A 69475-nucleotide genomic window follows, 5' to 3' on the forward strand; every position below is an offset into this window, starting at 1 on the left:
CCTCCTTCCACAGCCAACTTGGAAGGACTCCCCAGCCCTATGCCAGGAGAGGCCAGCATGGCCGCCAACACCCACGCCGTGGCGCCACAGCCCAACCCCCTCCCGCCCCCCCCCCCCACCATGCAATGGACTGGGCTGCATAGGATAGACCCACCTTTCCTGCTGGGATATGGCCCAGGCGGAATCCCCCTTTCTTCCTCCTGGCTCAGCTCGGATGTGAGTCAGGGAAGGTCCCGTTGACATTTTTCCTCTGCCCCCCTCCCTGGCTCACGAGGGCATGAGCAGGCACAGCCTTACTGGGCGGGGAGGAGAGGTGGAGCCAGTTAGAGCAAACGCGCCCCTGCTTCGCCTGGTAAGGTCATCCAGGAGCCTCAAGCCAACAGGCGTTCCTTCCTCCTGTCCCTAAGGCCCTGGCCTGATGCTGGCCCCAGACCCAAGATACAGGCTTCACAGTTAACCCCAGTGTGGTCCCTGCCTCACTCAGGGCCAAGTTCACACAAGAGGCAATCAGGGGCTTAAGTGGCTGCCAGAGAAGGCCAGCCGCCTGGTTATTAAATATTAAGTGGCAAGAGCCTGGGAACGTATAATTGCAAATGAGACTCTAGAGCAGATGTTGCCAACAGCTTGGACCAGTGCTCACAGTTGGGACCAACAGGGGATTTCAAGTCACCAAGCTGGGCTGCTGGCAACGGCTCCACGTTTACTGGGCACCTGCTGGGTGCAGGCTCTGAACTGGACGCTGTCGGCAGAAAGATTGAGCAGACGTGGTCATTAACTTCAAGGGGTTCCTGGTCTGGTAAAGAAGACAAAGTAAGCAAAGACCTTTGACCTCGGGTGGTAAATTCTGGGCCACGGGTAATCCCAGGGGAGGGGTGGGGGCCCAGGGAGACACCTAGGAGGCGAAGAACAGAGGCTTCAGAAGGGCAATTTTGCAGGATGCATCCGACCTGTTAGTCGTTCAACAAACATTGATCGAATACCTACAGTGTGCCAAATATTGTTGTAGGTTCCGGGAAATAAAGTAGTAAGTCAAACTCTCTCTCTCTCATGGCACTGAAAACTGAGTGCGACCTTCCCTTCCGTGGATGGGTAAGAGTTTGCATCACGACGAAGAGGCAGAGAGGAGCAAGCCCCACGCCGATTTGGAGGCACGAAGAAGTCAACCAGATTCGAGGTGGGGAGGGAGGTCAGTGTGGCTGGACACACGTGGAGGGAGAGATGGGATGGCTAGCAGTCAGGGCCTGAAAAGCGGCCACGCGCAGAAGTTTGGGTGAGTCCTGGAGGAGATCAAAGTACGGTAGAGTGTCCTCCCTCAGAGACAGTCCGTGGCTCCCAGCGATAGGACTAGCCTTTTCGGCTGCCATCCTAAGAAGCCACGAGAGGAAGATGGCTGGTTGGCCACCCCCTCCACCGCAGGCTGGGCTGCTGAGTCCCCACGGCCAAGGGCCTCAGAGGAGCCCCACCCTGGCTCTCCTCACACCTGCAGGCTATTATGCCAGCTCCTGAATGGCCGAAAACATATCCTGGGAACATAGGCGCCTTTGTCTCTGAGGAGAACGCAGTCCCAGCGGAAGGTGACAGGGGTAATATGAGAGCCCAGATCATTCAGGAGACAAGTCCTTGCCAACGGAAGATTCCAGTTCAACGTCGCCCAAGAATGTCTCAGCTGATGGGCCTCTCTCTCTCTTTCCGCTGCCCAGCCCAGAGCCAGAGGGTGGACGGGATGAACTTTCAAGGTCATTCCTTGGCCATGATTCTATACAAAGCAAAGCAAGAGAATGGGGAGAAAGAGAAGATCTGTGTTTGAAGGTCCTAAGATCCCGGGAGGATTAGAGTCTGTGAACGTGGTTCTAAGAGGCTGGAGCTGCAGGAGGCTGAGATTCCAGAATCCCGCAGATCTAAAATTCTAGCCTTCTAGAATCCTGTGATCGTAAGACTCTGGCTTGATGAGAGGGAAGCTACCACAGACATCACATCCTCTCCATCGGATTCATGCCTCTGGAGAGAAGCCTGCACCTCGAACTCCAAAACCAAGCAGGCTCATTTTCCCCTTTCTGCCTTTAAATTGTCTTCATGCTCCTTCGTGTCTGCTCATCTGCACACCCCCTCCACAGTCCCTCCTCCAAGCCTGGCAGCCCACATTTGCCATCTGCATATAACCCAGTGATTAGCACAGCCGCTGCTTGAGCAGGAGAGGAGGGGTGTGGAGTCCTTGCTGTCTGCCAGCCAGACGGCCTTCAGTAGACCGGGCTGCAGGGACTCACTCCTGGCTCCCCAGTAGGGCTGAATAAGGGAGGGGAGATGCACAGAGAAAGGCCCACGAGCCCACAGACACACAAAGACCCAGAGAGACGTCCACATCACACACAGGCATCTGCAGACCGCGTGCACTCACACACATTCAAACAAGCCAAACGAACAGGGGCGGACACACGACCCTACGGTGACAGCGCGCCCCCCCCCCCCCCCGCCAATACACATAAACACGAAGATCTAGAGAAAGACATGCACAGCACACGTGGGTATTTGCAGGGAAACACACACACATCTATAGAGGCCGAGCCACACAGAGCAACACAACGGCATGCTCACACATATATAGACAGACACACACACACACACACACACACACAAACTCAAAGATGCGTGTTATTTAGACTGAGACCCCCACCCCCCCACCCCAGAGGGCCACAGCGCTGTGTTGTTAGTGGGTGCGCCCTCCAAAGGAGAATTGCCAGGAAAGGCATCCTTCCCAACCCCCTCTCATCCCTCCACCACCGCACTCCTTCAGGGGACGTTACTGGAGACCTACTATGCGCTCAGCCTGGCATTGGGCCCTTGGGAGATTCCCAGAGCTGTGACCCGGTGCCAGGGAGCTTGGGAGCAGCTGAAACACACACGGGCACTGAGGCCAGGAAACCAACCCCAGAGCCTGTACAACACGCACCTGCCCGGAAAGGGGATGAGCTCCCCGTTGCCAGAACCGAAGCTGGTATAACAGAGAGGTTTGCGTATCGGATGGGAGACCGGCTGCTGGGGGCGGGGGGGCAACCGATGGCCTTTAAAATCCCTTCCGGCTCTGATAGTCTCTATCGATTCCACTGGACTTCCAAACGACCGTCTTCAACATTTTGATCATGGTCCCGGTCAGTAAAAACGTTTTAAACACGCACCCCCAATGTATGCCCGTGTGTGCGCGCGCACATCCTTTTAGAGCACTGATACACTTCACGGAACACACAGACGCAAAAACAGAAAACCCTGAAATAATGAGATGAAACCACATAGATCGCTACCTAAAAGGACAGGTAGGGCTGGAGGGAAAGTGATAGAACATTTATTGAGTGCCTCCTGTGTGCCAGACTTTTGATATACAGTCTTTCTTTGAATCTTCAGAATAGCCCCGTGTAAAGAGGCTATCATGGGTTGTTTCTCTCTCTCTCTGGTTTCTGTGGCACAGATGGTGGCAAGTTTGGGGCCCTCAGGCTGGGAGGAAGAGGCTGCGAAATTTTGTCCAGAGCTTCAAGTGACACCCCGGGAAGATTTAGGCTTGAAACTGAGCAGCAGGTGGGATTGAGGTGGCTTCCAGGAATCCGTCTCCACCACCTTCCCTGTAGCTCCCGGGCCCCATGTTGCTCTGAACAAAAGCCCCAAAGCGGTTGTTTTTGCCGATACTCCGGCGTGACTCTGTCTCTCGATTTCTTCTGGAAACTCCATTCCCTGAGCAAGACACTCAGGGCCACACTTCTCCTCCTCAGCAGCTATCACTACCTACCGAGTATGCCGGTGTGGTTCCTCAGCCACGCGCGTATCTTCCACCCCCACTGGTACCCCCCCCCCCACCCCGGGCCGCAGCAGGTGTTCAGGAAATACCTGTGACTGAATGAAGACCCGCCATCTTCCCTGGCTCAGCAGGGCTGTGGGCCTGTGGGGTCTGCGGTGAGGCCAGAGGCCTTGCCACTCAGGTCTGGCTTCCTGGGGCCACCCTGATGCTGACCCCTAGGCCTCCTCCCAGGCCCCCAGCCCTGCTCAGCAAAGGGGCACCATTTCAAGGCAGTCGGGGAGCCCCCGCTTCTTCCCCAATTGTCCAGTTCTCTCTGGCAATTTCCCTGTTTGAGACTTTAGCCAGAACGCAGAAGGTCTTAATGCCGGGCCATTGCGCCCAAACCCCTGCAACACCTGTTGACTAAACCCAGTCGCTGGCCTGCAGCGGGGGGCGAGGAAAGCCTGAGAGGGCGGTCAGGCTAACTTGGAGCGTTTCCCTCTCGACGCTCCAGTCTTGTCTGTTCCGTGGGGACAGTTGCTACTTTCTCGACTGGACAGAGCCTGACGCTCAGGGAGAGAGGACACTTTGGCGGTGGATGTCAGGTGCGAGGCCAGGCACTTAGAGGTGGGACAGGGAGGAGGGTGGGTTGCAGGCGAGGAGGACACATCGGAGGTTTGGTACGGAAAGGCCTGGTTCATCACCTTGCTTGCCACCAATCCCGTGTCACCAAGCCCGTGTCACCCAGGCTGGCTCTGCCCCTCACGGAGCCTCCGTTTGTGTGGCTACACAAACGGGTAGGAGGGTGAGGGCCCGGTTCTGGGCAGGCGAGGCCCCCTTCACACAGCACGGCCGCGAGGCTCCCACGGCCTCCCATCCCACCGTCCTCCTTGCTCCAGAGGCCGGGGCCCTGTGGAGGCTGACGTGGCCACCCGCGGCCCCGGGGCCACAGAAGCTGAGCGGAGAAAGTGGTGTATGTTGCTTCAGTTTTCCTGAGAGCCAGGCTGGTTCCTGCCCAGGGACAGATACTTCCTCTCTAGAACAGGAATGGGGCCAACTGGAGTCCCGGCCTCACTGCCCGGGAAGGAAACCCAAGTTCAATGAGGACATCTGTTCCTCGAGGAACCCCAGGCCAAGCAGGGCTGTCCGTCCCCATGGACGGAGCTGCTGGACGCTCGGCTCCCTCCTTCACTTCGTCGACCTCATTTACTGAGGTCCCTGCCCCCTGTAGGCACAGCTCCGGGTGCCGGAGAACAGACTCAAAGGCCCCGCATGGAGCTCCAACTTGAGAGGGGGAAAGCCACAGCAACCAAGAACTATATAGTATTTACATGCTACCAAGAAAGAGAAAGTGGGGTGAAGGGATACAAAATGATGGGGGGGGGTGCCGTCTGGGTGGCTCAGTCGGTTAAGCGTCCGACTTCGGCTCAGGTCATGATCTTGCAGTTTGTGGGTTCGAGTCCCGGGGCGGGCTCTGTGCCGACAGCTCGGGGCCTGGAGCCTGCTTCGGATTCTGTGTTTCCTTCTCTCTCTGCCCCTCTCCATCTCACTCTCTGTCTCTCTATCTCAAAACTAAATAAATATGTAAAAAATTTGTTTTTATTTTTATTTATTTATTTTTTTTGAGATAGAGGCAGATAGACACATGCCTGCGTGCCTATGGCCAGTCAACCAGCCCAGGTCCGGATGCCACAGAGGGGCCCAGACATCACAGAGCCAGCCCTGCGGTGGGGAGGAACACCCAGAGATAGCACCGTGGGGCCCCAGACTCTCAGTAAAGGAGAAGTCAGAATGTGCAGGGGTGGGGAGCGGGGGCTGGGCGAGGAGCACCCCTGGGTTCAAAGTCGAATTCTGCAGCTCAAAAGCTTACTCTTAACCTCTCTATGCCTCAGTTTTCTCATCTGTGAAACGGGGATAAGAATTGTGGTCACGTGAGGCGGAGGCGCATGACAGAATCCGCTGAAGTCCTTCAAGCCGGGGGCTTATTAGCAGGCGCTCCTGCATTTTAGCTAGGTCAGTATTACCGTTGGGCAGAGTCCGCACTTGAACTCAGGTCTCCCGATGCGCGCCAAAGCAATCAGCTTTGCGGCCTGACGCCGGCCCTTCTGTCACCACCCTGCAGGAGACCCCCACCCAGGGGTGTTAAGGAACACCGGGCTCCGCACAGCTGGGCTCGGCTCCTGGCAGAGCCAGATTCCCAGAGCCTGAGGACAGGGTTTAGGGCCTGACAGCGTGGTCCCACCCCTAAGGAGCTCAGGCAAGCTGCCTGCCTGCCTGCCTGCCTGCCTGCCAAGATACTTAAGTCGCTGACTTCCCTTGGAAAGCACTAATTACAGCATGGCTCCCCCAGGCCCCGGCTGGGTGATCTGTCACAGCCCCTCAGCTTCGGGGCACTGGCTGCAGTCTCTGAGCCACCGCCCGTGCCCCCTCTGCTCTCCCCTGGGCAGGGAGGACAGGAAACAGAGGGGTAGACAGACCCACCCACAGGAAAGCTGGGACTGGGCTCTGGAACGTTCCTGTCCTGTATTCGGTAGCACCAGAACCACCTGGGGCCTTGTCAAAATGCAAATTCTCAGGCCTTACCTAAGACCTCTGGGGGTGGGGCCCTGGGATTCCTGCATCAACAACCCCTCCGGGTGCTCAGTGGGAAAACCACAGCTCTGATTCCCGTGTGGAAAGGTGGGGTACTGTGGAGAGGCGATTATAAGTGGGGTGCTTTGACACGCAGGCTCAGAGAGACCCTTCAAATCCAGGCTCTGCTGATTTCTCGCCCCGCCCCCTCGGGCGGCTCACTTTTTTTTCCCCACTATTAATCTGGGGAACTGAGTTCGAATCCTAAACTGGCTCAGCCACTCACTAGCTGTGCGTCCCAGGCAAGTCACTCCATCCCCCTGAGCTTTAGTTTCTGCAGCTATAAAATGGCTGCGGGGAGCCTTGGCCATACCCCACGATACAGGTCGGGGAGCAGAGCAGACGCAGGGCAAGGACACCCCCCCCCACCTCCAACCCCCCCGCCTGCCCCCACCATGCTTTCTCGCCAGCTCCTCAGGAACATCTCTCTGGGGCAGTTGGTGCCCTGGTCCAGGCTGCCCGGGAGTCCTTGCTATTTTTATTTTTATTGTTCTGGCTCCATGGCTGAGGCCTCTAACTCCAAATGGTTCCTGCTGCCCAGAAAACTAGGTGGTTGGCAACTCCAGCCTCCTAACGGGCCCCACACAAAGGCAGCCTGGCCGGCCTGCCCGCTGACGCCAGCTCAGGGTTCTGGGAAGAGGAGCAGAGCCCAGGCAGGGCCGCTGCCCTGCAGAGCTGGGTCCCTGCAGGTTCCGGCATGCCCTGGCAGAGTGACCCTGGCCCACTTACTCTCTGCCTCTGGGAACGCAGTGGAGTCGCTGGGGCTTCCGTGAGACCGATGCCCGCCAGGGGAACCTTGCACACCCAGGGCGCCCCCCCACCCCCAACCCGTAGAGGCAAACTCCAGATTTGCTCCCACCATGGCTGCCTTCACATCCCTGCCACACTGACCCCCCCCCCCCACCCTGTCCCCCATGTCAGGGTCGGCCGGGTTACTCCCATTTCACAGATGAAGAGACTGAGGCTCACAAAACACATGTCATTTCCCGAGTCCTGGACAGCAGGGGAGGGATGACACCTGCCTTCCAGAACGGACGCCTCTGGCTGCTGAGTGGAGAGTCGATGGGAGAAGGGGAGGTCGAGGGTGGAAAGAAGGTGCCCAGGTGGGAGGTGGTGGAGACGCTCAGAAGCGGCTTGGTTCTGGAGGTAGAGACAGGCATCGCTGACAGGTTGCGCACGGGGAGTGACAGAGAAAAGCAAAGCACAGACGGGGCCGCCTCTGGCTTCCTTTCCCGAATCTTGGAGTCTTCCCTCAAATAGCACGTCGTCAGAGGCCTTCCCCGACCCGTCTCCTCTCGTGGGCACTCCTGGGTCCCTTCCCTGCCTTGCGGGCAGGGGTTTTTGTCTGTCCCCGCCCCCCCCCCCCCCCCCAGTGCTGTATTCCCAAGCCTAGCACAGTGCCTGGCACACGATAGATGCTTAAAGAGTATTGGCGAGTGCATGAATGAATGGCATACGTAGGAAGGAAGTTCGATTTGAATCCAGGGCAACCCAGGAGGCCTCCCGTGGAGGTGGCTGGTTCACCTCAATGATCTGCCACAATCGCTCGGGGTGACCTCAGGCAACCTGTCCCCCGACCCCAGCATACCCGGCTGCCCACTGGTCTCAATGACCTCCCAGCCCTGACCGTCAGTCAAGGGTGACTTTTCTGTGGTCTCTGGATTAGGAGAACAAGGCCAGACCCCCACCCCCACCCCCACCGCTCCCCGCTTCCTGGGGCAGAAGGGGGGATGAAAGGGGCCCCAGTGTGGGGAAGGCCTCTTGACTGTCTTTGCCAAAGGTGCTATACATAAATAGCAGGTGGTTCAATTATTATCCTTCCTTAATCCGCAGTTTCTTAATCCCGGGGAGGTCTGCGTGTGTGTCCCGGGGAACGGTGGATGGCAGAGCCTTCTGGAAGCCCAGGCCCGGAGACCGCCTCGTCGCTGACCTTCAAGCAGCAGCTCTTGCTCTGCCTTGTACCCCAGATAGATTTGGGTGATGGATTTTTCCAAGAGCCTCAGCTGGTCACCTTCATGGTCTCTGCCCGATGTGGCCTGTGGAGTTAGAGACTCTCTACCCCCCCACCTCAGACATGAGGAGGCCCCCCAAAACCACCTCCTCACTCGCGTCCCGATTCCACACTCCCCTCCCTCAAGCCCCACCATCCACTCTCCACCAGAGTGGCCTTTTAAAACACATAAATCAGACCTTGGAGCTTCCCCGCGCTACACTCCCTGGTGACTTCCTATCTGCAGAAGAAATGCAGGTTTTCTACCAAGGGCCGCGAGGCCACCCGGCCGGACCACTCTTCCCCATCCTTGCTCTTTCCCTTCCAGCCAAGTGGCCCCAGGGCCTTTATACATGCTGTTCCCTCTTCCGGGAACAGCAAACCCCCAAATCTTCACCTTGCTGCCCCATCTGGTGGCTCAGCTCCCAGCCTCTCGGAGAGGCCCTGACATCCGAATGAGCCCTCATTTCTCACTCTCTATGCTCACTCTTCTGTTGTACATGAATTATTTCCACTTGTCTACTTATCCACACACCCCCCCCCCACACACACACACTCTCATGGAAATTCCTTGGGGACAGGGACCTCGAATGGGTCATTGCTGTACCCCCCCCAAAGAAAAGAAAATCCCTTGTACTTCAGACACGGCTCAGAACCCCGTGGGGTCCCAAGGACTGTCGCCAAACAGTTTACTTATTTATCAAACGGTATCCAGGACTGGGTACTCACTAAACACTTTTCGAAGTACTATACAAAATGAATTCATCTCATCCTCACAACAGCCTTTTCAGGTCCACTCTCCTGTTAGCGTCACTGCCGATGAGGAAGCTGGGCCACAGAAATGACAAGGTATTTTCTCAAGTCCGCACCGTCACAAGCGATGGCTGGTGGGATCAGAACCCCGGGAGCCTGGTCCAGGCCCTAAACAGGTATACCCTGCCTGCCCGCCTGCCTTACTTAGCACAACACCAGGACCAGGCATTTGACGAGGAGGCTGGGCTGGGGGTGAGGGTAGGGTCACCCTGCGTAGGTCTTTATTTAGCCTGGGAATCGGGAATTAAAATCTCGGTTTTTTACCCCAGGCCTCGCCGTGTGGCCTTGCACAAGTCCGCTCCCCTCTGTGGGTCTCAACCCTCTCTCTATTTGCAGGGCTGGTCAGTCTTCCACCGTGCTTCATTCACGTCCTCTGAAGGGCCTTATTTCCAAGCCCCAGTCCCTCCGTGAGCAGAGGGTCTTGGACCCCTCGTCCACCTACCCTTGCCAGGTGACCAGGGCACCCCCCGCTCCCTATCGCTGGCCTGGCTGCTGTTGGGAACACAGCTTTCCCTCAAGGAAAAAGAGAGACAGAGACAGAGAGTCGGGGAAAGAAAGAGAGAGAGAGAGTAATTGCTTTTTCACCAGGAGGCTCTGTCCTCTGTCTCCAGGCCTCTAGCCCCTGCTCTCCTTTCCCCTCACCTTCCCCCCTGTCTGTCATTTTCCTGGAGTCCAGGCCTTCAAGTCCCATCTCTCCCCCACACCCCTGCCTGGGCCTTCCCCACCCTCTGAATCGGCCCTGCCTGACACCGAGGCACCTGGCGAGAGAGCCTACTGCCCCGGGGAGGCCCCGACGCATCCCCTCCGGTTTCTCGGCCACAGCCCCCCTTCTCGCTCCCTCTCCTCCCTGCTTCCCTGCGCCTCTTTTCCAGGCGGTACTGAAGTCCTTCCTACACACACGCTATTTTTGTACCATCACTCTCTCCTTCCTCTCCCCCTTCCCCCTACATTCACTTACTTCCTGCTTTTCCTTCACCTCGGCCCAGCTCTGAAAGAACCGGGGCCCTCGGGCGCGCGCGCGCGCCCACCCCCCCCCCCTCCCCCAGAGGGGCCTTGAGCTTTAGGGCACAGGGGCAGGGCCACTCGGGGAGGGGCAGAAGGCAGACACCCCCTCCCCGTCCCGCCCCCCCCCCCCTCCATCCCCACTCCCGCGCCGCCTCCAGCCGCTCGCCAGCCGGCGGGAAGCGGGGACTAACCGCGGCCGGAGTCCCGGAGGCGAGGGGAGGGAGGTCGGTCGCAACTTCCCCAGTCCACCTTAAGAGGACGATGTAGCCAGCTCGCGGCGCTGACCTTAGAAAAACAAGTTTGCGCAAAGTGGAGCGGGGGCCCCGGCCTCTGGGCAGCCCCGGCGGCGCTCCCACCGCCTCCCAGCCGTCGCCGGCGGCGCAGGTCCGAGCTCGGCGGGCGGACGGAGCGGAGAGGGGGCCAGGGCCAGGGGGGCCGGGAGGGCGCCGCGCGGGCGCCCGAACCGGCACAGTGTTGCAGCCGGCGGCCCGTCCGGTCCCGGGGCGCTCGCGGGGACCGCTCCCCGGGCTGCTTGCCGCGCGGGCCCGGCGGGGCAGCCGGGGCCGCGGCGCGGGCGAGGGGGCGACGCGGCCCTCCTCCTCCCCCTCCTCCCTCCCCGGGCGCGCGGCTGGCGGGCGACGTGGGGCCGATCGGCCCGAGCCCCGCAGCCTCCCGGGGCGGGCGGGAAGGAGGGAGGCGGGGAGGGCGAGCGAGAGGGGGGGGGGGCGGGCTGCCGGGAGGGCGGGGGCAGCGGCCGGGACTGCGGGCCCGGAGCGAGCAGAGCCGAGCCGCCGGCGCCGCGAGGAGCCCGGGCGGGGCAGGTGGGCAGCGGCGGGGGCGGCGCGGCGGGGCTCGGCGGGCTGCCCCTCGCCCCTGCGCGCGCGGTCCTCTCCTCTCTCCCGCGCTGGCGGCCGCGATCTGCGCGCCGCCTCGCTCACTCCTCTCCCGCTCGCTCTCTTTCTCTCTCCCCCTCTCCCCGCTCCCCCTCTCTCGCCTCTCCGTGTCTCTGGCTCTCCGCCTGGCTCCCTCGGGTCTGTTTCTCTCTCCTGCCGCCTCTCCCTGGCCGTCCCTGGCTTTATTTCTCGCGCGCTTGGGGTCTCTCCCCCTCTCCGTCTCTCGATCTCTCGGGGGGGAGGGGGGGGTTCTCCGAAAATCGCGGCGGTGACGGCGGCTCCTAAGCCGCTCCAGGCGCCTGTTCCGGGGAGGTGGGGGGGGGGGGGAAGCCCGGCCGGGAGGGGAGGTGGTGGGGGGGGGGGGAGAAGAGGGGGGAGCCTTAGTCATTTCCCCGCTCCAGCCTGCGCCCGCCCGAGCGCGCACTCACGGCCGCTCTCCCTCCTCGCTCCGCAGCCGCGGCCCATGGAGCCCGCCGGCCCGGCCCCCGGCCGCCTCGGGCCGCTGCTCTGCCTGCTGCTCGCCGCGTCCTGCGTCTGGACAGGTAAGCACCCTTGCCCCCCGCCGCTGCCGGCCCGCAAACTGCGGGCCCAGGCCTGTCAGAGCGCCACTGGGAGCCACTGGGAGCCCCTGGGCTAATGTCCAGCGGTGGTAAGGGGAGACATATCTGGAAGCAGGGTTACAGATGCAGAAACTGAGGCCCAGAGAGGGCCAGCCACTTGCCCAAGGTCACACAGCCAGGGATAGGACCCACTCGCCCTGGACTCTGATCGTGGGGGCATTGTGCTGGGCTCCGTGCTGGGCACTGGGACATACCCAGATGAGTTGGCTGACCCGATCCCTGCCCCATCTGATGGGGGAGGCAGGCTGTCAGCGGCTTTTAGAGTTAAGTGCCCCTGGCTTCTCTAGAAAGAGCTCTTTCCCTGGACTTCTGCTTTCCACATGTTTGACTTCAGGGTCTGAGAGGAGGGGGTCGGCGCCAGAGCCGGGGTGGGGGGGGGTCCCCCAGGTACTGCCTGGGATGGAACAGAAACAGGCTGTTGCAATTAGGGAAGAGTGAGCTCTCCCTCTGGTGCACAGAGTAACACAGTGTTGGTGTGTGTATGGGAAAGAGAGAGGAAGGGAGGCCGCAGTAACTCTGGGATGAGCTGCTGTGATCAACAGATCCTGATGTGAAAGCTCCGCGGATTGTCCTTGTGTTTGCCAAAGCCTCTTGCTGTCCTCTGCCCCCCCCCCACTTCCTCCTGCCTTCCCCAGGCTTCCAGGCAGCTCCCCGCAGTTCAGGTGCTCTGTGGGGCTGTTACCTGTGGCTCTGAGCATGTCTTTTTGTTGGCCTACATCAAACACCTGGCTGTCTCCAGCAGGCGGGCTCTGAAGGCTATCGTGTGTGTTCGCCAAGGGGTGAGGTCACCATTCAGGAGTCCTGCTTCTTAAAGGGGTTTTGCAAAACCCTGGGTCTCCTGGGAGGGCACGGGGGGCGGAGTAACGGCTTTAAAGGAGTTGGGATGGGGGAGAAGAATGGGGATCTTGTTTTTTGGCTCCTCGGGAGCTGTGTTGTAGGCTGAGGGGTCTGCACCAGCCGCCTCGAGGAGGGAGGTAAAGATGAGCTCAGTACCCACCTCCCCCCCACCACCCGCCTTTTGCATTTGCCTAGAGACTGGTAACCATCTGATAGCAGTGAGGAAGGGAGAACTAGCAAAGAGTGGGTGGAGGGGGGGGGGGAGACAGCAGCTTCTCTCTGCCCTGCAGTTTCCCCAAAACCCCAGGAATCCACATAGGCATCCCCCCCCCCCACCCCACCCAGGGTATTCCCGTTACGTTTGGGTCCTGGCCCCGGGCGAAGGAAGCCCTGACACATTTCATGTCTGTCCGATCCGCTCCTTCCTGCAGGAGCCGGCCATTTATACCCTGCCCAAGTCCTGGTTCCTGCCCCGCGTCCTTCCTGGCCTGGCCTGGACCTGCACAAGTGTCTCTCACAAGTGCTTCATTTTCCTGACATAGGGAACCGGGCCCAAGTCAATTTCTAAATGTCTATCCCAGACCCTTCTTCAACCAGGACCCTGTGGTTCGGTTTCTGGCAAATGACCAGTGACGCTGATTAACAAGCATTCGGATGGGCGGCCTGCCTTTCCTGGGGCGCTGGCTGGGAACACCAGCCCCCTTCTTGTGAGCACATCTCCCCTTTTTGCCTATAAAAACAATCTATAAAATGGCAAAGATTAGGCCATAAAACTTCCGTTCCAATCCATTCAGCATCAATAGCCTGAAAAAGTGGGAGCAGCAGAGGGGCCAAGATTAACTTTGAAATAAATAAATCTTAGGAGGTAGGAATAAATTTCTTAGCTGAGGGTGGTGGGAAGGGGTGGGTGTCGCCGTCACATCGCGGAAGCCTCGCGGCATCCTTCACTCTGTGGCCTACGGGGCTCCTGGCCACACTCTGGGCCCCAGGACGGAATCACCTGGTCTGCCCGAAGGATGGGGCTTCGGGCCCCTCCCTCGGTTTCTCCCAGCATGGAATTTATGACAAAGCAGAAGAGAGGCAGGACAGAAGGGCAGGAAGGTAGGAAGGAGGCAGTTGGCCAATTTTCCAAGAAAATAGATTTGTTCGAGTGAGAAACTCAAATGTCAGGCATAGGAAGGCGGCGTTAGATTGAGTGACTATTAGTGTCTCAGGCAGCACTGTCAGCCCGGGAGGTGTCACATGATTGCTGGGGCTGCACATGATCACTCTTTGCAGGGGGCTGGTCATGTGAATTATCTGGGTTGGGGAAGGCAGGAGAAGAAGTTTCTAAAGATTGCTTTTAGCGCAAATGCTGCCAGAGGGAAATTCTAAAAAGACGCCGGTGAAGTCACCAACCTGTGTTCTTGGAGCCAACGTGAGGCCTGTTTCCTGAAGCGACCTGAGTTGAGGGAGATTTGGGGACTGGGAGCAGGGCAAGGGGCTCGGGGACAGCCAGGCAGCCTGACTCTGAACCTTCAGGCTCCCTGCCTTGGCCCCACCGAGGTCATGGGACCTCTGGGTGCCCTGCTGGGCAGACCTGGGCGAGCTCCCACTCGCCCCTCACTCTGGCCTTGGAGAAGGCCAGGCCAAGTTGGGGTTCAGGTGTTGGGGGACAGCTGGGCCCTCTGGTGACTTTCTGATTCCTTGGCAGAGGGGGACATCCTGGTGTGTCCCGTGTACTTTCCTAAATGGTGATGGTAATCTCACTTCCTCTTTCAAAAGAAGAGAAAGGGGGTGGCAGGCACTTTGGCCCCAGTGGGCTCGGGCCGTTGGAAGTTTCTTTAAAGCCATGGTGTTCTCTGGGTGCTTTCTGCCCGTTAATTATTCCTTTACCAATTCCCTGGAGACCTACGGTGTGACTCATTCCTGTACCTGTCGTCATTCATCACAGACGAAGTCCTGATTGGAACCACGCGTTTGAGAGAAGGGAGGCGAACCCATGCCTTTGAAAGTTAACCGTAATCCAGGCTGTGTGCCGACTGCCTGTCTCTGCCATCCTATCAGTCAGCAAAAGCAGAGCACGGGCTGGCCGCTAGGCCCATTTTGCAGATGAGCAAAATCGAGCCCCAAACTGGAGGAGAAACTTGTCCCCCCCCCCCCCCCCCCCCCGCCTGGAGTAAGCGGCAGGGGGCCAGGAGTTTGAATCCAGTCCTCCTGGCTGGGCAGCCTCTGAGGGAAGAAGCTCGCTGACTCCATCAGGGTGACTTAGGCCAGGCTGGGGGGAGGGAGAGGAGCCCCCTCTGGGCTTCGACGGAGGACGTGTGAAGGGTTCCTTCTGGGGCAGGAGCCCTCCACCGAGTCACGGTGCTTTCTCCGAAGGCACGCTGAGGATGGAAACACCAAGCAATAGCCCTTTGCAAGTGACAGCTCACGGGAGTGACACGGCTTCCACCAGAGGCCCCCCCCCCCCCCCGCCGGGCTGCCGCGCTCTGGAGCCCCCAGAGCTGCAGTCTTCCTCCTTGCATTTTCCTGGTGCCCTTTGAGGCAGATGGAGAGGGGGTGTGTGAGAGAAAAGGAGTCTAAAACTGTTGTGTGGAGCCCACACACGCTTGCTCCCTGCTTCCAATGGCTCCGTGCGACAGGTTATTTTCTTATTTGTAGAGTCTTGGACTGATGGAAGGTTCTCCCCCACCCCCTCCCTCTGTTTCAAATGTGCTCAGATTTCTGGCCTGTCAACACAACGCAGATCATGTCGCTCCCGCCTCAAAACTGTTGAGTGGGTCCAAGTTTTCTCCAAAAAAAAAAAAAAAAAAAAAAAAAAAAAAAAAAAAAAAAATCTAAAAGAAAAGCAGCGTGTGACAGCGCTGGGCTCCCTCCCTGACAGGCCTGGTTTCCCAGCCACATGTTTTCCAAAGCGCTGACCCGAGGGGCTGCAGGAGAGCCTCGCTTCCTCCCTGCAGACCGCAGCTTTCCCGGCCACTCAAGCACGTTAGCTAGCACCTAAGGCCCGAGGAGTTGTAGAATCCCGAGTTGGACCCTGTTTACTCCAGCGTTCCCCAAACATATGAACACGAGGCGGTTGGCTTGTGTACCGCTTGTTACCATGCGGCCTAACCCAGTTTGGTAAACGCTTTGGTACCCATCCATGCCCTCAGCTCAACTCGCTCATCTCTGCGCCTCGGCTTACGCTGTTCCTGCCGTCAGAGATGCCCTTCCCTGCACCTCCTGATCGTCACGTGTCCAAACCCGTTCCTCCCCCTCGGTGCGTGCTGGCCTCGTGATCCGAGGGAGCTCTTCCTTCTCTGGACCTCCCCCCCCCCCCCCCCCCCCGGCCCAGGTTCCATCTGCCCCTCACTGAGGCTACTTGTTGCTTTCTCCTCGTTTTGGCGCCTGCTGCATACGTGGCTAACCCTCGCTTGGCGCGGTGGTTCTGCAGCCGTAGCCAGCGGAGCCCGGGTGCGCAGTCACAGGCTTGGAGCCAGAGCCCTGGGTGTGAATCCCAGCTCCACCGCGTACTGGGCGGTTCACTGCACTCTGCGTGTCCGTTCCCGCATCCGTAAAACAGAGCTGCTCTGTTTCAAGGGTTAAGTCGGTAGGTGCACGTATAATGCTTGAAGCTGTGCCTGGCGAGCAGGGAGCGCTCAGCGCGTGGTAGCCAGCCTCGTACCATCATTGTCTTGTTCTGTTTGGATTTCCTCATCATTGCAAACGCGGGGCTGAGTTTCGTCAAGTGCCTAGCACAGCTTCCTGCGCCCGGTGGGTGCAGAACAACAAAAGCTTCCACGGGAGTGAATGCCGTTCAGTCCGGGGTTCTTTTCTTTTTCCCTGCGGCTTTTGTGCCGTTCTGGGGAATGGACAACTTGAGCGGAAACCCAGGCGAGTGCGATTTAATACTCGTCTGTTCCTGGGACTGAGGCTGTGGGCGCGGGCTGCCTCTAGGTGTCTCTGTCCGGATCCACAGGTCTGGAATTGTGCATTCCCAGACCCGGAAAGCCGGCAGAGGCCTGGAGGGGGACAGTTAGTGCCCTCCCGGAGCACCTCCCTCTGCAGCCCAGAGAGAGCAAAAGACTTGTGGGCTCACACGGCAAGAGCCACTGCAAGGCCTGGGTGGGACGCCAAGCGCCCTCTCTTCCAGGCCAAGGCTTTTTAAAACTGGGCTGAGCTGGAAGTTTCCATCGTTAAAGCCAGAAATCTGACGGGATCCCGAATTCCGTGGAAAAATACTAAAGTAATAATAATGGGAACCATTGTTTCCAGCCACTTACTGGGCTCAGCACTTGGTGCGTTTGATCCCAGCGGTACGGACAGTTAGCCCGGGTGGGGTGCACAGTTATCAGAGCGGTTCGACCCAGGGGGAAGCAGGGCGCAGAGAGGCCGAGCGACTTGCCCGAGGCCCCACCGAAAGTGGCAGAGTTGGGATGACAACCCAGAGCAGCCTGACTGCAGAGCCCCTGCTGTTAAGTGGGTATCCCTCCGCCTTGTTTGACCGGTGGGGAAACTGAGGCCCAGGGGTGCTGGCATCCTGCCGTCTTGGTGCTCGTCTCCTATTTCTATCAATCAGCGTATCCTCCCGGGAGGCCGAGGTGGCGGGTGTTCCCAAGACGGGTTTCCGTCCCATCCCGGAGAAGGAAGCCTCTATTTTCACAGCTGAAACTGCTTTCCTGTTAACTTGGGCGTTGCTGGGGCAGGTCTTCTGACGGAGCCCCCGGCAAGATGGATTTTCCCGGCCAGGTGTCTTGCCAGGCCCTCGGTCCAGAGAGATGCAAAACAGCCGAGGTGGAAGTCAGACATGATACAAACCGGCTCTTTGTGTCTGTGAGATTTCCTGGCACATCCATTTGGGGGCGCAGGGTGTTAGATGGCCGCAGATTGGCGCCGGGAGCCGGGAGGGGATCAGGAGGGAGCCAGGGAGCCAGGAGGGAGCGGTGAGCCTCAGCCTGGAGAGCCGGCCAGAGTGGGGGGTGGGGGGGGGGGCCGTTGCCAGGCCCGTGTCTGTGGCCGCCGCTCTTGAGAGCCGACAGTGTCCTCCAGAAACGATAGAAGGAAATACTGCAGTATGTGCTAGGGACGAGCGGAGCCTCGAATCCGTGCTCTCTCTCCCTTAGCTTCTTCATTTGGAAAATTTCAAACCTACACAAAATGGGAAGGAGGGATGCCTCCTGGCTTCAAGGCTGGTCTGTGATTCCTGTCTCACCTGGCCCTCACTCTCCTGGGGGTGGGGGACCGGGGGCAGTTTGGGGGGACATCGGGTATCATGTCAGCCATTACTACTTTGCCATGCATCTCTTGGCGTGCCCCGCTGTCTAACACTCCCGACGTGCCAAAAGGCATGGGGGTCCTTCATCCACATTTTACAGATAAGGAAACTGAGGCTCCCCAAAGCCAAGTTGGGCTCCTCCCAACGCCACGTAGCCAGCGAGAGTTAAAGCCAGATCCCAGCCCCGGTTTACTCTTACCCACTTTGCGACTCTTTGCTATTCTCGTCACAACCCTTTTAATTATAAATATTCATGCAACAAATATTTTGGAGCATCTACTATGTGCCAGGGTGGCTCGACTTGCTGGGTATACAACCGTGGATAGACAAAAACACCTGTTCTCATGGAGCTGACGTCCTAGTGAGGAAGGAAAACAGACCCAAGTAAATACTGCATTAGGTAGAGACAGGTGCTATAAAGAAAGTAAAGCAGGGCAGGGGAACAGAAGATCGAGTGGGGACAGACGGAGGGCCTCTCTCAGGAGCAGAGGCCCGAATAAAACCGAGGGAGCAGCCATGGGGATATCAGGAGAGTGAGCCGCGCAGAAGGAATGACAAGTGCAAAGGCCCTGAGGTCGCAATGAGTTATCTATGTTCCCGGAATAGCAAGGAGGCCAGTGAGGCTGGAGTGAAGGGAGACAGGCAGTGTGGCAATCGGGAGAGGTCAGGGCCAGACCAAATGGGGTCTGGTTCATCGACCACCTTGACATCGAACATGTCAGGCCATTGGGATAGGATCATTACTCTTTGCATCACCGCGTTAAATTCTCACTACAGTTCCGTGAGATGGGAACTATTATTATACCTATTGAGCAGATGAAGAAATTGAGACTCAGAGAGGTGAAGTGACTTGCCCAAGGTCACACAGCTTGTCGGTGCAGAGCTAGGATTTGAGTCCAGGCCCTCGGTGCTGCGGCTTCTGCATCCCTGCTGTCCTGCTTCCACTCCTGCCCCCTCCAGTCTTGTCACCCAGAGCAGCCAGGTGACTCAAATCCTCTTTGTTGCTGCTCCAAACTTTGAACAAAATCAAACCCTTGCCGTGATCCATGGGGCAGAGCATTTTCTGGGCCCCGTCCGTCTTGTGACCTCATCTCCTACCACACTCTCCTTTCTCTGTGGGCTTCAGCCACAGCAGCCTTCTTTCCGGCCCCAGCGCCTTTGCACACTCAGCTCTGTCCTACTGGACTACCTTCCCCGGTTTTGCTTCCTTCGGGTTGCAGCTATAATCTCGTCTCCTCAGAGATGCCCTTCCCAACCACCCCATTCTAAAAGCGGTCCCCCCTTCGTAATCTCTCCCATGGCGACAAGTTTGTTTCTGAGCCCTCCTAGCCATTTCTGTATTTGTGTCATTATTTCAGCCTTCTCTCCCCCGACTAGGATGTAAGCTGTGTCTGTCTTAGTCCCTGCTGCGCCTCCTGGGACCTTAGCACAGGGGCTGGCAGTGGTAGGCAGGTTAGTACGTACGGCTGAAGGAAGGACAGGTGGCTAGTAAGATCCCTGTTTTCGAGAGAAGGCTCCGAGCCACGAGATCACCCGGGCCGTAACCCTGGTCTGAGAGCGGAGTTGTGCCTTCACCACGACGCGGCTCCGCTTCTGCGTCTGGCTCCCTGGCCGCGCCACAAACCCCCGCCCCCCTTGCTGTCACAGGGACCCCGTAAAACATCAAGAAACCCAAGATGTCAGTGCCAGCCGGGGTGGAGGGAGGTGGCCAAGAGACCCCAGAATTTGTGCTTATGAAAATTCTGGCTCTCCCGAACCGCTCACCCCGGTGTGGACACTGTGATGGATGAGCTGGCAAACCATGAAACGCGACACAATTAGCGCCTCCAGTGTCGCGGCCGGGTGGGATTTGGAGCGCCCAGCCTGGGGCCAGCGTCTCCCAAAGAGCCATTCGTCGCATGAGGCCGCCTGGTGCGGAGGGTAAGGGTGCCGGTGGAGCGCGACTGATCCGCAGCCCCAGGACCTGGGCCAAGGGGCCGCAGCTCCTTGAGCGTCAGTCTTGTCATCTGTGAAATGGGAGTAGGGACAGCCCTGTCTTGCTGGGTTCCTGTGGCGGTTTGGCGAGGCCTAGTGAGGGCTCCTGGTAACGCGGGTGTTTGATGCTTTCCAGCCGTTGTTACTGTCACTGTTACTGCTGCTCGGCCATCATGTCATGGTTGGGAGCTTGAAAGAGCATCCTTTGTCAGCAGGACGACCTGAATGAAACCCACCACGCTGCCCCTGTCAGCCCCAATTTCTCCTCCTGGGAAACGGAGGCTCGCGTCCTGCAGGCTCCCCCACTCTCTCGCCCTTTCCCTCGACGGATGCCCTCGGGCCCCTCTCTAGCAGTAGCATGGGCTCCGCGGCACATTCCTGAGTTCGAATCCAAACACAGGCCACTTACTCTGGAAGCATGGGCTCCGGGGCAAGCGCCTTGCCCTGTTCTGAGCCTCAGTTTCTCCATCCGCAAAGTGGCAACTGTGCCACTGTTCCCTCTCGCGTGGGGACTGTTGAGGGTTAAGGGAAGTAAGAGCTGTGGAAAGTGCTTTGTGAGCTGCAAAGAGCACTATAAAAGGCATCAGTGAATAGTGTCAGCGTGGGGAAAAATCTCATCCAGAGGCTGTCTGCTGTCGGCAGCAGGGTGTGCTGAAACCTTGGCAAATGTCGTTTAATAAATGCGTGTCGCTTTTAAGGGGGCCTTTATCTCGGCTGGGGAAACGCGTGCGCGTTCTTGGCAGCCTGAGAATCCAGAAGCCTGAGCTGGAGGGGACCCCGTCGTGGCGGGGAGAAGCGGTCGCACACAAGCTTCGGGAGCAGCTGTCTGTTTGAGTCCTGCCTCTGCCCCTCCTCTGCCTCTCAGGGTTTCAGCTTCCTCACCTGGAGGAGGGGGGGTGGTGACAACAGCCTCACCGGGGCTGTCATGACAGTTTAGTGAGGGCTTCCCATTACCTGACCTCGTGCACACTTTGCACCCGTGAGAGCGCGGCCGGGCGGCACCCGGGCCTGGCCTGGAGGAACAGTGGGGCCTGCGGGGTGGGTTCTCAGCCTTTCCAGGCCCCACCTTTGGCCTCAGTTTCTCCCGCTGCAACACGGGAAGGTGAGAAGAGGGCCCTTAGGTCATCGAGGCACCAAGTACAGTGGATGGTGGGGATGGCGTCCCCTCTGTGTTCTCCCAGCCTCATCTGGTCCACCCAGGCCGGGTGAATACAAAGGGGGGGTCAGAGCACGTGTATTGATAGTTCCTTCCCTGCTGCTTTGCAAACGGGGCCGCACTGCAAGCAAATTGCTTCAGCACCTCCCTGTCCCGTCTACACCCAGCAAACACTCGCTGAGACCTTTGGCCCTCCCCGCCCCTCCCCGGCCTCCTAGTCAGAAGGAGGCCCGCCTGGTCACAGGTGCAGCAGGGAGAAGTTTCATGTGGGTGTCGAGGCAGAGCCGGCTCTGGGCTGGAGAGAGCCCTTCGCTTCTCAGGCTTAAAGCTGTGATCACCCATCATCCCCTCCCTCCTGAAATATCGGCTGCACAGTAACGGCCGGCCAGCGCCGAGCGCTTTCCTCTCTGCCGGGCACAGTGCTGAGCTCTTCACACGCAGTAGCCTGCTTCCTCCTAGAACAACCCTAGTGTGGTCATTATTATGGTCATCCCCCGTCTATAGATGGGAAACCACGGGGCCAGAGGGGTGAAGACACTTCCTGGGGTCTCGTATGTGGCAGAGTTGGAATCTAAGCCAGAACGTGCATGCGACAAATACCAGGCAGTGGCATAAACTTGGAGGATACAGCAGGGCACAAAACTGAGGATCTGCTCTCCAAGAGCTTATAAGCGGAGCTAATGAAATTGACAAATAACTGTGTAATACGTCAGGTGGTAGGTGATATGTAGGAAAATAAAACAGACCAAGGGACCTTGAAGGGGGCAGCATTTCCTACAGGGTGGCCAGGGAAGCCCTCTCAGGTAAGCCTGAAGGAGGCAAAGCGGGCAGAGGCAGTGACAAGTGCAAAGGCCCTGAGGCGAATCTGACGTGATTGAGAGCCAGCTGTAGGGCCCTGGCGGCCACCAGAAGGATTCTGTGAAGGCTGCAGGAGGGTTTGGAACAAAGGAAGGATGTTACCTGGCTTGTTTTAAAGGCTCCATTGGCTGCAAGGGGAGCGTGCGTTCTCTCGTGTGTCTCATAGCAATACGACTACAGGAAGGTCAGTTTGCATCCAGGTAAGGGAAGGTGGTGCAGAAAGGTGGCCAGAAGAGATCAGAGTCTGGCCAGATCTTGGCACGATCGGCACGAATCGGCACGAATCGGCACGATCTGCTGGTGGGTGGGCTGCAAGGACGTGGTGGGGAAGGGGGACCGTTCTCAGTCCAGTTTTCCAACCACTACCCTCTGCCTTGGGGAGAGAGACAGTGGTACCCCCTTTTTCACAGGTGAGAAAGGGGAGGCTTGGAGAAGAGTGACTTTGCCAAGTCACCCCTGTAGGGACGAGACATGCAGGTCTTCTGGCCCCGGAGCCCAAGCCCAAGCCCAAGCCCATTGTTGGCACCTCAGGAGTTTCCCTGCTCCGTGGAGCGGGCTGCTGGGGTCTACCCTCTCCCCGCAGGGATATGGCACCATGCCCAGTGCTCAGAGTTGCCTGGAGTGGGAGTGGAGGAGAGAGTACCCTGGGCACCCTGGGCCCACCCCCATTTTATTTACAAGGCCACGTGCACCCCATTTGTGCTGGCTCTAATGTGCTGGTAGTGCCCGCCACGGCATCTGGGGAGTCTGCCCGATGGCTTTGCCCAGCGGTGCCAGTGGACTGCTCCCGGCGATGGTCTGCCGTTCAGATGGCGACTGAAGCCATCCTTTAAGGTGCGAGGTTAGCCCAGTCCCAGGCTAGCCCTATCCCAGCTTGCTCGTGGTCAGATGAGCGTGTCCCGAGGACTCCGCTCCGGTCGCTCGATTGTGCACACCCCTTTCCTCTCCTCTGCGCCTTTGCTCCTGCGGATCCCCTTCCCTGGAATGCTTTCCCTTCTCCCCAGCCTCCGTCAGCCTTCCCGGCCCAGCCCGGAGGCCACCACCGCCAGCGAGCCTTCCCATGTCCCACCCCTGTCCCGAGACCCCGTCCCCAAGCCCCTTTTTCACTCACTTATCTCTCTCTAGGTGGTCACTGCCCATGTCCAGGACTCTGCCCCACACGGACAGGGACCCATCTTGGTGTCCTGTAGCGTCTAGGACTGGGCCTGGCAGCTGAGTGAGGTTCGAGAGGGCACGAATGAATCGGGCCACCTGAGAGAGAATCAGGGCCTCGCTGCGGCTGTTGGAGCCCCAGCACACTGGCATCGAGCCCTGAGCTCCCCTCTTTAACTGTGGGATCCACAGCCTTCCACGCAAGGCCCCCTGTGGATCAGCCCTGGGGGGCAGGGGCGGGGGGGGGGGGCGTCTGCTCCCTACCCCAGGGCATGAGTTCAGGGCTAGCACGGAGTAAGCGGGTGCTCAGCACGGTTCGAGCCCCCGGTCAAGGGCAGCACCCTGGACCAGCTGCCACACCGGATCGCCCACCAGCAGCTGATGGCAGGGGTGAGGGGAGCGGCTCTCCCGCCCCTACTCTTAGCAGCCTTGCGTGTGGAAACTCACGCCGGCACCTGCACAGCTGGGCACGTGGGCACCCAAGCGTGACACACACAGTGGTCCCCACGCACGCCGTCGTCCCTGCTCCTAGCGCTCTGCCACCGCACACGCTCATGTTCACGCTCGTATGCACACTGCTCCCATCGCGCTCATGCTCCGCCCCCCCCCCCCCCCCCCAAGAGTGTGCATACCCACAAGCACACGCCCATGCGCACGTCCTGGTCCTGTGCCCCCCTGCCTGCGGGCACATCCACACCCCCATGCTCACCCCCTGCTCACCCATCCAGCACCCCCATGCTCACACCCCTCCCCGACATCTGCTCACACCCCCTGGGCACAGACATGCCCTCTCACGCCGCCGCCACGCTCACGCGCACCCAGGCCACCTGCGACTCAGCAACTCTCCCGCACACAGTCCACACCCCCTCACCCCGCTTCAACACACTCTTGAGCAGCACTGTGGCTCCCTCCTGCCCACGCTCCCTTTGTACCCGCCCCCTTGGGCCCACGCACGCATCCGTGTGAGTATGTGTGCTTTCGCCGGGCACACTCGTGCACACATGTGCATGCTCCAGCGGAGTCTGCCCCTTCGCTCCTCCACACGCCCGCACTGCACAGTCTCACACACGGCCCGTAATCGTAACCCGGCAGATGCCAAAGGCAGTGCCCGGCGAGGTGTGTGTGTGGCATCATAAACCGGCAGCCGTCCCCCAAGGCGGGTGATGACGATCGCGCTCAGGGAGGGGGTTGCTGAGCTCCAACCCCGCTGTGGGGGGCCGGGTGTTATTTGGGCCTTAGAGGGGTACTTAGCCCTGGGCCCTGCCAGAGCTCTGGCCGTAGCCCCCCAGGCCCCTGGGCTCCTTGAGTTTGTGGAAACCTGCTTCCGGGGACGGGCAGGCCCCCACGTGAGTGGCAGTGAGCGCCCATGTGGGCAAAGCCTGTCCCTGGGCGAGGCACCTCCCAGCTCTGTACTCGAGCCCTGATGAGGCAGGCTGGGGAGGAACCCCAGGCAAGTTTCAGTTCTACGTTGATTTGGTTTTTCCCATTAGAAAGCATCCATTCTTATTTTTTCACTTCCAGTGAAAATTGTTTTCATCTTTGCTTGATCTCAAAAGCCATAGAGGAATGTTGTAAAAAAAAAAAAAAAAAAAAAAAAAAAAGAATCGAATCTATTTTTCCGAGCTCGACGGTCAGGTCTCCGCCCCCATCCTACGGCCTCCCTCATACCATCCTGACTTATTTGTGGGAGACAGACTGGGGCGGCGGGAGCAGCAGGTCCCTGGGAGGGGGCGGGAGATGGGGTCAGAGAGGCCAGCAGGAATCACTTGTCTGAAGGGCGGGGGCTCATTCCAAATGTGATCATTTGAGTTATTCCTTTGAAGTGTATCTTCTCCACTTGTGTGCGGACTCCGTGAGCCCAGGGACGTTGCACAGCCCTTGCTCGGGGCCTGGTGCACAGTAGGCTCCAATCACTCACCGCTGACCTGCACTATGCTGTGAGCCCCCCACGTCCTGTGGACACTGAGTCCCTCCTATAACACGGGGCCGTTAGCACCCATTGTGCACACTTCTCCCGCTAGAAAACTTTATTTTTTTTCCAAAAGGAGTAAATGTTCGCTAAAGGAGCAGATTTCAATATATTGTTGACCAGGAAGCGAAAAAGAAAATGTGCCAACCGCTGGCCTCCTTCCCCAGAAGTAACTCACCACAGCATCATGGAGATTCTTGTTGCAGACCCTTCCCTCTAGACATTCCATTGGTCAGTCACTATCTGCAGATTTTTTTTAATGCTTATTTATTTTGAGAGAGGGAGAGAGAGCACGGACAGGAGAAGGGCGGAGAGAGAGTCGAATCCCAAGCAGGCTCTTTGCTACCAGGGCAGAGCCGGACACAGGGCTCGAACCCACAAACTGTGAGGTTGCGACCTGAGCTGAAATCAAGAGTCGGGCGCTTAACTGACTGAGCCACCCAGTCGCCCCTCTGCAGGGATTAGTTGAGCATCTAGTCTGTGCCAAGCACTGTATCAGATGCTGGGGGAAAGTAGCAGTGGAAGGAAAGGAAAGGGAAGGAAAGTTCTTGGAAGGGAGGTTCATCTAAATAATAAACGTGTACGTAACATGACAAACATATATGTATCACACGTGTACATTTTTCCTATTACAAAATAGAATACTGTAAATGTTTAACATTCATCTAGTGACATACCCCAAATAGAAGGAAAAAGCCTTCAGTTTTAGATTTGCGATCCAAAGAGAGTTGCATTTTACAGCCTTGTATATAGTACCTTGCTGTTGTTTATTTAGATACAGTTTTATTTTATTTTACAAAGTCATAATCGTACTGAAAGCATAGTTTTTCCTACTTTTTTATGGCACAAGTCGTGCGAACAGAAAACATGAAAGCAAAGTCCCTTGTAAATCTACGACAGAATTAACCACCGCTAACCTTTAATATATATTTTTTCTTTCAAAACTTAGAAGTCTGAGATCTCACTGACTATGTTACTGAGTGACTCTGATCTCATAATATAGTTTTTCATTGATAATTGTAATTCTACGCCGTCATCTGTCAAAGCGTGTTATGTATTTATTTTGAGAGAGTGAGAGAGAGAGAATGAGCAGGGGCAGGGGCAGAGAGAGAGGGAGAGAGAATCCCAAGCAGGCTCCGTGTTGTCAGCGCAGAGTCCGATGCAGGGCGGGAGATCATGACCTAAGCTGAAATCGAGAGTCAGACGCTTCATTGACTGAACCACCCGGGTGCCCCTAACCCATCATTTTTTAAAGATTTTTTTTTATTTTTTTTTCAACGTTTTTTATTTATTTTTGGGACAGAGAGAGACAGAGCATGAACGGGGGAGGGGCAGAGAGAGAGGGAGACACAGAATCGGAAACAGGCTCCAGGCTCTGAGCCATCAGCCCAGAGCCCGACGCGGGGCTCAAACTCACGGACCGCGAGATCGTGACCTAGCTGAAGTCGGACGCTTAACCGACTGCGCCACCCAGGCGCCCCTAAAGATTTTTTTTTTTATTTTTTTTTTCAACGTTTATTTATTTTTGGGACAGAGAGAGACAGAGCATGAACGGGGGAGGGGCAGAGAGAGAGGGAGACACAGAATCGGAAACAGGCTCCAGGCTCCGAGCCATCAGCCCAGAGCCTGACGCGGGGCTCGAACTCACGGACCGCGAGATCGCGACCTGGCTGAAGTCGGACACTTAACCGACTGCGCCACCCAGGCGCCCCTAAAGATTTTTTTTTAAGTAATCTCTATACCCAGAGGGGGCTCGAACTCACGACCCTGAAATCAAGAGTCGCACTCTCTACTGACCGAGCCAGCCAGGTGCCTCTACACCATCATTTATAGCGGCTGCAAACTTGGTCATCATGTGAGTTCACCGTCACGGGATCGATTGGTCTCCTTCTCGTGGACATTAGCATAGTTCTGATTTTTCATTTTTATAAGAACACTTGAGTGAATGAAGTAGAATGTTTTCTCATAGCCTTAGTTATCTGCGTATGATTTCACATCATTTTGTTTACTCACATTTATAACTGTTTTATTCACTCGTATTGCAGTTACCTTTGCTGGTATTCTGGGAGATTATTATTGTGTTTTTATACTTTTTTGTTGTCTCTAAATGCTTTGCAGTGAACAGGTTTTATTTGCATAATCACAACATCATTTAAAATTATGCCATGCAAAACTGTCCAGATTACCAGTTTCCACGGCGATGGCTTTTTATTTCTGTCCGCGAACTCCGTGTAGAGGATAGGCCGTAATTCACTTAACCATCCCCTCTCATTGGCCGTTTGGGTTTTCCCCCGACTTTTTCAAGCTCGTCGTGCGGGAACCCCACACGTGTTTGGGGTTATGTCCTCATGGAACAGCCCCACAAAGGCTGGTGAACAGCTTTCACACCTCTGGTACTTCCTGCCAAACTGCTTTCCCGAGAGGATGTTCCAATTTCCACCCCCACCAGCAGCGTGTGAGAATGCCTGTTCAGCCGCCCTCCTCTCCCGGAGACGGTTCAGGCCCCTGGACGGTGGTTCTCCCTGCCAGGAGGGCAGGGGAGAGCAGGAAATGGTTTTGTCCGCGATGCCAGCACGATGACCCCAGGCCCAGAACCGCGGGGGTGATTTTTAACAAGCCCGGTTCCCAGAACAGAACCTGCAGAGAAGAAGAAAAGCAGGCAAGCGAGAAAAAAAAAAAAAAAAAAAAAAACCCTCTCTGCTGGAAAAAACACACATATACACAGATTAAAATAATATTTGGCACTTATGTCCCACTTTTAAAATTCTTCAAACGCTTTATAAACACTAGCTAATTAATTAAGCTGCCTAAATCTGGCTGCAGTTGGTAGAGAGCTCAAGAGAAGCTAAAAAAAAAAAAAGGGTTGGGGGGGGACCAGCCCTACCCAACTCCAGATTTTATTGTCGCCTGCCCGGGGTGTGATTACAGGCCTCCGGCTGCACCCCAAGAATAGCCCTGCTCCAACACGTTGCGCGCCTGATGCTGTAGCCCTCTCCTGCTCGCGTCGCTCCCCTCCCCAGCTGCTGACTCACAGCCCTGCACGGTGTTATTGATAAGGATAATAATAACTGGCGGCTATTCTGCGCGCCCTGGGGGCCAGGCGCGGTCCCAGGCGCCTGGCTTCGCTCGCACCGGCTCCTGGATGCGCCCGCCCTCGGCAGCTTCATTCGACACCCGAGCAAGCGAAATCCCTCCTTCCTTCGTGAGTGTGTGTTCGTTCAACGTGTGGTTATTGGGGGCCCCCTGTATGCCAGACACGGTTCCAGGCAGGGGGTTGGAAGCAGTTCCTTGTGGATGCTACCTCCTGGCTGGGGGGAAACCCCACAATCAAGTGTGTAGATGTTAGGTCTGTGGGGATGATGGGAACAGAATCTAAAATTTACCCAGCACCTACGAGGCCGGCACTCACGTCCCACCGTGCCCCAGTCCTCATGCCTGCCCTGGGAGTGGATGCTCATACCCCACCTTATGGATGATGGAAGGGAGGCCCAGGGAGGGCGGTGCTGAGCTGGCGAGGAGGGGAACCCGCGCCTGTGCTCCCCACCCCACCCCCAGCCTGCATTTCTAGCACTTGCTGGGAGAACCGGGTGACCCCTGGCCTGGGGAGTCAGGGCTGGGACGACCGGCCCAGGGGGCTGAGAGGCCTGTGCGGAGGCCCTGGGCTCGCCAGCAGCGAGGGCAGCCTGGAGCCCAGGGCCTTCCCTGCTTTGGGCGCCCTGCCCCTGCCGGTGGGTGGCACCAGGCCACGGGCGGTGGGCAGACCCCCAGGGCTCTCTTCTGCCCAGCCAGAGCCGGAGGGGGCTGCTCAGGGCGTCGGCTGCACCCTGTCTGGTGTACGAGGCGAAGACGTGGCCCAGGACAGGTGCCAGGGCGGGGCAAGGTCATACCGCAGGTCGGCGAGTGACCAGGAGGAGACACGTGGCCCGTCAGCACCTACGCCAGGCTGCCGCCACTCCGTGTCTGCGTTTCTTATTCTCCCTTCCCCCACTCTGTCCCCCTCTTTCGCTGTCCCTGTCCCTGTCTGCCTCTCCCTCGGCCTGTGTCTATCCCCCTGCCCTCAATGTCTCCCCGGCTCTGTGTTTCTCCAGGGGCTTATTATGTGTCCTCTCTCCCCCCGCCCCCACCTGGCTCAAAATCAGGCCCGGGCTGTGACCTGAGTATCTCAGCGACTTCTCTCAGCCACTTGACCCTGCCTTGTCACTTCCGGGCTGTGTCCCCCCACCCCCCACACCCCCACCGTGTCTTCTGCCCCACTGCTCTCCAGTTTTTCAATTTATTTATTTATTTTGAAAGAGAGAGAGAGAGAGAGTAAGAGCAGGGGAGGGGCAGAGAGAGAGAATCCCAAGCAGGCTGCACGCTGTTAGCACAGAGCCTGCTGGGGGGCTCAAACTCACGTACTGGGAGATCAGGACCTGAGCCGAAATCGAGAGTCAGGGACTCAACCGACGGAGCCACCCAGGCGCCCCTGCTCTCCAGTTTAGGAGTCGGGCCTCCCCCGCTCCCACTGAGCCCGAGGAAGCCTTCCAGCTCCCTAGCCTGGGAACCCTTGAGGCCTGACATTCGTCCAGCCCGTGTGCCCCCAGCGTCCAGTACGGTCTGGCCTGGAGACACATCAGCCAGGGTGGGAGTGAAGTTCACACAACAGACCCTTGCTCACTTACCTGTCACGGAATGACACACGGTAGCTTCCTGTGCCCCGTGTGGTGCTAAGTCACTTCTCTGTGTCATCCTATTTTCAGAACAGAGCAGAGGGCTAGGGGGTGCCCCAGCCATCTTGTAGATTAGGGCGCTGAGACTCAAACCCCGTGGATAAACTCGGGTCATGTGTGAGTAAAAGGCGAGCCAGATTTCAGACCAGGTCAGGTGGCTCCAAAGACCAGATGCTCCTTGTCGACACTGTCCCTGGCCGAGGCTTATTGTGTGGTGCTGCCGGGGATCCATCGAGATGGGGTCATAGTAACTGTTAGGCAGATGAGGAAACTGAGGCTCGAGAGCCGTGAAGGCACCCGCTCGAACTAAGGCCGCCACTCCCATCCACGAGGAGCTGGGCAGTCAATCCCTTTTGGATCTCCTCGGTGGCCCAGGTGATGGCTGTAGTCACAAGGCAGTAAGGCCTGAGCCAGGATTCAAACCCAGGTCCTCCGGCCTCACGGCTTCACAGCCCGGATGAGCCCCAGCTGCCGAGTGTGGCTTCCTGGCTCGGGGCCTGCTTCCTGGGCCAGGCCCAAAAGAGAATCTAAGCTCCCCGTGGAGCCCCACGCACACCGTGCTGCCCCCCACCTCTGGGCCGTTGCCCAGCCGTGCCCTCTGTCAGGAACACGGCACCCCTTCATCCTGGTGAGCTCAGAGCCCAGGTCAGACGTGACTTCTCCGGAGAGGGGCTCAGGACCTCCAGCCTGCTCCCCGCTGTTTCCTCGTCTGCAACAGTCCCGTGTCACAGGCTCGTCGCGAGGGCTACATGCCGGGTACACGCAGCGTGCTGAGCTCACGGTGTGCACTCGGTCGGTGAAAGCTGTTGTGGATAAACACTTGCGTGGACGGACAGGATCGCAGAAGGATGGTAAATAGCTGTTTTGTTCTCCCCCCAGGTGTGGCAGGTGAGGCAGAACTGCAGGTGATCCAGCCCGAGAAGTCGGTGTCTGTGGCGGCCGGACAGACGGCCACTCTTCACTGCACCCTGACCTCCCTGGTCCCCGTTGGGAAGGTCGAGTGGTTCAGGGGCACAGGGCCAGGCCGGGAGTTAATCTTCAGTTTCAGAGGAGACCCTCACTCCCCTCGAGTAACAAATGTTTCAGACGCCACAAGGAGAAACAACATGGACTTTTCCATCCGCATCAGTAACATCACCCCAGAAGACACGGGAACCTACTACTGTGTGAAGTTCCAGAAAGGGAACCCCGATGTGGAGTTTAAGTCTGGACCAGGCACCCAGGTCACCGTGAGCGGTGAGTATTGCTCCGTCCCCTGGTTGTGACGGCAAGTCAGTAAGAATTTCCACTGTCTGAGCAACAGATAAGGATCAGGAGCTTTGGCGGGTGCCCCTGAATGAGCCCCTTCCACGGATCAGGAAAGTTGAGGCCCGGAGAGGTTGTGCTATTTGCTGAAGGCCCCACGGCTGGTAAACGGTGGGAAAATCTGGAACCGCGGTCTGCAGGCTCCCAGCTCTTCCCTTTTCCAATCCTGACCAGCCCTGTGGCTCCAGCGATGAGGGACTGAAAGTCTGAGTGACTTTCCCAGTCACAAGGCCCAACCACACCCCTGCCTCCGGAGAGACCTCTGCTCGATGTGGCCAGGGTTCTCTTTACTGAGCACTTACTAAGCACCTGCTGTGTGCATTCTCTGTTCCGGGTGCTTTGGAAGTCGCAGGGAACAAAACAGGCGAAGGCTTTTCTCTCATGAAGCTTGCGTTCCCCTCCCTTCCGGTAGGACAGGTGCACCCAGGGCAGGGAGGGGGAGAATGCAGTTGTTTATTTCATTTTCAGAAACCGCACCGAAAGAAAGTCCTGAGAGGCACAGGCTCGCTGTTTACTCTGACACCCTGGCTGGAGGAGATGCCAGAGGTTGGGGATTTGCTGTGGGTCTGTTCAGAAATCTGTCGCCGGATTCAGGGACCCACTCAGGCGGTCTCTGAAGACTGCAGGCAGAGCTGGGGCATCTCAGAATGTCCACGTTAGGAGTTGCCTCCTTGAAGCAGAAGACGATCACTGGGGGTTTCCTACCGGAGGCCTAGGATCCAAAATCCTGGGAGGTTGGCACCTGAGGGGCCCATCCTGCCCGATCCCCCATGTACGGATTCAGAGCCTGAGGTCACAAGGTGACAGGGGCTTGCTCATGCTCACGTGTCCCGTGAGGAAGGAGCCCATTCCAGAACCCATCTCATTCCAGGCAGACTCCTTCCTGAGCCGGCTTTGGATTCGGTTTCCACGGAAGGGCCTAGCGCATAGTAGGTGTGGCCTAAAACCAAGTTACCCTGAACCTTTGAACAGTGAGCCCGCGTTTTTCCTTTTTATCATTTCCCCCAAAGGTTCCGAAGCGCTACAGCCCTCTCCTTGAAAATCGTGCCTTGTTCTGTTCGTCAGCAGTAAGCATGAACGAGAAAGAGTCCTTGGGGGGAGGCGGGGCTAGCATTACACCCCCAGATCAGACAGATAGGCGAACGTCTCATGAAGTGTTGAGCCTGTTCCTGGAGGACACGCACCCACACACGTGAGAGCATCAGGAGTCTTTCCCTGTTGTGGGATGTGGCTCCTTCGCTGAGCAGCCTGGGGCAGGGGCCTGGGCGGAGCAGGGGGGCCCCCGCCATGCCAGCGACACCACCCAGACACCCCATTCCTGGCTCTGCAGACTGCGGGTGACGGGGAGGCAGTTCATAGAGACTGTCCGGAGCCCCGTGAGCAAGAGTTCATTTTCTAGACTCTAGCTGTCCTCAGAAATGAGCTGTCCTCATTTCTCTCTGCCTCAGTCTCCTCATCTGCAAAATGGTCCTAATCGTGGACTCCCTTTAAGAGAGCTGAAGGATTTGAGGCGCTCTGACTGCGTCGCCTGACACAGAGGAGTGGCCCCTCAAGGTTGTGAGCCGGCTCCCTTTGCTGCGCTCCGTTTCCTCACCTGCAGGAAGTGTATCATTAGACCAACCTCGGCAGGACATGAGGGGGACACAGTGATCCGTGTGAGCGGACAGACCCTCAGTGAGCCCTGGGTGCTCCTCCCAGAGCTGTCCGATCCTGGGCCAGTCTCGGCGTCCCTCAGGTCCTCCATGTCCCATCTGTGCTGTGGTGATAATCGGGCTGCTGGTCAGGGGTCTCAGGATTGGAGAGGAGGTCCAGAGAGCCCCGGATGTGGGGGTTAGGTGATTCTTGGGTATCTGCACGCAGCGGCTCCGGAAGTGGCCGAGCCCCGCCGCCTGGGTTCCCACCTAGCCCTGCCTTCCAGCTCTGTGATCTCTGATGAGTCATCCCCACATCGGGCCCCGTGTCCTCATCTCTGTGTGACAGCACAACCCCACTGCAGGGACTGAGTGAGCGAATGCGGTTAAGGTGCTAACAGCAGGGCCTGGCACGCGGTCAGTATCCCATGAATGTAGCTATAATAGGACCTTGGCTGGGTCCCTGTTCCTCCCAGGCCTCGAGTGTAAGGGGGGTGTGGGGACGGTGGTGGGTGCCTTTGAACCTGGGCTGCTCATTGGGATCGCCTGGGAAACGCTGAAAAAGATCCCCAGACCCTGACTCCACCCTAGAAATTCTGCTTTAATTGGTCAGACAGGAATCTGGGCAGGTGAATTATTTAACGACTCCGGGGGATGCTCACTGCCAGCACGGAAGCGCTCTGAGCTGGACGCTCCCCGAGGTCACAGAGGAAACGCTGAATTTCTTCTCCCCCTGATAAGGGTGGCTCCCTGTGCTGCTGGGGCCGGAGAGGAGCTTCTCAGTGGGTGGGTGCTTCAGAATCACCCGTGCGCGTGACAGCTCCTTGGAAAATGAGCCTGATCGGGGTGGCCAGGGCACCCTCCTGAGGAACATGGCTGGGGCTGAGTTGCCTCCTGCCCTCCGGCCCAAAGAGGGGCTGGCGACACCCTGCTCAGATCCGAGCTGCCCCGCCAGGGGACCTTCCCATCTTTAACCACACGTGTGTCTGAACAGGTGCCGGAATCCGCGCAAAGCCTCGCTGCTCAGCCCCAGAGCCCTCTCTGCCTCGACACACCAAAATGTCACGGACAGAATCTGTCCTCCCTCCTTTCAAAACGCTCCCAGCTCTCCGTAAATAGCTAATCTGCGGGAAAACGCCTGTGATCTCGTTTGTGTTTTGAAAGCCAATTCGCCAAACTTGTTTCCTGAGGGGATTATTAAAAGAAGAGGGAGAGAATCATAATTTGTTGGTTTCTGCTGCTTTTCTCATTTGGGGTTTTGCATGGCAGCTGCAGGGAGCTGGCTTTGGGACTTTTCTTGTGTTTCTGCTAAGCTTTTGTTCTGCTCTCTTACTGCCTAACAAACAAGTCGTTTCAGACGTAGGCACGACCAGATCTCACGACAGTAATCATAGGTGTTGTTTATTAAGCACCTACTGTGTGCCAGGTTCTGTGTTTTACATACATCCTCCCATGTTACCAACGTGGTATTTTGATCCGCGTGGTACCCAAACAAGACACGGAGGTGTAAGAAGAAAGAACAGCGAAGCTAAAACTAATCATTGGTGTGTGCCGGGAGATGAGCCCCGCCCTTTGCTGTGTGCCCTCGGCTAAGCTGCGTTCCTCCCTGAACCTTGTCCCATAAATGGGATCATACTGGACCCCCCTCAAAGGCCTGCTGGAGGGATTAGGGAGCTGAGGGGAGGAATCAGCCTGGCGTCAGGTGCCCAAAATGCTGTCCGCAACCGGTAACTGATCACTTTGTCCCTGTAGGGCATCCGGACTGCTGGTGTTTTCATGTCTGATTTGGTGACACCTTCTTTCTGTGTCCCCAAAATGTCTGATGAGTTTTAGAGAGCAAGTTAAATATTTGCAAATGTAAATATTTGTAATATTTCCTATGTTTGTTACGGAAGGCATTAGGTAATAATTAACAATTTGGAGACCCCCCTATAGGACCTTCTGAAATGCCCTCCCTCTCGAGTCACTGATGTGTGTGTTCCCAGGACACAAGAGGGCTTCTGCCTGCTCCGTAGGCCGGTGTCTCTGTCCTTGAAATTGATTCACGATTGAAAAATTAACCATCTTTGGCTTTCTCAGCACTCCGTGATCTTGGTTTTCAACCCAACACTGACCCAAGAGAAGAACGCAGATTCAGAAAAACAACCCCTCATTCCCTCCCTCTCAGATTCAGGGATTGGAGATGAGACCCTATGGAATATTTGTGGAAAGAGTGAAAACTAGACTAAATTCGCAAATACCTGAAGGGAGAGCTCCAGGTGTAAGTTAAGTTTGGGATAAAGACAGATCCGAGTTTGGTCCTGGAGAAGCATTTTCAGTGTTCAATTCAAGCAAAACTGCCTGTATTTGCCTCACGTGCCCCTCACTCCCACCCAAGTAGGAGAAAGGCCTGCGGGGCCCTCTCACCGGGGGCGCTGGGCTTGGCCACGTCCAGGCCTACGGGCGGCTGGCCACCTGGTTCCGGCTCTCCTGGGGGCCCCCTCCACCCCTGCAGGGCTGGAAAATAATCCGTGAGGGTTCTGCACAGTGTCACATACCTGTCGTTGGTGAGGATGACCACAGTCATGCTTACTGCTCGTAAATGCTCCTCTTGTAGCCAAACCCTCTCCCCCCGTGGTGTCAGGCCCCACGGCCAGGGCCACACCTGAGCAGACTGTGAGCTTCACCTGCGAGTCCCACGGCTTCTCCCCCAGAAACGTCACCCTGAAATGGTTCAAAAACGGGAATGAGCTGGCAGCCTCCCAGACCACCGTGGACCCAGAGGGAGACAGCGCTTCCTACAGCATCTCCAGCACAACCACGCTGCCGCTGGCCCCGGGGGACGTTCGCTCCCAGGTCATCTGCGAGGTGGCCCACGTGACCCTGCAGGGGGGCCCTCCTCTTCGTGGGACTGCCAACTTGTCCGAGACCCTCCGAGGTAGATGCCCGTCACCCCCGGCCCAAGCCCAGCTCCGGCCCCCAAGCCTCCCAGCCTGCCCCTCCCCCACTCCGTGCTCCCAGCCTTCCATCCCCTGGAACCTGCCTCCTGACAGACCCTCCCAACCACCGGGCACCCAGGGGTACCGTCACCTCCTCCTGTTTTAACGGCAGTTCCGGGTGAACACCTACCGTGCTAGGTAGTTCGATTTACTTTCCCTTAGCCACTCCAATTATTGAGCACCTACTGTAATCCAGCCACTGTGTGCTCGGTGACTTCATGGATTTTGCTAGTTACTCGATTCCAAATGCATGCTGGGGGCTCGGTTTCACTCATCATTACCCTAATAGGAGCTACCAGTAGGTACCTTGAGCACCTACTGTGTACTGGGCACTGTGCTTAGGGATTTCACTCGCATGCAAAGCCTACCCTCAGTGTTTGGGCACCAGCTGTATGCCTAGCACTGATCCGCGTGATTCCCTTGCTGCGTGGGGGGACCTAAGTTCTCGAGCCCCTCCCCGGTGATGTGTCTGTTCCATGAGGTCAGAGCTTCTGCTCTGTGCTGTTTCAGTTCCACCCACCTTGGAGGTTGCCCAGCAACCCGTGACAGGGGACCAGGTGAAGGTCATTTGCCAAGTGAAGAAGTTCTACCCCCAGCGCCTACAGCTGACCTGGTTGGAGAACGGAAACGTGTCCCGAACAGAAACGGCCTCGACGGCCTCGAACCTCATAGAGAACAAGGATGGGACCTTTAACTGGACGAGCTGGCTCCTGGTGAATTTATCCGCCCACAGGGAAGATGTGGTTTTCACCTGCCAGGTGCAGCATGACGGGCAGCCCGCGGTCACCAAAAACCATACCCTTGTGGTCTCTGCCCACCAGAAGGACCAGGAAACGCATACGACCCAGGGTGAGGTCAAGATGCCAACTGACCTGGCACGTTAAATTCTATCTTTTCTTTTTTTTCATGTGAAAAGCAGTCATTCATGCCTATAACAGAATAATCTAGAAGTCTATAGATATACAGTCAAATTTTTTTTTTTAATTTTTTTTTTTCAACGTTTATTTATTTTTGGGACAGAGAGAGACAGAGCATGAACGGGGGAGGGGCAGAGAGAGAGGGAGACACAGAATCGGAAACAGGCTCCAGGCTCTGAGCCATCAGCCCAGAGCCTGACGCGGGGCTCGAACCCACGGACCGCGAGATCGTGACCTGGCTGAAGTCGGACGCTTAACCGACTGCGCCACCCAGGCGCCCCTAATACAGTCAAATTTTAAAGTGAGTGCCCCTCCCCCATAGCCCACACTCCCAAGAGTGACCACTGGTAAGAGTTTGGTTCGTGTCTCTGTAGATCTTTTGACATAAACATACATTAAAGAGAGTTGGGAGGGAGGGAGACTGGACTGTCCCTAGCTTCCTGCCACCTGCTCCTTCACCTGCCAGAGCTTAATTCACCAGGCCAGGCCAGCCACCTCCTCCTCCTGTTCTTTCGCACTTCACCTTGATCTCTCTGGCTGCCTTCGCAAGCCTGCACCCCAGGAATGGGGTGGAGGGCCTCAGAATCTTTACAGCTTATCTCAAGTATAATCACTGCTGTAATGAATGACCTTGCACCTGCTCTGTGACGTGTGCAGCTGTTTCTGGGGGACAATTTCCCAAAAAGCATTTCTAGGCCAAAGTGCATATGCCCCTCTAAGACGGCCACCCCCGTGTTGGAGCGAAAGGTGTCGGGGTTTCATTTTCTCAGCCCCTCCCAACGCGTTGTCGGGGTATCTCTCTTCTGTCGTCAAATTAGCAGCACCCAGTTGGCGTTCTGGTGCCACTATGGAATGTTCCATCACTTGCCCGTTCGCCTGGCTCTGCCTTGTACGTGGCCGACCTTTCGAATGGGTTACAGTAGAGACCATTTCTTTCCTCGCTGCATCCTGTAAGGGAACAGGGAAGCTTTAGGAGGCGTGGGGCCCTCCAGGGTGTCCCGTTGATGTCACTGATGCCTGGCTTCCATAGGATGAGCACTATACTGGGAGCTGGGACGCGTGGATTTCGACTCTGGCTCTGTCGCAAACGTGCTGGGTGGCCTCAGACAAGTCAGTGCCTCCCTCTGGGCCTCCTTGCTTGCTTTATGGCAGTATGCAAGAGGAGGCATTTGACCCTTCCGCTTTGAGACTCAGCTGCTAGGGACCGTGGCTGTCTTGTTCGGCCTCAGAGCTTTAGGACCCGCACACACCCAGGCACAGAGTAGACAGGAAATGCTTTCAAAACAAATGAAAGAGTGAGTTTGTTGGTTGATTGTTCATTTAGTAAGTTCATCCTCAGAGCTATCCAATGAGGTCGAGGTTACTATTGGCCTCAATAACACAAGAGGAAGTCAGTGTGTAGAGGGAGGTTTGAATGACTCACTCAGGGACACACAACCAGGGGCACTGTTTGCACCCATGTGTCCATGGCTCAGAGCCCTGCTCCTGACTACCCACAATGCTCTAGTGCAGGATCCCCTACCTGTGCCCTGGCACCAGCCCCGCCCACACAGTCTCCCTTACAGGGGCCCCGGGCACAGATGAGTCGACTGCTCCTGAGAGCTCTGTAGAGTAGTCGTGATTCGGAGTTTCACCACTGCCGTGGTGGCCACCCTGTGGCTCGTTCCAGATGAAAGGGGACATGTTTCTGTTCCTTGGGAGTGAGATTTCTGCCCACGTCCTGAAGCCAGGGTTCCTCCATAGCAGTCAGCAACAAACATCTTCCCTCCTGGCACATCAGCGTGGTGTTAGCACGGCCCATGGTGGCCCCCGCCGGGAAGGGTGTGCCTACCCCTGAACGTGCCCCCGTGGCTCCCAACACGTACGGCCAGATGTCCTCGGTTCATGATGCCTACCTCGTCGTGAAAAGGGGTGGTGGGTATTAAGTTTTGCTGTTTCTAAGTTGCATACATGAAGCCTCTGTTCCGTGTGGTCCCTAGACAAAAATGAAAGCCAGACCATCTTCATTGTGGTGGGCGTGGTTTGTGCCCTGCTGGTGACTCTCGTGATCGCAGCCCTCTACCTCCTCCGAATCCGACAGAAGAAAGGTGCGTGGATTTTCCTCTTCCTCCCCAAGAGTTTGCGCCCCGAGGCTGTCCTTCCCAGAGGGCGAGGCCATGAGGAAGTCCAGTCTCTTCCACAAAGAGCCCAGCAGTAGCTGGTGCCATGGCTGGTGCAGCACCATCACCAGGCTGGAATGGGGAGGGGGTCCCTCCCTCGGCCTCTCCTCATGGGCGCAAGATAGCCATCACTGCTCCAGGCCTCACCTCCTCACGGGACCACCACCAAGGTGAAGAGCAGGGAGATGCCAGGGTGTGAAGAGGGCCTCCCGAGGAAACAGTATTTGCCGGTAGCCCCGGCAAACTCCTGCTTTCCTCTTACCTGTCCAGGGGAGTGGGGATCATACCAGCACCTTCCCTAAGACCATTGGAAAGATTAAATGGGTGATGTCACGTGAAATGTGAGGACAGTGCCTGGCACACAGCAGGTGCTCAGTAAATGTTGTCAGAATTGTACATGAGCCCAGAAACATGAGCCACCTTCCTGGAAAGCTGTCCTCACGGCAGCAAGGCACACAGCCTCTGGCTCCCCAGCAGGAGGGCACCAGTTCAAATCTAGGACATCATGCCCTTGTTTGAGTGCATGTAGTTACTGCTGTGACAAGGCCTCTGACTTTGGAGTCAGACAAACCAGGGCTCCAGACCTTTGTTACATGCTCTAAATAATCAGTTTGGCTTCCGTGAGCCTCGGTTTCCTCATCCATAAAATGGGTAGAGCAGTGCCTCCCTTGGAGGAGACCATTTTAAGCCAGCGTTTCTGCAACTTAACTTGACTTCAAGTTATAGAAATACACTTCATGCCTCAACCCAGCACGTACGTACCACACTCCTATAGATAAAATTGGAACTCTGATATTTGCTTTTCTGTCCTAGTCTATACTAAATTCTCTTTAACATGCTGCTTGTGACCCACCATATGCCACGGACTGTGACGTGCAAAGTGCTGTCCCGAGCTGCCTCTCTGCACCCAGACCCCTAGGCTGGGCTCAGATGGGCGTGCTGTTCACACCTCTCCTCTGCACCCCCTCCCCTCCGGCCCCCAGGTTTCCCTCCTTCCTGGACTGGCTGAAAGCATTTGGCTGTGAGTCCTGGCCGAGCCTTAGCTCCCCATCTGGGAGGCTGGCATCAGGCCCCACCTCTCTGGAATCTGGAAGGGCTTCTGCCAGGTGATCCACCCGGTGGTTTTTCCCTAACGTCCAAGGAGAGCCTTCGCACGGGAAGGGTGGCGAAGCAGAGTCCGCTGCCCCATGAGGGTTGGATAGCATTCGCGGTGGCCGTTAGTGAAATCCCAGCCCCTGGGTGACGGGTCTCTTTGGGTGCAGAGCCCAGCTGTCACACGGAGGCTTGGTGACAGTGACAACTAGCACTCCCTCAGTTCTCCTCATGTGCCAGGCATTGTTCTCACCACAGACTTCTGTAGTGGTGTTACTAACCCACTTTTACCGATGAGGAAACTGAGGCATGGAGATGTTCTAAAACTTGCCCAGGGCCTCACAGCTAGTCAGTGGCAGGGCCGGGATTCAAACCTGGTCAGCAGGTCCCCCAGGGACCATGTTTGGGATCACTCTACACATCGTCTCCTCCCCGGTGAGATGACCTTTCCCCTCATTGGTCCCTGGAGGAGTCTGCCCATCCTCCCAACACTTGCGATGAAATGTCCTGATTTCAGCCCTCCTGCTTACCAGCTGTGTGGCTCCAGGGAGACACCGAGTCTCTTTGGTGTAAAGTGAGTGGTCAGTGTCCTGTCATTGGACTCCTTGAGACGACCCACGTCCCGGCACTTTGCAACCCATCGGCGTCCATTTGGACATTGGATGCCGGGCTGCAGCCTTCCCAGCTGGTACCCCGCTCACCTAAAACTCCACCGCCTGTCCAGGCACCAGGCATTCACCCAGCAGGGAGAATTCTCGCCTTGTGGCAGCCTCCAGCCTGTCAAAGCGTGGTGCAGAGCGCGTTTGGTGTGCAGGTTGCTTTTTAATTACAATTTTACAGTGGCATGGGAGTCCAATAGTGGCCAAAACCCCAGCAGCTTCTCTGTGGGATGCCCCATATCATAGGCTTAAAATCTCTGAACCAGATGGACCCTTTCTTCCCTCCTAAGATCCTTTTTTGGAAAGTGGTGACATGAAAATAAATGGATGTCCAGCCCAACCCTGTGAGCTGGAGAGCTGAAATCCAAGCTCACAGAGGGGAAGTGACCCACCAGGGTCACACAGTGAGTGAGCTGGGGTCGGGGGGGGGGGGCGAGACATGGGATGCACACCGGCTCCCCACCCCCCCCCCGACTAGAGTCTGTTCTCCAGCAGTGAAGAGCCTGTAGGGCTCCTGTAGGGTCTCAGGTAAGGTGTATCGTGAGTGGAACTGAGGCCCAGACAGAGCAGGGCAGTTGGCCCCTCCTGGGCTGAAGGCTGCTTTGAGATCTGACCTTGGTAACCCCCAGAAGTGGGGAAGTGGGAAGGCCCAGCCCACTGGCCCTCCTGACAGAAGATGATGGAGCACCCCACTGGAGTGAGCATGGGGGAATTCCTGTGGTTCAAAGGAGGTGATTTCAACAATTCCTCACAACCTCCCTGGAGGCAAACCTTTGTCCCCCTCCAACCAAAAGAGTTACGTAAGAACAGTGTTTCTAGGTTAAATAACTGGTTTTTGTTTTTTGGTTTTTTTCTCTTTCAGCCAAGGGCTCCACTTCTTCTACGAGGTAAGTGTGCCGCTGGGCTAGGATGCCTCTGTAGTGGTTGGTTGCTTGTTGGTTGGTTGGTTGGTCGTTGGTTGGTTGGTTGGTGGTTGGTTGGTTGGTGGTTGGTTGGTTGGTTGGTGGTTGGTTGGTGATTGGTTGGTTGGTGGTTGGTCGGTTGGTTGTTGATCGGTTGGTTGGTTGGTGGTTGGTTGGTTGGTTGGCTGTTGATTGGTTGGTTGGTTGGTTGGTGGTTGGTTGGTTGGTTGGTGGTTGGTTGGTTGGTTGGTGGTTGGTTGGTTGTTGATTGGTTGGTTGGTTGGTGGTTGGTTGGTTGGTTGTTGATTGGTTGGTTGGTGGTTGGTTGGTTGGTTGTTGGTTGGTTGTTGGTTGGTTGGTTGGTTGTTGGTTGGTTGGTTGGTTGTTGATTGGTTGGTTGGTTGGTTGGTGGTTGATTGGTTGGTTGGTTGCTTGGTGGTTGGTTGGTTGCTTGGTGGTTGGTTGGTTGTTGATTGGTTGGTTGTTTGATGGTTGGTTGGTTGGTTGGTTGGTGGCTGGTTGGTTGATTGGTTGTTGATTGGTTGGTTGGTCGGTTGGTTGTTGATTGGTTGTTTGTTTGGTGGTTGGTTGGTTGGTTGGTTGGTGGTTGGTTGGTTGATGGGTGGTTGGTTGGTGGGTGGTTGGTTGGTTGGTTGTTGATTAGTTGGTTGGTTATTGATTAGTTGGGTGGTTGGTGGTTGGTTGGCTGGTTGGTTGTTGATTGGTTGGTTGGTTGGGTGTTGGTTGGTTGGTGGATGGTTGGTTGTTGATTGGTTGGTTGGTGGTTGGTTGGTTGGTGGTTAGTTGGTTGGTTGGTTGACAACGCCCAAAACCTGAAAAGCAGAGTCCACACCCACTGACCTTCACTCCTGTGCCAGGCAACCTTCCCATTTCTCTCCTTTGTCAGCTGCTCTGCCAGGTCTGTTTTTCATGATTGTCTCAAATGAGGCGATTTCCGCACACAGAGGCTCTGGTTTCCTGCCTGCTGTCCATAGACAGCAAGACCTTCATCACATTTCATCGGGGTGGTGGCAGAAAGCTGCTGCACACACACAGCTCCCAGATCCAAGCTGGATACTCTGCCCTTACCTTCATTCGTTCACTGTGTGTTGACTTCCTTGGCACAGGTGACCCTGGGAATGCCAAGGTACGTAGGGTAGAAGCCTCGTACTGCCCTACTGAAGCCCAGGGCCTGGTCAGGGGCTAGCGTGTGATATTACGTCACAGATGGTACGTTAGTTTGCTGGTTCATGTTTGCAGTGATTTTTGCTGAGTCTCTACTATGTGCCAGCTGTTCCGGGTGCTGGAGAGACAGCAGTGAACAAGAATCCAGGCCTTCGTGGGCCTCAGACTCCAGTGAGAGAAGGAAGCGATGTGTGATGTTATGTCAGGTGGTAACGAGTCAGGCCCAGCAAGGGGATGGAGATGAATGAGGGGAGCTAGTTTAGGCTGGGGAGGAGGCTTCCTCTGTTGAAAAGAGGATGTGAGCAGGGACCTGAGCCAGGATGCTGTGAAGGAGGGCTGTCTGCTGGGCCAGAGAGTGGGCGTGGCCAAAGCCAGAGGACCCGAGGAGGCCTGTGGGCTGGGGCAGAAGGAACGCGAGGGAGGGCAAGAGATGAGCCTAGAGAGATTCAGGTCTGTGGTTTCAGCCCAAGACCGTGCAGCCAGGTTTATTACTAATTCAGACTTTTCAGCTTCTAAAGGAAAGCCCCTGATATTCACCCCCAGTGGAGAGATCCAGATATCCCCATAATCTACCACTTGAATGTACCTGCATGGAAACAATAAATAAATTGCATGGGCATGCCCCGCATGGGCAATAAATAAAAGCCATAAATAGCTTCATGTTGGTTCAGGTCAGGTTTTGCTAACAAATAGGTTGTGCAATTCTTTCTTTCTTTTCTTTCTTTTCTTTCTTTTCTTTCTTTCTTTCTTTCTTTCTTTCTTTCTTTCTTTCTTTCTCTTTCCCTCCCTCCTTTTCTCTCTCTCTCTCTCTCTTTCTTTCTTTCCTTCCTTCCTTCCTTCTTTCTTTATTTCTTTCTTTCAAGAGCTTTGTGGATTTCTGAATGCAGAGCAGGAACTGAGGTTCTGGGGTGGAGGCCAACGGTCTAGGGTTTTACTCCCTGTGGGATGAGGAGCCATAGGAGGGAGATTGATCTGCCTTTGGTTTTAAAAGTACCACCTGACCGCCGTGTGGGGAACAAGCTGTAGGAGCTGAGGGTAGAGGAGGCAGAGGGACCTGGGAGGAGGCTACTGCAGTGGTCCAAGCACATGATGGTGGCCTGGACCGTGGCAGTGGGATGACTGAGAAATGCTCAGATCCTGGATACGTTTTGGAGGTAGAGTCAAGAGGGCTTGCTGATGGACTGTAGAGTCAAGGACAACACCAAGGTCGGGGGCAATGGGGGCGTTGTGTGTGTGTGTATGCCGGGTACACTCTTTTCCAAGGGCAAGACTCGAATTCTGTCCTTTGCCTAAAAACCTTCAGTGGCTCCCTACGGCCCTCAACATAGTCCAGCCGCACTACTGAGGCCCTCAAGCCCCTCGTGGTCTGGCCTTTACTAACTTGGACAGTTTCATTCCTGGCCACTCCCCAGCCCTCGTGCTTGGTGACTCAGACTGGCTGCACTCCCTTCACAGCCTCCCACACGCTGTGTCCTCACTGTCCTTCCAGCCCTTGCGTGCTGGCCTCTCTCCCTGAGATGCGCTCAGGCACCACCCAAGGTCTCTACCGTGCCAGGAGGCAGCAGTCACAGTGGGTTCCGTGAACAGCGCCCCCTGGAGATGTGCCACATGGGAAGTCACCCTTTCATCTGCTTACCTCCCGCCCTTTCTCCCGGTTCGGAGAGGGCATTACCACCCGCCCAGGACGGAGGCCCGTCCTGCGAGCTCTCCTGGGGCCCCTGGACTGACACCTTGGTGGTATATTCAAACTGTCAATGCACGTGCCCCGTGTTATAACCCACCCCGTGACTGCTGAACTTCACACCATGCCTGGAATGGAGTAGGTGCTCAGTTAAGGTGTGTTGAATGAACAAATGAACGAGGACTGGACGAATGCCACCCCAGACCGTGGTCCCAATCCCCATCTCTTCCTCCCCCGGATCCCTAAAACTCTCCTTCTCCAAGCGCTTCGCGGCCTCAGATACGGATCGCTCTTTTTTCTTTTCTTTTTTTAGACAGTAAGTTCCTGAAAGAAAGGGGCGGTGTCAATAATAATAATAATAATAGCCTCGGCCGCTAACATTTATCAAGCACTGACTGCGTTCCGGGAACCAATCTGTGCCTTTTCCTGTAGTAGCCCGTTGGTGATTTTAATTATAGCAAAACCCCTCTGATTTGCAATCATCCCGTTTTAATTGAACAGAGCTTCTCCACCTCAAGTGTGTGGCAGAATTTTCTAGACGGCTTGTGCAAACACAGATTACTGGGCGCCCCCGCCCCTGACTTTCTGATGCAGAATTTCCATTCCTAATGAGTTCCCAAGTGGTGCTGATGTTGTTGCCTCCAACCCAGGCTTTGAGAACCCTTGTTCTAAAAGCTTCTTCTTGGCCGTGTGTGTGTGTGCTGGAAGAAGCCGAGGCTCAGAGAAGTCGTGGGACATTCCCGAGGTCCCACAGCTAGCAGGTGCCAGAACTCTGAGGCCGGCCCAGATACCTCTGACGCTGAACGCTGGTGCTCTGATGCTCTCCTTCCCCAGAGAAGCCAACCGTTTTCTGCCTGTTTTCTATTTTTCCAACGTGAACCTACCAAGGGAGCCGTCAGATTGCTCTGTCCCTTTCATCTCTCGAAACCAAAGCGATAGCTGGTGAGAGGTAATGGTAGTTTCCATGCAGCGCTGGCTTCAGTCGGCTGGCTGGGATCAGACGCTTTCCAGAGGACGCTGGCGTGGGTAACAACCGAGCACCTTGGGGAGGGTGCCGAGGGAGGGGCGGGGAGAGGCCGCCGCTTTGAGCTCAAAGGGCCCTTCAGGTTGCAGGGCTGGTGAGGGCCTGGGTAGCTCTCACTCCCTGGGTTGGGAGCGTGCAGGTAGAACATTGTCTGTAATCTCCCCCAGCTCAGACGAGAGCAAACTATGTCTCCGCTCCCTTAATTGGGCACTGGGGTTCGTTCGGGCCGCCATTTGTTCACTTGTCAGACATTCAGTGCGTTTATTCTTGGAATATTTAGGGCTTCTCTGATTCTTTCATTTATTCATCTGAATTGAGCCCAGCTCCGTGCCAGGCCTTAAGCTGGGGGATTGTGAAGGAGAGCGAAACAGACACTCGCCCCGGTCTCGTGGCCCTTTTGATTCCGCGTTCATTCATTCATTCATTCATTCACTCACTCAACAAATACTTTGGGGGCGCTGCCAGTGTATGAGCCCGTCACCGGGTGTCGGGGCTCCAGCGCGGAGCCCACGGTCCATCAGGGGGCAGGTCACCAAGCGAGGTGGTGGGGAGGTTAATGCACGATGTGATGCGGGCGCTGACTAAATAAAATACAGCTGGGCACGGAGCAGAGCAGGGGGTGGGGTGCCGTGGGCGGTCAGGGCAAGCTTGGCTAAGGAGGTGACATTCAGAAGGTAGCTGAAGGACGAGGAGGCTCCCGCTGCGGGAATATCTGGGGCAAGAGTGGACCAGGCAGAGGGAACGGCCAGTGCCAAGACCCCGAGGCAGGAGCAGTTGGAAATGTTCATGGAACACGGAGGAGGTCAGAGCAGCTGGCCTGGAATGGGCGACGGGAAGAGATGGGAGGCTAGAACATCCCGGGGGGGGTGGGGGGGGGTGGGGGGGGGTGGGGGGGGTGGGGGCAGCGATCGTGCGGCCGCACCATCCTGGATACAGACATGGATCTCCCTGTGTGCAGACAGTGGGTTGAGGGTTTGGAGCGGAATATGACGTGACCTCACTTATGCCTTTTCCAATGTGGAGAATGGCAGGCCAAGGGGCGGAAACAGAAGCAGGGACACCAGAGAGGCTCCTGAGGAAACGAGGGAGCTAGGACGGTGGGGGAGGCTGAGTGGCTGGGATTTTGGAAGCAGAGTCAGCAAGCGCTGGGATGGGTTAACATGGGTTGTAAAGGAGAACAGAGGAGAATCAGGGTTGATTCCCACTTCTGTAGCCTGCGCACAGGGATGGGTAACAGCAGTGCCATTCTCAGACACAGGACAGCCGGACACAACCAAATGGATGATTACTTCCAGTCCGCTCTGAAAGAGAGGAACCCAGTGTTCTGAGACTGGAGTTTGGGGTTCAGTGGAGGTTTCCCTGAGAAAGGACTATTTGAAACCACATCTGAGGGAAGAGAAGCAGTGAAGCGAATGAAGAGGCAAGGAGGGCTGCATGTGCAAAGGCCCTGGGGCAGTCTATCTTCATGCCAGGTCACTTTAGAGCACTTGTACCCACGTGCTGAGGAAGCGTGGCAGGCAGGTGGCAGACAGACGCGTTGGAAAATAGGCAAGGGGGCTTGTGGCTGTCACGGAGGGGCAGTCTAGACAGTCCACCACTGTCACAGAAGCTTTCCCAAGGAGGCGACACCACAGTTGAGTCTTGAAGAGTGCATAAAAGTTCACCAAGAGACAGAGCGGCGGAGGGCAGCTTTCCAGGCCGTTGTGGACGCAAAATGCGTCTCATCGAATAACCCTCAGGAGAGACTTGGTGGGTGGGTAAGTGGGTCACTGAGGTCAGGAGCGTGAAGGGGCCTGGGGAGGTCAGCAGAGGCCAGACCGTGCGGGGCTGATGCGCAGGGTGATGAGTCTTACTTGAACCAGAGGCAGCGGGGGTTCCTGGAAGGGTTGGAAGCAATAGGGGTGTGGATAGACCTTCGTGATCTTCCTCCACAGCCAGCGTCCCTGCTCCCAGAGGGTTGTTTCTGTGGCCACGTGGGGCTTGTCATGCCCCAGAACTGCTTTCTGAGCCAAGAGCTCATGCCAAATCCATTAATAACCCTGCTGCCAAGCCCCATTGCTCATTTCTGACATTATCCAGGCTAACATCCCTGGAGTTGCCGGCCTGAGAATTTACACAACTCCTACAGAAACAGTGGCTCCGGGTTGCTCACCACCTTGACCCTGACCCTGCAGTGAGCCAAGTGATGGCCTCCAATTACAGAATCAAGTGCATGAACAGCTTCTTTGATTAACCAGGACACCGTTCCGCCTCTCTCTCTCTCTCTCTCTCTCTTTTTTAATGCTGAGACCTAGATGTGTAGAATAGAGAACGTGTGGAAAATACGGGAACGAAATGGAAGAAAAAAAAAAAAAATCCCTCCCAAAGACCACTGCGGTTAGGATTTTACTACGTTTCCTTCCCGGGCGATCCACACGATTTTATAGGCTTGGGATCATTCCAGAGAATGTTGCCTTTTTGCTTATCATTTTAATGTAATCATTTGTAATAAAAAAAAAAAAGCCCTTCCTCATAAACCTTTTAAGTTTTTATCTATGAGTCTATCCTGATTTCCTTAACCAGTTCCAACTGGCAGAGCTGTAACATGGAAACCTTCCTCCCTATCCCGCTCTGTGACAAATGCCTCTGTGCAGAAAGCTTTTTCTATATTTTGAGTTCTCCCAAAAAAATGTGCACTTATGAGTCAAGCTCTCGATTTTGCCAAGCTGCCTTCCCAAAAGGGTGTGGGTTTAACCTTCCCGTCAGCAATGCGTGAACGTGTCTGTTTCACCATACCTTCCCCAGCACCCGGTATTTCAACTTTTGAAGATCCTTGCTGGGGAAGAGTGGGTTTCAAAGAAAAAGGGGGGGGGGGGAGCGCCTTGCTGAAAGTTCCTCTTTCGTGAGATTGACCCCTTTGTCCAAACATTTGATAAAGCCGTTGTGTTTCTGTTGTGACTTGCTCCGCCCATATAGGAAATGGAACCGAAATGTTATTCTTACCAATTTGCATGAGCACTGGAGATAGTGAGGATATTTTTATCTGTGTGTCTCTTTCCTTTTTAGGTTGCATGAGCCCGAGAAGAATACCAGAGAAATAACCCAGGTACAGTCCTTGGTGAGATGCCCTTCCTGGTACTCTCACTGGTGCAATCTCCTTGCATCAACCAGAGTTGCAGATTCTGTTCTAAATTAAGACTCGTCCCCAGAGTGGGGGAAGGGGTGGGGTAGAGGCAGGGGTGGAGAGAGTGGGGGGATGCTCACAGTCCTCTTTTCCCCCTTGTCCTCTGCCCCAGCCAGGAGAAGGTCACCACCTCCTTGACCCAGGGCACCCAACACACAACTCCAGGGGGCACCGCTCACAGTTTGTTCACCGATCGCCTCATGCAAGGGCATGCTCCCTTTCTGGCACTTTCTCCGCAGCACTGCCGGGGCGATTTCACGGGCAGCGTGGTTGGCCTGATTCCGAGAGACCTCACCCTGCTTCTCACGGGCTGACGCTGTCAGACCTTGGAGGCCGAGGGTTCCTCTGCCTCTTGTGATGAGACAGGCCCTGCCCTGAACCCGCGAGGAGAGAGCACCAGCTGTCCTTGACATTTCCCGGGTGTTGTCATCGTTTCAGATGCAATCTGTTGCACAGAGTCGGGCTGCTGAGAGGCACGGTCTTTGTAAAGCCCCAACTGTGGCCTGCTCTCCCCACCCGGGACAGCCCCCGCCCCCGGCGGCCCAGGCACAAGCCCGAGGGGTAATTACAAAGCTCGGCCTTCTCCCCAGTCATTGTTACCTCTGGACTTCTCTCTGGAACTTTCAGGGGAAAGGATGATGGTGAGAGGTGGTCACTAAAACCTGCACAGAATTCGCAGCCGGCCACGACTTCCTGAGCACCTACTATGTGCCAGGCCCTGGGCAGTGACCAAGGCAGCCACAGCCCGGCCCTCACGGAGCTTCTTACAGCCTTGTGTCTCGAATCCCCAGTGCTAGGTGCCGGCCCCTGCCAGGGAGGAACTTTAATGCTGTTGCTGTGGGTTTCCCAGAGAGAAGCGAGTGAGTGTGCAAGGCTCGGGATAGAGGGGGCCGTGCGGTGAGACCACAGCTGTCGGGTCCAACAGACTCTGGATCCTTTGCAGCTGTGTGACTTGAACCAAATTGTTTAACCTCTCTGGGCTTCAGTTTCTTCACTTGCAAAGCGGGGGAGGGGGCTCCTAGCGACGGGCTGAGATAGGGCCTCGATAAGACGATCCCCGCGATGGCGCCGAGCCGGTAAGCCTGGGGGAGCTGCGCTCTGTGGTGCTTACTGAGCACCAGCGAGGAGCCGTGGTGGTGTTCCCCCCGCCCCCTGCTACAGCAGAGGTGCTGGGCACGGAAGAAGCAAAGTTTGCAATTCCTGATGAGTAATTTGAAGGCAGCCGTGGCGAGCGATAAGATTAGCACACGGGAGATGTTCAGATTTGCCAGGCGGTTGATGATTGCTAGCATTTATCGGACACACGGGTTCCCTCGATGTGTGCCAGGCTCTGTTCTGTGCGCTTTACCTGGGCGATCATGTCTGAGCCTCACAGGGACCCTGGAAACAGACACTATCCCAGCCCCGCCTTACAGATGGGGAAACCGAGGCCCAGAGAGGCTTAAGTGGATTGCCCCAAGGCGCTCAGCTAGACGGAGCAGGAGAAGGATTGAAACCCCAGGCTCCTTACTTCACCTGCTACCTGGGCTCTTGTTCTCACATGCCCCTGGTCCCAGTCTCCCGGACCCCAGCTGCACCCTGAGTGAGGCTGAAATTGCCATCCATTCTTTCGTTCGTTCGTTCATTCCACACCGATGGGGCTTCTTCAATGCCAGCCTTGGGTTCTGCATCATACCAGATAACCTAGTGAAGGCGTGTTGAATAAACCAGTAAACGGATGAGTATCTCCACCCACTGGGGGTCGGCACCTACTCAGACCCCCAGACAGAGTCGGTCCTGGGTGGTGGGTGCTGTCGGGGAGAGACACGGCTTGAGGAAGCACAGAGAGGAACCCTAGAGCCAGCTGAGGGGAGGGTGGTCTTAGGTTGAAGTGATGCACGTGCTAAAAGGCACAAGGTGGAAGGGGTTTCGTTACGAGGAGAAGGGGAACGGACACCCTGAAAGGACAGAACGGAACGTCGGGCGGAGGGACAGTGAGGCGGCGCCGTGAGGTGACCCCACTGGCGGGTAGGAGGCTCCTTTGGGCCAGGTGAGGATCGGAAGGGTAAGGCCGGAGGCGGGGAACCTGGGCTGAAGAAGAGGGGGGCGTGAATTAGGGCTGAGCCAGCGGGGCCCAAGGGGAGACAGAAGCGTCCAGCCTCGGTACCGATGGGCGGAGGAGTGGCTGGGGGCTCCAGAATGAACTTCTCTCCACTACATTTAGATCCAGGACAACAATGACATCACATACGCAGACTTGAACCTGCCCAAGGGGAAGAAGGCCGCCCCGCGGGCCGCCGAGCCCAACAACCACACAGAGTACGCCAGCATTCAGACCGGCCCGCCGCCCGCGCCCGAGGACACCCTCACCTACGCCGACCTAGACATGGTCCACCTCAACCGGGCCCCCAAGCAGCCAGCCCCCAAGCCCGAGCCATCCTACTCGGAGTATGCCAGCGTCCAGGTCCAGAGGAAGTGAATGGGACCGTGGTCGTCTCTAGGGTCTGTCCCCACGAGCCTTCCTGTCCCGTGTGGGACAGCCGTGATGGGGACAGCCAGCCCAGTTCCCAGAGGGCCGGGATGGTGCAGGCCCTGGAACTCCAGGATGAGGCTGGCTCTTGTCTCCCCAACCCACGTGGCTCTTCGACATTTCCAGGGCAGCCACAGTCCCCCCACATCACCACACGTGGAGGCCGATGTTGCCAGACTAGCCGGGGGACCCGCCTGGGAACTGGCCAGAACCACCAGGGTCCAAGAACCCTCATGCCTGTCTCCATCAACATGCGGGTCTCGGTCACGGTCTTGGAGACCCTGATTGCCCCCTTCGTGCTCTGCAGCCTGATCTTCCAGGGTGAGGAGGGAGACAACCCCACCTCCTTTTACCACCACCCACCTGGGGCTTGGAAAGATTGTCCCTTTCGATCGAACTGCCCCGTCCGTGGAGAAGCTGGAAAAAAACCCTCCGGGACCCTCATCCCAAGACTCGGTGAGACTGCTGCCGAGAGTCCTAGCCTCCCCATCCCGGGATTGATGAGGCGCAAGCCCCGGGGGAGGGGAGGAGCCTCCGAGGAACCCCCACACAGCCGCCACCACCAAGGACTGAGTAACAAAACGCCCCTCCTCCTGGTGGCCCTCCGAGACTCCTTGAGGACCCGCCGTCCCAACCGTGACGCTCCACACGGCCCCTCCTCTCCTTTCTAGACCCGAGCTTGCTTCCTCCAGCTAGCACTAACTCAGCAACATCTCGCTGCGGACGCCTGTAAATTATCGAGAAATGTGAAATGTGCAATCTTGAACCTGAGGTGTTAGAAAATTTGATCTGTGGTGTTTCGTTTTGTTTTGGTTTTTTTCTTAAAACGACAGCAACGTTCTCTTGGCTCTTTGTCATGTGTCGAAGTACCTGGTCGGGTCTTGTGCGGTCTAAGGTTTACCAGTTGGTCGTCCCGGGGGGGGACCCTCTTACGGCGGAAACTGGGTTCCCCCACGTCCCAAACCCCAAGGATGGGGAGGAAGGTTGCAGTGCGGCTGCCCCGTGGAGACGCTTAGCCTTCCCTCCAGGGCAAAATAGGTCACGTTCTCAGCCGAGCCACGTGGCTGGTACTGCGGTCTTCTGTGCCCCCATCGTGCTAAGTCCAGACCCGCTCAGTGCTCCTCCTCCTGGCTGCGTCCTTCACAGTGCAAGCTTGTCGAGACCCGAGGCCTCCGTTTTCTCATCCAGAAAGAGGGGAGAGAAAAGATGCCCCCTGCTCCCTGGCATCTTACCAGTGCTGGAAGGCCACGCAGGGGAGGGAAGCTATGCCTGTCTGTTTTCCCCACCCCTTAACGACGACCCCATTCCAGCTCTCTGAGCTGGTGCCTGCAGGAGGAATCTTCTACTCAAACCCTTTGGGGATCAAACTGGAATAAATCCCAAACAGCCAGGAGGACTGGGCAGCTGTGAAGCCAGGACTGACCCTCCTTCTGTCCCTCTGTCTCAGGAGGTTGGGCAGATGCTGTGACCTGTTGCCTCTGACCCCCACCCTTCCAGTCGGGGGCCTGGCTGGGCCCAGGGCCAGCAGACGTTGCGAGCCCTGTCGATTCGGTCTTCACGCGTAACCAACCAAGTCTTAGAGCGGAAAGGTTAATCTTCGTCGCTCCCTGGGTCCGGCCATCCATCGGATGCCCCAGGGATTCCAGGCCATCAGAACAAGAAGCTGAGCCATGCTGCCCATCAGCAGGTCCTACGCATGGAACCCTGGGAGCTCAGCTCAGACCCAGTTCTTTGGGGACAGAGATTTGGCATTTCACACGACGGCATCCAGGAATCGGGTGAGCCAACGGGGCCATGTGGACAGTTTTGGCCGATGAGCCAGGGTTTCTCTGTGGCATCTGGGAGCACAGTGACCCAGCCACCTGGCTCGGGCCATTTCCAAGTTCCAAAAGGTTGGCTTGTCAACCTTAGCCTCCCTCTCTCCTGCCCAGAGAAGGCACATGTGCTTGAGTGTGTCCCATGTACGTGCACGCGCACCCACGTAGGCACACAGAATTTTAAGAGAGTGTTTTCTTGGTGCCATTTTATTTTATTTTATTTTGAATTTTGGAAGGGGAGGAAGGGAATGAGGCCAAGGAAGTTGTGCAGCTTTAGCTCCGGCCTGGCAGCCTGGAGATTCCCATACCTTGTGTATCGAACCCCAGGAAAAGGAAGAGGTCGAAACAACACTACGGAAGGAGCGTGGTTTCGGGAGTTTATTTTAAGACTGCTAGGAAGGAAACAGGCCCCATTTTGTATATAGTTGCAACTTAAACTTTTTGGCTTGCAAAATATTTTTGTAATAAAGATTTCTGGGTAACAACGACCAGTTTGGGTGTGGAGTGTCTTTGTCTTTGGGAGTGTGCCCCTCCCCCTCCCCACCACCCGTCCTCGTCTGGGAGAGGATCTCGTGCGGCCCCTAGGGCTTGGGGACTGCAGGGTTTGGACCTCTCTCTGGGGTTTTCTAGACACAAAGACTTTGCTTCCCCTGGCTCAGAGGGAGTCGGCGGAAGGTTGTGCCCCAAACACCTGCGTAAACAGAATTCCGACAGACCTCCGCGGTCGCATCCCGGCTCTGCGACTTTGCAGAGTTGAAACAGCTCACCTCCCAGAGACTCAGGCCTGTCACCGGCCCAAGGGGGACAGTACTACCCGCAGCCAGGGTTCCCGTGCGGATCAAAGGGGGGCCGGGGGGCGCCGAGCCCCCCGCTTGCCACGTGAAAGGCCTTCGCTTAAGCGTCGGTCTTTCCTTCCTGCCCTGGACGTCGCACAGCTGGGACCGAGTGCCCCTCCCCACCTCTGGGGTCTTGGACAAGTGGGTCACCCGCCCCCTCTGGGAACCTTACGTCCCCCCTCGACCGAAGGCAGAAACCCAGTGCTGGGCCTTGAATATCCTCTCCAGAGGATTCACGTCAAGTACTACCCTGTAATAGGTGTTCACCAAGTGTTGGCTTCCTTGCCTCTCCATTAGAATATTAATAATATTAACGACAGTTATATAACGATGGCTATATGATATTGACAAGTAGTGCTTACCGTGTGTCAGCACTCTGCCTTGATCGGCCCCTTCAAACCTCACAGCCGGAGCTAGGTATTATTACTGACCTCACGTAACAGGTAAGGAAGTGGTTTAATTTACCCAGGGTCACACAGCTAACGGGTGATGTCACTGGGACGCAGACTCCGGCCCTCTGACCTCAGTGCCCAGCCTCTAACCCCTGCGTCCTCAACTGGTACAATCATGTACTGGCACTGACCGTGAACTATGGGAAGTCTCGTGCCAAGTGCTGCACAGTCGTTGGCCTCATTTGGTCCCCCCCCCCCCCGCCGCCCCGCGACCCCCATAGGAGGTTGGAACTCCCATCATCCCTATTTTAGAGATGCGCAAACTGAGTCACCGAGCGGTGAATTCATTTCCCCCAGCGTCCCATGGCAGAGCCCGGCCTTGAACCCGGAGAGTCTGGCTCTCCCGCATCACATGGCACTGCTTCGTTCAATTACAGCCGTCAGCAGGGGGTTGTGCCCATTCTGCAGGGAAGGAAGGTTGAGGCTAGGGAAGTGCGGGGGACCTGGAGATCCCACGCGAATGAACCTGTAGTCGAGTTGGGACTTGGCGCTTAGATCCACAGGCCCACGTGGGATTATCCCCGAGCCCTTGGCCTGAGGCACGTGTTCAGGGACCTAAGACACTTCAGGCAAAGAGCCTCCCGTAGGGTGTAGACAAGTCACCTGCCTCGCAGGCCAGGACCTTGGCTGTGGCAGAAAACTCAGCTCTCAGCCTCCCTCAGGGCCCAACCTGGAAAATACGTGTGCCGCTTGCGGGGATGAGGTGTTCAAGGCATGCGTCCAGGCCGAGTGGGTGGGGAAATGCCTCCCGTTTTCTGGGAAGGGCTGGGGGGTGGGGGGTGGTGTGACGGACTGCGTGTCCAGGCAAAGAGACTTGCAGGATGGATTTTATGCAGCACCTGGGCCTTGCTTCTCCAAGGCCCAAATCTCCAGGGCTGCAGGCTGGCAGGCGGAATGAAAGTTGATAGGAGCCAAGTGACCCTCTTCCTGCCCGCCAGGAAATCAGTCAAGCAGTTGGCATTTATCGGGTACCTCCTCTGGTTCCGCGTTGTGCAAAGGAGAACCACAGGACTCCATCGACCTCCTCCAGCCCCCTCCAACCCAACCCCCCACCACGCGAGGACCCAGAGGGCATTTGCGGCCCCCTTCCCCCCCCTTTACGTGATAATCAGCAAAATCTCTGCCTTCTCCACGAGATTCTAACGCCCCACTGTGAAAAACCCCGCGTGTTCTAGCATATTCCCACCAGCCAAAATTGGACCGAGGTTTGTTTATTTAATTTTTACATAAGCGCTTTTTTTCGTGTCGGCCTCCTCAACTCTGTATAAATATTAACTTATTTAAAATCGATTCACTCCGTCCTCTTAACAAACCTACAAGGTAGGGGCTATGATGATCCTCTGTTTAAGAAAGACATTGAAGCACAGAGAGATGGCACATCTTGTCCAGGGGCCACCCGCCGTCCAGGAAGTGGCGTCACTGTGGGTGTGCGTGGGCACCGGGCGGGCGCGACAGGGCCAGGGGGTGGGGGGCGGGGGGGGGGGGGGGTTGCTGGAGACACAGCAGGGGGCACAGACGTGTTGGCAGGCACTGGGCTCTGCTGGGAGCCAGGAGACACCACGTGGTCTCTGCTACCAAAACATCAGAGTATCAGGGGGGCCCCCGTCGCCTGCCTGGTCAGCAGCCTTGCTTGGGCTTCCCTGGGTCTCAGCCTGCCACCAGTGGGGTCTCTCCTGCCCTCCCTTAACCACGGCACTGTGTTTACTGGGGTCTGGGCTTGTTTTCCGAATGCGAGACTTTGTAATAGAAAACACTGGGGCGCCTGGGTGGCTGGGCCTCCCACTCTCGATTTTGGCTCAGGTCATGATCTCACAGTTCACAAGGTCGAGCTCCACGTCGAGCTCTGCCCTGACAGCACTAGTCTGCTTGAGATTCTCTCTCTCTCCCTCTGCCCCTCCCATGCGTGAACTCTGTCTCTCTCTTTCTTTCCAAATGAATAACATTTAAAAAAAAATCAGAAAATGCTTTCCGAAAAGACATGTGCCCCAGATGTCCAAAAACAGGCAAAACCTTGGAAACAGGGGTGGGGGGCGGAGGGGGGTGGTGGGGACGATCCTTATAGGGAGGCAGCGATGGGAAGGGGTCTGAGGAGCCCTCTGGGTGACGGGAGGTCCTGTATCTCCACATGAGTGGTGTTATGTGGGGGCTTGTGGACATTAATCTCCATCAAGTGCACATTTAACGTGTCTGCATTTCCCCGTGTAGAAGTCAGACCCCACAAGAGACCGGTGCCCCGTCCCCCTGGGGATTCACCCCCCCCCAACTGTGGTTGCCTGCCCCGACCTGACAGTCCTGGAGCCCAGCCCGGGGCCTGGCCCCGGTGAGGGCTCTGGGAACGTGGAGAGATAGCACCCCAGTGACCAACGGAGCAAGCAGAACAGGAAAAGAAAAAGTGCAGCCTTTACAGGACAAGCCATTTATCTGTCATCGCTCTGCCTACGGAGGCTGCCTCCCCGCCTCGCCCCACGCCTACGCCCTCCTCCCGCCACCCAGGGCTACACAGGCGTGGGCGGCTGCAGAGTCCTCGCCTGTGACCTTGAGCCGGTGGCTTCACCTCCGAGCCTCGGTTTGTTCTCCTGGGAAATGGGCTGGACCTTTCACCTGCAGGTTCTAGCGAAGGTTAAATAGAGAATAGATCTAAGACCTCGGCAACGGCGTGGGGCAGACAGCAGTCAACACACACACATCCACACTCACCTCCCTCCCCCCCCCCCCCCCCCCCCCACCGCTCACACATACATTCACACCCACACGCCAAGGCCAGGTTCTCAGAGGAGCTCAACAACGGTGGGCCTCGCCTGCTGGCTGAAATAATCTTACCAGGTCCCTCCCTCCCTCCTTAGCCTGGGGTGGCTCCCTCTTACCAACTTTGGGGAATCCAACACCCAGCCCGGCCTCTTCCTCACGCCCCCTCTGACCTCTTTAAGGACACCTCCTGCTCCCCCTCTCTCCCGTCTGCCCGCCCCTCGCCCCCGCCAGCCAGGCCGTGAGCCCCCCAACACCAGAATATCACTTCCTGCCTTGGAGATCCAGCCCCTGGGAGAAGGGAGACTGAAGCCCACCATGTGCCAGACAGGAGCCCACCCGGGCACCTGAATTCTTCACGTCACCGAACGTTTACTTCCGCTGGAGATGGGTGCCGTGAGGTCCATTTCACGGATAAGAAAATGGAGGCTCGGAGAGGAGAAGAGACAAGATCACTCATGCAGCCAGTCATTATTTCTCCGGCTCCGGCTGTGAGCCTAGCCTTGCAAACCTCCAGGGAAACCAGGCCGACGGAAGCTAGGCCACACCCTTATGAGCTCACGGGGTGTGCGGGGGCCAGAGCATCTGGACGAGGTGTCTGTGTGTAATTTTCGAGAAGTTACGAAACACGATGGATGCCAAAAACAGAATAGCAAAGCCCAGCTCAGCTACGCTCCTTGTGGGGTCAACTGATTCCACAAAGGTCAGGGACCTTTCTAAACAATGCCCGAGTATGGCACGGAAAGGAGTATGGAGTATGGAAAGGAGTATTTTCTAAACAATGCCCGAGTATGGCACCTTCTTTGCCTTATTTCCAACTACCGGATGCTTTTTCTTACTGGGAGAAAGTTCCCAGGCCTCACTCAGTGTGCATAGGGCAATAAAGGCTTTCACAAGAGGAAACCCTGAGCTGAGGCCTAAAAGACGAGTAAGAATGCACCAGATAGAAAGGGTCCGAAGGAGTCAGGCTGCACAGAAGCAGCCCTTCCCCGTGAGGACTGGCCCCTGCCAAACTCTGCAGGCCCGTCTTGCATCACTCTCCCTATCGCTCCTTGCACTGGCAACACCAGCCTCCTCGCGGTTCCTGGAATGAACCACAGGACCTTTGCACATGCTACGCCCGCTGCTTGGAACACCTGCTGGGCCTATTTCCTGATTGTCTTCCAATGCCCAACCTGGGAGCGTCCCCTTGTTAAAACAACACCGTAAGGACCCCGTCCAGGACCTCTCTTTGTAACCCTGGTCACTGCTTCTGGCTAGTGACCGTGGGATTCCTTGATTAACATCCCCCTCCTGCACTGCCCTGGGAGCTGCCTCAGGGCACAGAGGGTGCTGGCTATGCTCACCAGTATAACCCCTGCGCCTAGTCGGTGTGATGCACCCCATAAATATTTGTTGGATGGGTGGGAAGAAGGGAGGGAGGACGAATGGGTGGCTGGATACGTGCAGGGAAGGATGGATGTGTAGGTGGGAAGGAAGGGAGGGAGGGAGGGAGGAGAGGAAAGATGAGGAAAGGAGAGCATGTGGAAAAGCCCAGAAGCTGGAGCCTGCGGGGCATCTTAGGAGAACTGAAAATGCCCCAGCTGGCAGGTTTGGAAGCGGGTTTCAAACCCCAATCCAGCTGACTTTTCCCACTGAGTCACTCTGCCTTTCATCATGATCCCGTGCTCAGAGCTGTCCCTTTTCTCAAAATGGATGCGTGCCCCCCCCCGCCCCCCCACAACAGGCAAAGAGCCAGTGACCGCTGTCTGAGCCTTTGATGCCTCCTCTGGGGCCGCGCTTAGAAAACCCGATGAGAGATTGCAGAGATCTCCCTCTGCCCCGAAACTGCACCACCCTGGTGCGGCCGGCCCAACTTGGAAGCTGCCGGGGCTGCTGGTGTCCTCCCGGCCCCCGCTCCAAGGACAAGAGGCCGGGCCCTCGTGGCGGAAGGTGCCGTTCCCAGCCACCCGAACCATCTGCCCCCGCGGGCCCGCTCTGGGCCGGGTCAGCTGGTGCGGCAGCCGGTCGTGGTCGCATGGATCTGGGCCACGGAGCTGTCTCCAGAAGGAGGCCGGGTGAGGGCTTAATGGCAGGCAGGCGGTGGCCCGACAGAGGCTGTGGGCTCCGCTCGGCCCCAGTCCCCAGGGGCGCCAGCGAGTGGCCCCCGTGCACATGCAGATGAACGCGTTACCGCTGATATCACACGGGGGGGGGGGGGGGGGGGGCAGAGGCGCTGGGGTGGCCGGGCCCGGAGCTGCGGTTACCCGGGGACCTTTCGCTGGAAAATTTTTCTTGGGACAATTAAATCTTCAGCTGTCTCCTCGCAGGGAGTGCCTGCCTGCATCGTAATTACCCTTAAAAGAGGGAAGTAGGGAAAAGGACACGGAGGCAAAGAATTAAAAAATAACAAATCTGCTTTATAAACACAGCCATCATGTCGCGGGTGCGCATCTACTCAGAAGGCTGCTCCCCGCCCCCCCCCCCCCCCCCCCCCCGCCCGCCTCCATCAGCCCCGCAAAGCCCTTGACCCTTTGCACTCCGGGCTCCCTGGGACGTTGGAGGGGGGCCCCTCTCCGGGGAGCGGAGGGGGGGGCCGTGTGGGGCAGCAAGGGGGTTCAGCGTGCTGCCTGGCCCTCACCACAGTCCACGAGGTGGAAGTTGCTGACCTTGGTTTACAGATGAGGACACTGGGACTGAGAAAGTCACCGGCCATAGCGAGTGACGGCAACAGACAGGAGCAAGGTAGTGATACGTGCAACACGCGGACGGGTCTCAAAAACCATCGTGCACCAGGAGCAAGACCCGAAAGGGTGCCCACTGTGTGAGTCCACTTACGCCAAGATCTAGAACCGGCAAAACTTAAGCTCCCCTGACAGAAGGCAGAGAAATGGGTGCCAGAGAAGGGAAGGACATTGGCGGAAGGGGCAGAGGGAACTTCTGGGGAGGTGGACATTGTGTCCTTTACGTTGACTGAGGTGGTCCTTACATGGGCGCAGGTGGCCATCAAAGCTCATGGAACGGTGACTTAAAATGAGTGCCTTTTATTGCTTGGAAGTTCTACCTTAATAACGTGGATTTAATAATAACAAAATAGGGGCGCCCGGGTGGCTCAGTTGGTTAAGCGGTCGACTTCCGCTCGGCTGGTGAGCTCGCGGTTCGTGGGTTCAAGCCCCACGTGGGGCTCTGTGCTGACAGCTCGGAGCCTGGAGCCTGCTTCGGATGCTGTGTCTCCCTCTCTCCCTGCCCCTGCCCTGCTCGTGCTCTGGCTTTTTCAAAAATAAATGAACATTGGGGCGCCTGGGTGGCTCAGTCGGTTAAGCGGCCGACTTCGGCTCAGGTCACGATCTCGCGGTCCGTGAGTTCGAGCCCCGCATCAGGCTCTGGGCTGATGGCTCAGAGCCTGGAGCCTGCTTCCGATTCTGTGTCTCCCTCTTTCTCTGCCCCTCCCCCATTCATGCTCTGTCTCTCTCTGTCTCAAAAATAAATAAAACATTTTTTAAAAATTTAAAAAAAATAAATAAACGTTAAAAAAATAAAAAAAATAAATGAACATTAAAAATAATAATAATAAAATAATGTGACTTAATGTTTATCTAGACCTTCCTCTGGGCTAATCCGTGTCATAAGTGCTTTCCATATGCTAAGCTATTATCCTCCACACTGATCTGTGACACAGGCACCTTGGGGGCCCCATTTCCCAAATGAAGAAACCGAGGCACAAGGGAGTTAAAATTTCCCAAGGTGATAAGGCTAGTAAGAGGCAGAGCCTGGGTTCAAATCCAGATGGACTGACTACAGGGCCATACAGTTTTGTTCCATTTTGGCTTTTAATGCTTTTTTTTTTTTTAAAAGAGAGAGAGAGAGTGAGACTTTGAGCAGGGGGAGGGGCACAGAGAGAGAGAGAATCCCAAGCAGACCCCTCCCCATCAATGCAGAGCCGACCTCATGGGCTCAAACCCACAAACCGGGAGATCAGGACCTGAGCGGAAATCAAGACTCCGACACTTAACCAACTGACCCCCCAGGCGCTCCAGGGCTGTATAGTTTTGAGAGCAAAGTTCAAAGTCACCCAATTAGTTGGTCTTAGAGGCGGGGTTAAATCCCAGGGCCTTTCCAACATGGGGAAAATACATTCATTCAAGAAACATGTACCCGGCGCCTCCTGTACATTATACTGTGGACACATGGGGAACAACAGAAAAGTCCCAGGCCTCTGGGGGTGTCTCTGGGGGAGGGGATCACCAAATAATCCCCCAAATAAAGGTGGAGTTGCAGTCAGCGACGAGTGTCAGAAGGGGTGGTTATAGGAGCCCAAATGCACCATCCGAAGGGGGAGTTGGGAGTTCCAGCGAGAGCACGCCCTCTTTTTGTGTTCCTGTGGAGACATCAGGGCCCTGGCTTGCACCGAATTCCCGAGCCACCTGCCCCTAACTTGATTTCCCTTCCACTCTGTGTATTCCGCTGACACGGAACAAGTCCGAAAGCCTCGTCTTTGAAGAGATGTGACAAAGGCCCTTTGAAATCACCTGCCCGGCTCTTAGCACCTTGAGCCCCAGGCTCAGCTATTCCAAGAATGGTCCCTGTGCCTTCCCCTGGCCGGGCGGCCCAGGGAGTCACATTCCAGCACAGTGGGAACGCTGGAACGCTGGGCTGGGCGACAGCTGGGAGTGCCTGCCCTCCCCACCGCCGGGAGGGAAGAGCCTGGCCTCAGGCCAAACACTCAGGCCCCTGGGAGACCCTGGGTGGCCTTGGCTCCAGGAAATTGAAAGCAGCTTTCAGGCGACCAAGGTTACAGGCCTGTTCCCTGAACGTTTACAACTTTGCTGATAGCTACCAGGTGGTGAGGGCCTGAGCGGGGCGCTTTGGGTACAGTATCCTAGTGACTCCTCTCCTAGCTGTGTGGACCACCACCCTGGGGTCCCAGGTGAGCACGGAGGAGGAGTGCAAGTACGATAAGAACAGTGCACCTGAGCCCCTCCCCGGCCATCCAGGGCGTCCCGAATCTCATCTCAGCCCATCTCCACCCGCCGAGATCATCCCTCTCCGCCACCGAGTGGATATTTTTGGGAAGTCGGACGGTCAGGCTGGAGCCACGACAGGAAGCTTGGGGGTTCTCTTGAGAGAAGTAGGAACCCTCTAGAGCAAGGGAGCAGCCTGCCCCCATATGATTTTTTACAAAAAAAAACAAAAACAAAAAAAACACAAAAAAACAAAAACCCTGCTGGGCAGGAATGGATTGGAGGGGGAAATAATGGAAGAAGGAGGATCGTCATGAACTCCTCATTGATGGAGGTTTGGAAGCGCATCTATTTATTACCTCCTTGCAAACAGGTTTGCATGCACATCACTGTGCAGAAGTCCCTAGAAGTGGGATGGCCGGGCTGAACACGCGGGCACATCTTTCATCATATCCAGATTGCCACGTTGCGTTCCGCGTCGTCCCCATCCTACGTGTGGGCCTCCCAGCCTCCACCCCGAACTGCTGTGCCCCCGGCCACACTTTGCCCGACCTCTCCCGCCCTGGCCCAGACCCCCAGAGTCCCGAACGCCTTCGGAGCTCTCGTCACCACCTGCAATTACAAGTCGTCGAGGAGAAAAATCTCAGAATCAGGCGAAGTGGTGGCTGAAAAGACCGCCCAGGGGCTGCCTTTTCCAGTGCGAGTCAGACACAGGCCTCCAACACCCCGAAGAGGCCAATTTACCCATATTCTTCCAACCACAGAGAAGCTGCTTTTTGTTCGTTTGTTTGTTTTCTTCCGTTCGGCCGTGAAAATAAGGCACAGTGCTGAGATGACATTGAAAACAGGCCCTAGGGTTATAAATGACGGAGGGCTGGTTGGAAAACCCTTCTCCTGGCCGCTCTCTGGACACCAGGAAAGGAGAGAGCTGCTGTCCTCCGAACTCTCTGCCTCCCACCCCTCGGGGGTCCCGTCTGGCTTCGTCAGAGTCCTGTGGCCACGGCCGCCACCTGCCAGCCAGCCTCCCGGCTTCCATTCCAAGCCGTCTCCACTGCTAGGTTTCCTTTCCGTAAGTGGCCTTTTAAAAGAGAGCGTTCTCTAGTAATCAACAGCCCAGCATCTGCAGCAGTGTGGAGGCATGCTTTTCCAACGTTCGTATCATTTCGGGTTTATTTCTGTTTATTTGCAGGGAAGGGGAAGGAGGGCTAAGAGCTCAGCGTTTCACAACCAGTGTGCATGCGGTGCCTGATTTTAATCTTGGCATTTGGAGATGCTTTTGAAGATGGTGTATGTTATCTTTCTAAGACTGACCTGGTGAGTTTCTTGAAAGAGGATTTTGCAACAGACTCGTCTTAATATTTTATCTTTTAAGACAAGGGACTTTCTCTTTCTTTCTTTCTTTCTTTTTTTTTTTTCCCCCATCACCAAACAGCTGGATAGCAAACTCTGACACAGATAGGAATTATTATTCATTAACTGCTTATGAGCTGTCAGCTGCTAGAGGGGACCCGTTGTCTTCTCAGAGACTCTATCAGGGAGGTACGGGTCTTGGTCACATTTTACAGGTGAGAAACCGAGCCACGGAGCAGCTAAGTTACCCAAGAACCAGTCAAGGGCAGAACCGGAGGCAAATCCAGCACTCCCGGGGCCTTCCCTTTGTAATTGTCACCCGCCACGGGGCCTCCAGCCGTGTCAACCTAGCCAAGCTGGAGCTGTGGGCCCCAGAATTCCTTTCCCCGTATGGTTCCGGGGGTGATGCTGGCCCCGCGCGACATTTTGCTCAAGGTTTCAAAGACACAAGTGAAGAAGCCACCACCGTTTTATGCTCTGAAGGCCGATGCAGGGCCCAGGCAGAGAGGCCACCCACGCACGTTGTCCCCGAACTGCTTGCTGTTCAGCTGGGTGGCAGGAGGTGGGGGGTGAGGGGCTGAAGGGAAGGGGGTAGAAGGGTGGGAGGTCCAGCGGTCAGATCCCCAGGATCCTGCAGCTCCAACGGGATCTTCAGCTCCTCCGAGTCCCGGACCAGGTGCACACACAGCTTCCAGGGAAGGGCACCAGGAATCCCTGCAGGTCCCCGCAGCATTGAGGTTTGGGGTGGTGACAGATAGATGCAGGCTCCAGCTTGGCCTTGCTCACATCCCTGGCAGCTCCCCTTTCTGGGTGCCGGCCCGGCTGATCCAGAGACACATCTGGCTGCCGCTAGAGGTGGAGGGAACGGCCTGTGCAGATGGCCCCGCCTCCTCCCACCCTGCATGAGGTCACAGCCCTGGGATGGAGCCCTCCTTCCAGGTCACGCCTAAAGGCTCTGCTGCTCTGACGGGCCCCTGACTGATTCAGAAGAGTTCGGGTTTTGTTTGGAAAGGGGCCCTCTCTAGATTTGGCAGAGTTAGCAAATAAAAATATAGAAGAGCCAATTAAATTTGAATTTCTCACACACACACACACACACACAGAACACTTTTTTAGTGTGTGTATGTCTCATGCAATATTTGGGGGCATACTTACACTAAAAGTGACTGGGTGTTCATGTGAAATTCAGATTTAACTGGGCATGGGCACCCTATCCCCGTCCCCCAGTAGATGCTCTTCTAGGGAGAGCCCCCCCTCCCCCAAACTGAGCGTCTTCCATTTGACCGATATGATAAGAACATTTGCGCAAGCACTCGATCAGCACGTGAGAGCCTCGGAGGATGTAGGACAGGCCACGGTTGGTCCTTGCTGGGCCTCAGTTTCCCCCTCAGGCTACATCGGGAAGCTACAAAGTCCCCAAGGAACCCCAAGTCCACACACATCGTGATCAGCATCACCTGCAGGATAAAGTCCTGGTTCTTTCCTGAGGCGTCCAAAGGTCCAGCCTGCCATCGGACCTCACCTGCTGCCCAGCTCACACGACCACCTAGAAGGACTTGGTATTTCCCCAAAGACCATCTCTTCTCACCTACAGGGCTTTACCTTGACTCTTCTTGCCTAGAACACCTCTCCCTCCCTTGAATGCTACCTAAACTCCTATTCACCTTTAATGCCTCCCCTTCCCAGAAGTCCTCCCTGACCACTGCAGGCAGAGACACTCTCTTCACTTCTCTGTCCCTTTGGGCTTCTTTTTTTTTTTTTAATTTTTTTAATGTCTTATTTATTTTTGAGAGAGAGAGAGAGAGTGGGGAGGCGCAGAGAGAGGGAGACCCAGAATCCAAAGCAGGCTCCAGGCTCCGAGCTGTGAGCGCAGAGCCCGACGCGGGGCTCGAACCCACGAACCACAAGATCGTGTGACCTGAGCCGAAGTCAGACACTTAACCGACTGAACCCCCCCCGGGCGCCCCTCACTTTGGGCTTCTCTCACGCTTACGTTACAATGGAATCGCAGCTTACGCGTGTCTAATGTCCTCCGAAGAGAAAAGAAAGGTGAATAATTAGAGCACCAGTGGCCCAGTGGGCACCTGCACGCCCCGACTGGATATGAGATGCAGCTGAGAATCTGTTCACTGGGGCTCAGTCCCCCGGGGTCTCTTATCCTATAACTACCTAGGGATAAGTTTAGACTTCGAAGGTTTTTTTTTTTAACTAGCGGTACAGTGGTGAAGAATGGAAGCTTTGGCAGACGAGACTTGGCCTAAGTTCAGACTCCAGCTCTGCCGCTCACTCCCTGCGTGACTTGGAGCCGGCCGCTCCCTCTGTGCCTCAGGCTCCCTATCTATAAAATGGGTGTAAGGAGAATACAGTTTCATAAGGGTGAAACCCGCCCACTGGCGTTGCTCTCCGATAACACACCAGGCCCCTGAGCTCAGGGAAGGAACAGCAGGACTGCCCCCGGGCTACCGACAACCCCTGCTGTGCGGGACTCACCGTAGACGTCCCCCACCTGGTGTCTCCCAAGGCTCCGTCAAGTGCAATTCTTATTATACTCGACCTTTGCTTTCCAAGCTGCCTCCGCTGAATGGCACCCTCCGAGGACTACAACCAGCAGACATTCCTGGGCCCGAATCCCCTTCCTGCCGGTTCTCCTTGTGTGACCTTGAGCAAGGAATTTCAGCCCTGCTCCTTCCCCCCCCCGGCCAAGTGGAGAGAAGGTACCTGCCTTGCAGGGCTGTGAGGAGTGAACACCTGTGCTAATACATCTGCCACCTGGCGGCTTCTAGTCTTTTCCTCTTCCTACAGCTGTTATCACACCGTGTTGCCGTGTCAACTCACGTGTGGTTCTCCCTGACAACCTGGGGGAGGATGGGCATTAGCTCCAATTCGTCCAGGCTTCCAAGGCCAGTCTGTTCTTGGAACGAAGGAGGCATCCACATATGTGGAAGGAAGGAAGGAAGGAAGGAAGGAAGGGAGGAAGGAAGGAAAGAAAGAAGGAAAGAAGGGAGGGAAGAAGGGAAGGAAGAAAGGAAGAGAGGGAGAGAGGGAGGAAGGAAGGGAGGGAGGGAGGGAAGAAAGGAGGGAGGAAGGAAGGAAGGGAGGGAGGGATGGAGGAAGGAAAGAAAGAAGGGAGGGAAGGAAGGAAGAAAGGAAAGAAAGAAGGGAGGGAAGGAAGAAAGAGAGAGGGAGGAAGAAAGGAAGGAAAGGAGGAAGGGAGGGAGGGAGGGAAGAAGGAAGGGAGGGAGGGAGGAAGAAAAGAAAGGAGGAAGGAAGGAGGAAGAAAGGAAGGAAAGAAAGAAGGAAAGAAGGGAGGGAAGGAAGGGAGGAAGGGAGGGAGGAAGGAAGGAGGAAGAAAGGAAGGAAAGAAAGAAGAAAGAAAGGAGGGAAGGAAGGAAGGAAAGAAAGAAGAAAGAAAGGAGGGAAGGAAGGAAAGAAAGAAAGAAAGAAAGAAGGGAGGAAGGAGGAAGGATCAACCCCTTTCTCCTCAGCCTTGCCCAACAACAAGGTTATAATCAGAGGAATGGACCAACAACCCCTGTTCTTTCTCATATCTCTTTTCTGGAATCGCAACTTAGGTTTGTAGCTGTCTAATTTATTATTATATGGTGCAGTGCAGGGTAATTATATGCTGTGGAATAATTTGTTATAACTTGGGCTGAGGCCTATAACTGTATAATTTATTATTATACAGTACAGTGTTGAATAATATGAAGAGTGTATAATTTATTTCAGGCTTACGAGCCTAACCTGTAATCCAAATGCAGCGCGCAGTCTACGTGGATGAGTTCACGTTTCTGCAGAAGCCTCAACTTAGGGATTTCTTCATTGCTAAGTTCTCTCCTTGGGCTTCTCAGAAGTCCCAGCCAAGACTTGCAGAGTTCCCAGTACTGCTTGGAGCGAGGCTCCAGGCAGCCCCAGCCCACGCCGAGTGGGGGCTTCGGCATCGGGTCAGAGGAAAGGAGGGCCCCGAGCTGTCACGCTGCCCAGCTGGGTGTCACCCTGCCCAGCTGTCCGTGAACCTGGGCAGGAGGTGTAGAACCATGATCAAAACCCAGCGTCCTGGATCCCCGGCAGGACCTCCCTGGCCGGCAGGGTCTCCCCGGGTTTATTCGATGACTATTTTTGTTCTCTTCTCGGCACTGGGGATACATCATTGAACAAGAAAAGGTGTCCCCTCGTGACGCTTGCATTCTGGGGCTTGAGGGCTTACAGCCCCCCGGTCCGTTGTTTCTCACAGTGTGGTTCCTGCACCTGCCTCGTCTGGGAGCTGGTTGGAGATGCAGAACCTCAAGCCACCTTGAGCTCCCGAAGGTCACCTTAACAGACCCCCTGGTGATTCACACTTGAGAGGCACTGCTTGAGCTTGCGCACGATTGAGGAAAACTGTTTCCTTCTGTACATCCCCCTTGCCCTGCAAATATATGCCTTCTCCCCGGGGCTTTTTTTTTTTTTTTTTTTTGTCCTGGTCACAAGTGTTCATTGTGCAAGCTTTGGAAATGACAAAAAAAAAAAAAAAAAAAAAAAACCTCACAAAGAAGAAAATCAAAATTACCCAGGATTCCACCATCCAGAGATGGCTCTGTTCATACTTTAGTGGCTAATTCATCGGATGTTTTGCATTCATAGATTTTTTTTTTTTGAACACAATTTCAAGAAAAGAGGCAATGGTGTAGAGAGAGCTGTGGTTCTCCAAAACCAGCATGCATCCGCCTAGACAGCTCGCTCAGACACACATTGCTGGACCCGACCCCAGAGCTTCTGCTCAGAAGGAGATTCGCGTTTCTAACAAGCTCCGGGTAGTACAGAGCTGCTGGTCCAGAGGCCACATTTGGGGAGTTCTGGTGTGACTGTTAAGGTCTTGGGCTCTGGGTTTTAGCCTTAAAGCGTTGGAAACCTGACTCAGCCACCGACGACTTGCCTGCAGGGAAGTCATGGGCCTCTGTGCTCCTACCTTCTACCTCCACAAGGACACTGCCTGCCTCATAAGATTATTAGAAGGACTAAATGAGTTAATTAGAGAAGTGAGGCACACAGGAAGTATTAATTATGGTTAATGTGAATATAATTTTATACCTAAGCTTTCTGAGCTCAACCATTGTTCATAAACATTTTTAAGTCATTATTTTTCGGCGTATTGATTTTTTGTTTTATTTTTTTCTTCCACATTTTTGAGGAGCGAGGAGGGGCAGAGGGAGGGGGACAGAGGATCTGAAGCAGGCTCTGCGCTGTCACCACAGAGTCCAAACTCGCGAATGGTGAGACCATGACCTGAGTCGAAGTCAGACACTTAACTGACTGAGCCACCCAGGCGCCCCTACATATTTGTTTTTTTAAAGTCTGCAGAGTTGTCTTTCAAACTGATCCGTTTATCAAGTCCCTGTTTTTTGACTAATAGAATATCCACAGGGCTGCAATAAGCATTTTCGTGGATAAATCATGGTGTACCTGTCTGCTTATCTCCTTTGGATAGAATGTTCTAGATGTAAAGTTGCTGCGTCAAATGGCATGACCATATTTAAGGCTTTTGATACGCTTTGCTAAATGGCCTTCCCGAAGAGTACTACCGACTTATAATGCCATCAGCAGCATCTGGGGACATCTCTTCTATTTTTGTTAATGCCCGTGTTGGGTTTTTAAATTATACTAACGTTTGGTTTGCTAATTTGCATTTTTTTTGATGACTGCCGGAGTCGAGTATCCCCCTCCAATACCTTAGGATTTAACTTAAAAAAAAAAAAAGACTCCTCAAAAGTTGTGTTTACGTGAAGTCAACCAGCCCTTTTCCCCTCCAATGAACCGACTATTTTGGCATCACTCAGCCCCGTGGGAGCAGAGGCATCACCTCACAGGTAAGAGCTGCCTGTTGAAATCCCACCTGGGCTGCTGGTAACATACCTCCCACTTAATAGACAGGTGTGGACTCGAGAAGGCATGAAGCGTTAAGAGGACAAACAGAGGTAGAGAAGTCATTTGTTCAGCAAAAACTCCCTCATCGTCTCCCCACAGGTCAGGCCCTCTGCTAAACACAGAGGGGTGTGAACGCAAAAACCAGAAAGTCTCCACACATGGGGGTGAAGAGAGTGGGGAGAGCTACACAGAAAATACACACACACACAATGTGAAATGAGGGTGCAGATAAGGACAAAAGGGTAGGAATTTCCTAAGAAATGGCATGGCTTTGAAGTGAGAGCGGACCTGGGTTCAAATCCTGTGCCTTCCAGCTCCTAACCTTGGGCACGTTGCCTAACTTCTCTGAGTCTTAATTTCTGCACCTGTAAAATGTGAAGGCTATTTTGAGGCTCAAATGAGTTCAAATCAGTGAAGAATATCTGGAAACAGGGAGGCAATGAATCTCAAAATGGTGACCCAAGGGCCAAATATAGCCTGAAGGTCTCGTTGGGTCTCTCCAGTGGTTTTGAAAAAATGTTTAAGGAGGAGTTAGGATGGCTTGGGCCAATAGTTCTCCATCTTAGCTGACCAAGAGAAACACCTGGAGATGTATTGGTTGCTTGAGAAGAGAGCTG

The 69475-nt window shown here is 55.9% G+C and overlaps 1 protein-coding gene and 1 long non-coding RNA gene across 4 annotated transcripts; one reads left to right on the plus strand and one right to left on the minus strand.

The window, feature by feature from the left end:
• The first annotated feature begins 10184 nt into the window (after positions 1–10184).
• Positions 10185–53119, plus strand: SIRPA (signal regulatory protein alpha). Of its 3 annotated transcripts, none has more exons than XM_043602723.1 (9): positions 10185–10586; positions 11550–11637; positions 30489–30845; positions 35142–35462; positions 36034–36372; positions 38420–38527; positions 41213–41237; positions 48188–48227; positions 50509–53119. In XM_043602723.1, exons 2-9 carry the CDS (start codon positions 11559–11561, stop codon positions 50761–50763), a joined length of 1524 nt encoding a protein of 507 aa, XP_043458658.1. In that variant the 5' UTR covers positions 10185–10586; positions 11550–11558; the 3' UTR covers positions 50764–53119. The 3 variants fall into 3 exon arrangements, with proteins under 3 accessions (XP_043458658.1, XP_043458657.1, XP_043458659.1); XM_043602722.1 differs by lacking the exon at positions 10185–10586 and adding an exon at positions 10953–11023; XM_043602724.1 differs by lacking the exons at positions 10185–10586; positions 38420–38527 and having other exon boundaries at positions 11505–11637.
• Positions 53120–56319: 3200 nt separating this feature from the next.
• LOC122496471 lies at positions 56320–57406 on the minus strand. Its single transcript, XR_006300820.1, has 2 exons — positions 56982–57406; positions 56320–56529 (listed from the first exon to the last, which is right to left on the minus strand). It is a non-coding gene; the product is annotated as an uncharacterized LOC122496471 (long non-coding RNA).
• Between the last annotated feature and the right edge of the window lie 12069 nt (positions 57407–69475).

This window comes from Prionailurus bengalensis, chromosome A3 (assembly GCF_016509475.1).
Source record: "Prionailurus bengalensis isolate Pbe53 chromosome A3, Fcat_Pben_1.1_paternal_pri, whole genome shotgun sequence".
Lineage (NCBI taxonomy): Eukaryota > Metazoa > Chordata > Mammalia > Carnivora > Felidae > Prionailurus > Prionailurus bengalensis.

Excerpts from the sequence above, each read along its gene's own strand:
- SIRPA (XM_043602723.1), top strand. The coding sequence starts at position 11,559 with ATGGAGCCCGCCGGCCCGGCCCCCGGCCGCCTCGGGCCGCTGCTCTGC. Across the intron at positions 30,846-35,141 it reads CACCCAGGTCACCGTGAGCG|CCAAACCCTCTCCCCCCGTG; the intron begins GTGAGTATTGCT and ends CTCCTCTTGTAG. Across the intron at positions 35,463-36,033 it reads CTTGTCCGAGACCCTCCGAG|TTCCACCCACCTTGGAGGTT; the intron begins GTAGATGCCCGT and ends GTGCTGTTTCAG.